Below are 72089 nucleotides of genomic sequence, written 5' to 3' on the forward strand. Positions count from 1 at the left end.
TGTATTTGATATACTGTCGTATAACGCAGATGAGCCATCCATGGATGTACGGTGATCAACGCACAGCCGCTTACAGAGAAGGCGTGCATTCTTTTCAAGATGCAGCCGATGCGAACAAGCATGGTGGTGGCTATATGTTTTGTCCATGTGTTGAATGTCGGAATGAGAAGGATTACACTTCCTCAAGAGTCATTCAGAGCCACCTGCTTCGGTCTGGTTTTATGTCGGGCTATAATGTTTGGACCAAGCACGGAGAAAGAGGGGTTATGATGGAAGACGACGATGAAGAAGAAGAGAACGATGATGACAACTACCGATCTATGTTCCCTGAGTATGCTGATACCGCAATGGAAGACAATGAAGAAGAAGATCAGGATGAAGAACGGGAACCAGATGAGCCCGCTGATGATCTTGGCCGGGTCATTTCTGATGCACGGCGAGGTTGCGACACAGAAAAGGAGAGGTTGCAGTTCGAGCAGATGTTACAGGACCACAACAAATTGTTGTACCCAACTTGTGAAGATGGCCAGAAGAAGCTGAGTAGCACACTGGAATTGCTGAAGTGGAAGGCAGAGACCGGTGTGACTGACTCGTCATTCGAAAAATTGCTGGTACTGATGAAGAAGATGCTTCCAAGAAAGAACAAATTGCCCGCCAGCACGTACGAAGCAAAGAAGCTTGTCTGCCCTCTAGGATTAGACGTGCAGAAGATACATGCATGCCCTAATGACTACATCCTCTACCACGGTGAGAAGTACGAGAATATGGATAAATTTCCGGTATGCACTGCATTGCGGTATAAGATCAGAAAAGATGACCCTGGTGATATTGAGGGCGAGCCACCCAGGAAGAGGGTTCCTGCCAAGGTGATGTGGTATGCTCCTATAATACCACGGTTGAAACATCTGTTCAGAAATAAAGATCATGCGAAGTTGTTGCGATGGCACATGGAAGATCGTATGAAAGACGATAAGTTGAGGCACACCGCTGATGGTCGGCAGTGGAGAAAAATTGAGAGAGAGTTCCCGAGATTTGCAACTAACGCAAGGAACTTATGGTTAGGTCTGAGTACAGATGGCATGAATCCTTTTGGGGAGCAGAGTTGCAGTCACAACACCTGGCCCGTTACTCTATGTATCTACAACCTTCCTCCTTGGTTGTGCATGAAGCGGAAGTTCATTATGATGCCAGTGCTTATCCAAGGACCAAAGCAACCCGGCAACGATATTGATGTGTACCTAAGGCCATTAGTTGATGAACTTTTACAGCTGTAGGCCGAACCAGGTGTACGTGTGTGGGACGATTACAAACAAGAGGAATATGACCTTCGAGCGTTGCTTTTCGTAACCATCAATGATTGGCCTTGCTCTTAGTAACATTTCAGGACAGTCAAACAAGGGATACAATGCATGCACACACTATTTGGATCAGACAGAAAGTATATATCTGGACAAATGTAGGAAGAATGTGTACCCGTACAATCGTCGTTTTCTTCCATCCAAGCATCCCTTAAAGAAAAAAGGCAAGCATTTCAATGGCAAGGCAGAACCCCGGGGGAAGCCTGTCATCCGTACTGGTGCTGAAGTATTTGCTATGGTCAAAGATTTAAAAGTAATCTTTGGAAAGGGTCCTGGCAGCCAACATGTTCCTAACGGCCCTGATAAGCGCGTACCCATGTGGAAGAATAAATCTATATTTTGGGAGCTGCCCTACTGGGAAGTCCATGAGGTCCGCTCGGCAATCGACGTGATGTACCTGACGAAGAATCTCTGAGTGAATATTCTAGGATGTATGGGAAGTCAAAAGATACACCGGAAGCACGGAAGGACTAGGAACGTCATAAAGGAAGAGATGGCATGAATCCAGGGCAGTTTCAAGGGCGTGCCAGCTACGCTCTTACTAAGGAAGAGAAGGAAATCTTCTTTGAAGTCCTTTTCAGTATCAATGTCACGACTGGCTTCTCGTCGAATATAAAGGGAATCGTAAATATGAAAGGAAAAAATTCCAAAACCTAAAGTCTCATGACTGCCACGTGCTTATGACGCAATTGCTTCCGGTTGCATTGAGGGGAATTCTACCGAAAAATGTTCGCCTAGCAATTGTGAAGGTATGTGCATTCCTCAATGCAATTTCTCAGAAGGTAATCGATCGAAAAAGTCTATCAGGGTTACAGATTGATGTGGTCCAATGTCTGGTCAGCTTTGAGTTGTTGTTCCCGCCATCCTTCTTCAATATAATGACACACCTCCTAGTTCACCTAGTCGAAGAGATTAGAATTCTCGGTCCTGTGTTTCTACACAATATGTTCCCCTTCGAGAGGTTCATGGGAGTCTTAAAGAAATATGTTCGTAACCGTGCTAGGCTAGAAGGTAGCATCTCCAAGGGCTATGGAACAGAGGAGGTCATTGAGTTTTGTGTGGACTTTCTTCCTGACCTTAAGCCGATTGGTGTTCCTGAATCTCGGTATGAGGGTAGGCTGACAGGAAAAGGCACACTAGGAAGGAAAGCAAAAGTATGTATGGACGGGCATTCTTTCCCTCAAGCACACTACACAGTTCTACACAATTCTACCATGGTGGCTACGTATATCGTGAGACACAAGCATATTCTACGCTCCGAAAACCCGGGGAAGGCTGAATCTTAGATTAAAGGGGAACACGAGAAGACTTTCGGCAGTTGGCTGCAGACACATCTCATGAATGACGACACCGTTGGAGATCAGCTGTACTGTTTGGCCAGGCCACCATCTTCGACTATATGTACTTTCCAAGGGTATGAGATAAATGGGAATACATTTTACACGGTTGCCCAAGATAAAAAGAGCACCAACCAAAATAGTGGTGTCCGCTTTGATGCAACAGACGAGAATGGGCACTGTTTGGAAAGATATAACGGGTACATAGAGGAGATATGGGAACTTGACTATGGACCTACTTTTAAGATCCCTTTGTTTCGGTGCAAATGGGTGAAGCTGACAAGAGGCGGGGTAGTTGTAGACCAAAAGTACGACATGACAACAGTGGATCTCAACAATCTTGCATACATGGACGGACCATTTGTCCTAGCCAATGATATCGCTCAGGTTTTCTATGTGAAGGACATGTCTACAAAAACGAGAAAAAGAAATCAGCAAAAGAAGATATCGTCCGATGAGCCAAAACGCCACATAGTTCTTTCAGGGAAAAGAAACATCGTGGGAGTAGATGACAAGACATACATGTCAGAAGATTATAATAAGTTTCATGAAATTCCGCCCTTCAAAGTGAAAACTGACCCAAGCATCCTACTGAATGATGAAGATTCTCCATGGCTACGACCCAGAAGAAAACAGAAATAATAGATAGGAATATTGGTACAATAATGTAATAATGTATTAAACCTTTTATGTAATGCATGTATGGAATGTACTAAATTTCAAACACTTTTCATTTTCATAGTTTTGTCAAATTCTTAAATATGCAAAAAGAATTTTAATAAACCTTTGTAAGAGATGAGTTCTCGTTCGAAACGCTGATACTTCGAGAGAGATTGTCCGTTTTGTACACGAAATGCATCCAGTTTTTGTCGTAGCCCTCTCAACTTTTTAACACATGCTATGTGGGTGAAATGATGATAGCATGCCAACTTTCAACATTTTCAGAGTTCATTTGTAGTGCTTTTCAATTTCAGGATCAACTAGCTCAAAAAAAAAGTAAATGCACGAAAAATACCAAATGAAGTCAGAAATTGTTGAAATTTTGTGATGTGCCTTTGAATGGTGCATTTCGAACACACAAAAAGTATGGAGTTCAAATAAGTTCCAAAAAAGGAAATCCCTTTGTAAGAGATGAGTTCTCGTTCGAAACCCTGATACTTCGAGAGAGATTGTCCGTTTTGTACACGAAGTGCATTCAGTTTTTGTCGTAGCCCTCTCAACTTTTTAACACATGCTATGTGGGTGAAATCATGATAGCATGCCAAGTTTCAACATTTTCAGAGTTCATTTGTAGTGCTTTTCAATTTCAGGGTCAACTAGCTCAAAAAAATAAGTAAATGCACGAAATATACCAAATGAAGTCAGAAATTGTTGAAATTTTGTGATGTGCCTTTGAATGGTGCATTTTGAACACACAAAAAGTATGGAGTTCAAATAAGTTCAAAAAATGAAATCCCTTTGTAAGAGATGAGTTCTCGTTCGAAACCCTCATACTTCGAGAGAGATTGTCCGTTTTGTACACGAAGTGCGTCCAGTTTTTGTCGTAGACCTCTCAACTTTTTAACACATGCTATGTGGGTGAAATTATGATATCATGCCAACTTTCAACATTTTCAGAGTTCATTTGTAGTGCTTTTCAATTTCAGGGTCAACTAGCTCAAAAAAAAAGTAAATGCATGAAGAATACCAAATGAAGTCAGAAATTGTTGAAATTTTTTGATGTGCCTTTGAATGGTGCATTTTGAACACACAAAAATTATGGAGTTGAAATAAGTTCAAAAAAATGAAATCCCTTTGTAAGAGATGAGTTCTCGTTCGAAACCGTGATACTTCGAGAGAGATTGTCCGTTTTGTAGACGAAGTGGATCCAGTTTCTGTCGTAGACCTCTCAACTTTTTAACACATGCTATGTGGGTGAAATGACGATAGCATCCAAACTTTCAACATTTTTAGAGTTCATTTGTAGTGCTTTTCAATTTCAGGGTCAACTAGCTCAAAAAAAATAAGTAAATGCACGAAATATACCAAATTAAGTCAGATATTGTTGAACTTTTGTGATGTGCCTTTGCATGGTGCATTTTGAACACACAAAAAGTATGGAGTTCAAATAAGTTCAAAAAAATGAAATCCCTTTGTAAGAGATGAGTTCTCGTTCGAAATCCCTTATTTATTCAATTTCAAACACTTTTCATTATCATAGTTTTGTCAAATTCTCAAATATGCAAAAAGAATTTTAATAAACATAGTTTTTAATTGAAAATAACAAAATAATTAATAGTTTGGATAGTCAAAATAATTACTTTTGAAAATAGAAAATAGTTTTCAATTATTTATTCAATTTCAAACACTTTTCATTATCATAGTTTTGTCAAATTCTCAAATATGCAAAAAGAATTTTAATAAACATAGTTTTTAATTGAAAATAACAAAATAGTTAATAGTTTGGATAGTCAAAATAATTACTTTTGAAAAGAGAAAATAGTTTTGAATTATTTATTCAATTTCAAACACTTTTCATTATCATAGTTTTGTCAAATTCTCAAATATGCAAAAAGAATTTTAATAAGCATAGTTTTTAATTGAAAATAACAAAATAATTAATAGTTTGGATAGTCAAAATAATTACTTTTGAAAATAGAAAATAGTTTTCAATTATTTATTCAATTTCAAACACTTTTCATTATCATAGTTTTGTCAAATTCTCAAATATGCAAAAAGAATTTTAATAAACATAGTTTTTAATTGAAAATAACAAAATAGTTAATAGTTTGGATAGTCAAAATAATTACTTTTGAAAAGAGAAAATAGTTTTGAATTATTTATTCAATTTCAAACACTTTTCATTATCATAGTTTTGTCAAATTCTCAAATATGCAAAAAGAATTTTAATAAGCATAGTTTTTAATTGAAAATAACAAAATAGTTAATAGTTTCGATAGTCAAAATAATTACTGTTGAAAATATAAAATAGTTTTGAATTATTTATTCAATTTCAAACACTTTTCATTATCATAGTTTTGTCAAATTCTCAAATATGCAAAAAGAATTTTAATAAACATTGTTTTTAATTGAAAATAACAAAATAGTTAATAGTTTGGATAGTCAAAATAATTACTTTTGAAAATAGAAAATAGTTTTGAATTATTTATTCAATTTCAAACATTTTTCATTTTCATAGTTTTGTCAAATTCTCAAATATGCAAAAAGAATTTTAATAAACATAGTTTTTAATTGAAAATAACAAAATAGTTAATAGTGTGGATAGTCAAAATAATTAATTTTGAAAATAGAAAAAAATTGAAACTATATGAGAATTTATAGAGAAAATTCAACCTAAATTCAAAGTGACCTCACTTTGAATTCAGGTTGAATTTTCTCCATAATTTCGGATATAGTTTCAATTTTCAAATTTATAGTGAGTTTAGGCCCGTAAGCCTGCTTTAGAGAGGAGCTCGATGGAGATGTTGCGACGGGGCTTATAAACAAGTGTTAGTCCCCCTCGCTGGGCGAGGTGGGACTAAACTTATCGTGCAGCCGAGGAGGGGCTTTAGTCCCGGGTGGAGCCACGACACGGGACTAAAGCCCCTCGCCTGCCGCCTGCCGAGCACTTTAGTCCCGGTTCGGGGCTCGAACCGAGACTAAAGACCCCCTTTAGTCCCGGTTGGAGCCCCGCACCGGGACTAAAGGCCCCTGCTTCCCGCCTTTTGGTCTGCCGAAAATGGGCCTTTAGTCCCGGGTCGTGGCTCCACCCGGGACTAAAGGGAGTCTTTAGTCCCGGATCGAGCCCCGAACCGGGACTAAAGATCCACCTATATAAGCGGGAGTTAGAAAATTTCCAGCCCAAATCGCATTTCCTTCTCTCCTTCTTCCTCGTTCTCCTGCCCGACGCGGCACAGCGACGATATCGACAACGCCGTCAGGCTGTCCGCCGTCCTGCTCACCGCCGCCTGCCGTCCTCCTCGCCGTCGTCGTTGTCCTCCTCGCCGCCACCGTTCTCCTCGCCGCCGCCGTCCTCCTCGCCGTCGTCGACGCCTTCCTCGCCGTTGTCGATGCCTCCGGCCGGTAAGCCCCCCGCCCCCTCCTCCCAACACTCCGGCCGGTAGAAGGAAAGAAGAAAAAGAAGAAGAAAAGAAGAAAAATGAGAAGAAAAGAAGAAAAAGGAGAAGAAAAGAAGAAAAAGGTGAAGAAAAGAAGAAAAGAAGAAAAAGGGAAGAAAAGAAGAAAAGGAGAAGAAAAGAAGAAAAAGGAGAAGAAAAGAAGAAAAAGGGAAGAAAAGAAGAAAAAGGGAAGAAAGGAAGAAAAAGGAGAAGAAAGGAATAAAAAGGAGAAGAAAGGAATAAAAAGGAGAAGAAAGGAAGAAAAAGGAGAAGAAAAGAAGAAAAAGGGAAGAGAAGAAGAAAAAGAAAAAGATTTTTTTGTCATTTAATTCCTATTGTTATTAGGTTTGTGCTAGATTATTAGGGTTAGTAATATTTAGAATTAGGTTAGGGTTACAAGAAGAAGAAATATGAACAAAAATAAGAAAATAAGATTAGGAAAAAGGAAAATAAGAAGAGCAGGAGAAGAAAAGAAGAAAAAGGAGAATAAGAAGAGGAGGAGAGGAGAAGAAGAGGAAAAATAGAAGAAGAGGAGAAGTAGAAGAAGAGAAGTTGAAGAAGAAGCGGAGAAGAAAATAAGAAAGAAGAAGAAGAAGAAGAAGAAGAAGAAGAAGAAGACATTTCTACGTATATAGATGCTTAATTAGTGTTTCTTAGATTATTGCTTAATTTTTCTATTGTATATGCTTAAGTGTTAATAGTTTAATTTTGCTATTGTATATGCTTAAGTGTTAATAGTTTATTTTTAGCAAGAAAATTAATAGAACTAGTTTATTTTTTAGTTCATTTTACGATTCCTATCCCGCATCCTCGTCGTCGACCCGGCGGAGGACACCTGCTTGATCACAGGGGCCCTGTCCGGGACTGGGCTCCGCCCGGCTGGTATTGGGAGGTGCTACCTTCCGGGGGGCGTAGGTTGGTGAGGAGCCAGCCCGTTGTTGACCCCCTCCTTGTTTGGTGGCGGTCGCATGGGCGAGTGACGGTGCCGAGGCTTTCGGACACCGCGGAGGTGGTACGTCACCGTGTCAGCGAGGAGGATGAGCACGTCCGTCGCTACATGGTTGCGTTGGAGGGCAGGTTCGAGCATACCTGGCAGGTTCTTCGGGGATCTCACTGGAGCTATGATCCTGTGATGGTTCCTTCTCTTTGGGTGTCCACCGCCCGCGACGATACCCGTCGGGCGCTACGGTTCTAGCTATATCAGGGATGCTGTATGTATGATAGTATTCGAGGAGTATTAGTAATAATATTCGACGATGTACGGACAAAAGAGATGATGTAGTTTTCCTTATAATTGAATGCATGCTAATTTGAATACTACTTGATTTTACGATTTGGTTTTTCTTATTGAATGCTCAAATTGGAAAGTTACTCCTACTTTGAGTACTATGCAGAAATCTAGGAGTCCCGGGTGGAGCCACGACCCGGGACTAAAGTTGTTTTGGAACGAGTTCCTGATAGAATAATTCTTTTTTGGTACAAAGTTCAACAAAGTCCTTTGACACTAGACAATGTGACATATAGAAGGGTACATGAGATCAGGAAAAATAGGATCATTGGAGACGGAGGAAAACCTAAATATTGGGTTTATTGACCCAGATAAAATACATATAGCGACGCTAACTGATAAACCCAAGGAGACGGAGGAAAACCTTCTAAGGTTTCTAACAGATCAAAATTTCTGTGACCACATACTGTTTCCATACAACTTCAGGTGAGGGTCTTTACTCTGTTGTGTCCATTCACTTATAACTGTAATTGATAAGTTACTAACACACACACACACACACACACACACACACACACACACATATATATATATATATATATATATATATATATATATATATATATATATATATCCACATGTGCGGCTTTCATTGGATTCTGTTGGACATTCAAATTGATAAGGGAAGAGTTGATGCCTTCGACCCATTATCGAGACCCTTGGAACAGTTCCAAAGCCTGCATGACATGGTCCAAGGGTAATTTCAATCATTCTTGCGCTCTATCGGTCTCTTTCGATGATTTTCTGATATATCAATTAATGAAAAACTTAGCAAATCATTATCCTTGTCGGGCAGGGTTTGGAAGCGGTTCAAGTGCGTGACTCCCGGTATCGAGCCTGAGAAGCTGACCTTTAGAGAGGCTCAGGTAAGTAGTAGTATGATATACTTCTATTTTCAATACATTTATGATGCTAGATTATTATTTTGATTATATATATTATATTCTCGTAAAGTGCGACCAGCAGCCACGGGGGACGCATCTATGCGGATAGTATGTTTGCGAGACCATTCGCACGTTTACCTTTGAGCACAAGGATCACAGATTCGGCGTAAGCAATGAACATTCACACCTCTATTTTTACCCGTCATTCTTTGTTATCATGATTGATATTCATATTCATCTCCTCTTCTTATATAGTACACGGCCATGAGGGAGAAGGTCCTACCAGAGGAACGCGCGATTGCTGTTGCAGAGGAGCTTGCGACCTTTCTGAGGACGGAAGCTATAGATGCCAAAGGACGATTTAGTGTAGCTAGGGGCCATTACTGATGTTGGTCCATGTAATCAAATAGACGGGCTCTAGTCCCGATAATTCAGATCTCCATATAATTGTATATATATGCTCGCTTGTAAGATAAGTTAATCTTATATATATATATGCATAATTATTTCTATTTAGAATTATATGAAAACTAATTCCCGAACACCAAACGAGGCATCACTTAATCTCCCGAACACCTAACCCGAAAACCCTAAAACCCAAAAATAAACGAAATCTGAAACTCTTTAGTCCCGGTCCGTGTAAAGAACCGAGACTAAAGGGCCTGCCTCTGAGGATGCTCCGAGGCGCCCACGTGGAGCACCTTTAGTCCCGGCTTGGAACAGGGCCGGAACTAAAGGTTAGGCCTTTAGTCCCGCCCCTTTAGTCCCGGTTGGTGAACCGGGACTAAAGCCCCTTACGGGCCGGAGCTATAGGCCCTATCCCCACTAGTGTATACCAACTGATTTGTTGATTGTCAATAATTATTATGATTTATACTTGAAATATTGTGGATGGATTGTTACTTTCTTATAAGAATCTATATGATGAAAACCTTGTTGCTATGTCAGTATTCATGATGCCCTCTTTTCCATATTCTATTTTTATAGTCACCTCTCTCTCAAATCATGTGGTCATTATTATCGAGTTCGGCTTTCGCTTGAGGACAAGCGAGGTCTAAGCTTGGGATAGTTGAAACGTCCATTTTGCATCATGAATTCTTATTGATACTTATGTTATTCTTGTCCATTATTCCTCATTATGATATAGTTCTTTTGTATTTTCTCTCTAAATGTGCAAGGTAAACGACCTAGAGGGAAACTGCCGGAAACTGGAATTCTGAACTTGAAAATCAAGAAAAAAGGTGAAAAATCAGTTTACTCTAAATGACCTGAAATTTCATGGAGAATTTTTGTGCACTATACTAGAATTATTGGGCCAAAAATATACCCGAGGGGGCCATCTGCTGGCCACAAGCCAACAGGGCGCAGCTGATATGTCTCCAACGTATATATATTTTTTTTAATTGTTCCATGATGTTATATTATCGCTCCTGGATATTTTATAATCATTTTATAGAAATTTTGTATCTTTTTTTGGGACTATCCTATTGACATAGTGCCTAGTGTCAGTTGTTATTTTTTACTTATTTTTTCCTTCGTAGTAAATCAATATCAGAAGAAGTCCAAATGCCACAAAAAAATTTGGAGGTTTTTTTGACCAGAAGAAAACTTGTGGACCAAGGATGCTCACCAAGGGAGGCCCAGGCGGCCCACTAGTCACAAGGGCGCGCCCTGGGCCCCGGGCGTGCCCTCGTGGGTAGTGGGGGCCTCGGGCACCTCCTCCAATGCCTCTGAGCTCTATGTATACCCGAATATTCCAGAAACCCTAGAAGAAAACACAAAAAATAATTTCAACCGCTGCAAGTTACAGAAGCCACGAGATCCAATCTAGAGCCTGTTTCGAAGAGGAACACAGTCACGGAAGATTCATCATCCTCATTGGTGCTCCTCCGACGATGCGTGAGTAGTTCATATCAAACCTACGGTCCTTAGGAAGTAGCTAGATGGATTTCGATCTTGTTTTGCTTCTCAATACAATGGTCTCTTGGAGATCTATTTGCTGTAACTCTATATTTTGCAGTGTGTTTGTTGGGATCCTATGAACTGTGAGTTAGTGATTAGATCTATGAAATTATATCCATTCTTAATTATTAGAGCCTCGTATTTCTTCTGCGATATTTGGGTTTCGTTTGGCCAAATTGATCTTTTTATCTTGCAATGGAAAGAGGTGCTTTGTGAGGGGTTCGATCATGGAGTGCTCAATCTCAGTGACATAAAAAGACATGATACGTATGTATCATTGCTATTAAGTATAAAATGATGGGGGTCTATTGCTACATGAATAGATCTTGTCCACATCATGTCATCGTTCTTAAAGCATTACTCCGTTTCTCCTTGAACTTAATACACTCAATGCATGCTGGATAGCGGTCGATGTGTGGAATAATAGTAGTAGATGAAGGCAGAAGTCAGCCTAATTGTCTTGGACGTGATGCCTATATACATGATCATTATTTTAGATATCTTCATATTTATTCGCTCTTTTATAAATTGCCCAACTACCCACCGTTTGCTATTTTCTCGAGAGAAGCCAGTAGTGAAACCTACAGTCCTCGGGTCTATTTTACATTATCTATTTGCAATCTCTATTTTACCAAAAATGCAAAAATACCTTGCTGCGTTTTATTCACCATTACTTTATTTGCATCTATCAATCTATCCATTTACCGTTTTATTTTACCCACGAGGGATTGACAACCCCTACACGTGTTGGGTTGCGAGGATTTGTTATTTGTGTGGAGGGAAATACTTGTTGTCGTTGTGCTATATCATCCTTTAAGCTTGGAGAGAAACCAACGCAATCCGCGAGGAGTCAAGATGTCTGGCACCGTTATCAGGGAAGATCAAGTGAAGATCTATCAGGTTCCTACAGATAAACTCTCATCTCCTTGCAATTACATTATTGACCATTTGCCTATTGTTTTCCTCTTCCCCAATTCAAAAAAATGCCTTTTATTTGCCTTCTTTCTGTTTGCCGTTTTCTTGCCGGATATCTTGTTTGCTTGTGTTCTTGCTTGAGTAGGCGTGATGCCTCAAGGGAGGTATTATGATGTTCTGTATACCAATATTTTGTTAGAGATTGAGAAAAGTATCAAGGAGTACATGACTATGCAATTTGAGAAAAATATTTTCTTATCGAAGAATTTAAGGAACATTCTATTTTGGTTGATGCTGTAACAAAACAACTTGATCATGTCTCCCAAATGGATCTAGAGTCCGGATCTAGCTCCTCCTCCGTGTACCTCAGCACCTCCCACCAATCCTTGACGCACATGCTCCATGAGTATGCGTCGTCGTAGAATCTCATCGCCCGCTCCATCCAACGCCTCTCCCTTGTCGCCCGCAGTGTCATCGGTGACACGGAGCTGATTGGGGAAAGCATCTTCAGGAAGGACTGGTACACAAATGGGAGATGCATTCGTGGGACCGTCGATTCGGGAGGGGTGGTGAGTAGGTCGAACTAGTTGCGTGTGGCATGGCGCTGACTGGCATTTTTGAATATACTAGCCCGTACATTTTTGTTACGAGTTGCAAACATGGTTTTCTTACTTGGATTTTATTTTTGATTTCATGGCGTTAAGCCATTGATTGGAACTAGGGCCGACCATTCCTTCCTTGTAATATGTAGGTTCATCATCCTCTTGTATAAATATCTCGTTCTCAAACTAGTGAAGCATGTATGACAAACTATAGTTGTCCTGCGTGGCTTAGCTGCAGTCTTGCCTGAAGTCTTCGCACCAAATGCTGGAACTTCCGGTAGTTGCATAATTAGTTCCAAGGCCTCAGCCCCTTGAGTTGTGGACGAAGATTGAGTAATCTCATTTCGTTGCACTGTCTTTTCACTCACCTCTTTCGCAAGAAACTCTTTCATGAGAAATGTTTTGTTATTCGAGATTCAGTGAGGGTGGGGGCGGGGGAGGCGGCGACGACGAATATGGTTGTGGGCGCAAGGAAGTCTACGTTGGCATGGCTGGTACGGCTATGGGTGAAATAAATGTGAGTGACGGTGTCGGCAGGCGCGGCCCTGAGGGGGGGGGGGGCGGTCGCCCCGGGCCCCCCGGGACCTGAGGGGCCCCCAACTCAGGTATGTGTGAGCACCCAACCCCCAATCAGCCAAAGATGCCATTAGAGCAGTTAGAGACTAGAGAGTAGCTGCGGTATGGCTTTAGGAAGAAGAAAGCTGAAACGGTATTTCCTTTAGCTACTTGGGCTTTGGGCCTTTGTTTCCTTTTGCTGAATCGTGGCATTAAGTGGTGGTGGGCTTTTCCTGAAAGAAGTAATGGTGGGTTATGTGTAAGAAAAAGTGGTGGGTTATGTGCAAGAAAAAGTGATGGCCGGCCACACCAAACTAGAGGAGGAAACGAGCACATGGTACACAACTTATAAATTAAAAGAAGAAGATTGGTGACCAATTGACATGCTTGCGTGTTGTCTGACATTACAACCCTGACAAACTAATATTACTTTTTTTTTTTGTAAAATAAATCTATTTTTTATTTTGCAAGCGTAGCAAACTAATACTGTATCTCGATAAGAAAAATAAACATATCATAATTATTATATGTGCGGTGTCCATAAACAAAAGTATTGTAGCGGAGACCAAGAGCGGCACGCACGATGACGACAGACTGACGCCATGGATGTGCACTATGGTCATTCCGTATTATGAATTGAGAGTTGACTGTTCTACTTTGGTGTTAATATTCATATGTGTGATTCTAATTGTTATTTTGCTTCTATAAGTTTCGTATATATGAAAAAGTTTTTTCACCTATTCAGTTTCTTCATACATAAAATTTAGTGTGTGCTCCGTCACCATGTTTCTGTGTAATTTGCGTGCAAATGGATAAATGTAATTTAGATGATCTTCTGTATTCTAATGCCTCGGTGTGGCGACAAACTCTTGATATCATGTGTGTCCCGGTCAGAAATGACCCATCACCGCCCTCGACGAGTCCTACCAAGATGCAGCTACATCATGCACATTAGCCCCCGCATCGACGTGATCTCATAGAAGATATGTGTCTGATTCTCTTTTCATAGATATCATCAGTAAAGACCTTGTGTGCAAGATTACTGGATTCTTTTTGGGGAGCTTCTTTTCTATCTCGCCCTGGGTCCCCGAAATCACAGGACCGGCCCTGGCTGTCGGTGGAGCCGATGATGGCTGGGAGATACATGGTGGTGATGCAGCTGGAGCTTTGGAGTTTCGTGGATGATGGCTAGGAGGTGGCAGTGTGACAGAAACTATTGTGCTGAGGTGGATGTGGTGCAGCAGAAATGAGCATCAGGTTAACTAGACTCGAATTGGTGCCCGCACGTTTTGTTTTATAGTACTGGGGGATCAAAGAAGATGGGCTTTGGTGTTCCTTATGTCGGGTGCTTGGTAAAGTAGACCATGTGACGACTCATGGCTTTCTTCATTTCAAGAAACAAAATGATAAGTGTTTATCGAGTTTCCATTAAAACTCGACAAAGCCAGCCCCCTCTGTCACCTAGTTATCGCCTCGTTTGTTTGGGGCCCCTCCGTCACGACTTTGGGGTGTTTCTTTCCAGGGACTTTTTGGTGTAGGGACTAAAAAAGACCCTTTTACTCCCATGTGAAAGAAACAGGAGGGACTTTTAGGAACTAAAAGGGGGTATTTGGGACTAAAGGAAGATGTTCCTATGGAAGGGACTTTTGGGGACTTTTTTTTTTGACACTTTTTCCAACAGTGCCCCTACTTTTAGCATGCCATTTAATAACCTCTAGTATATTACTAGGGGTTACATGGTCTTTTTGCATGTCATTTAATGACCTCTAGTCCATATTTAGTCCTTGGAAAGAAACGGGTAGGGACTAAATACTTTTTAGTTGAGACTAAAAAAAGTCCTAAGAGTTTTTAAAGAAACAGGGCCTTTGTCGAGTTCCTTTACCTCGGGACTCGGCATCCCAAGGACTTTCTCATATTTTGAATGATTGTCGAGTTGGTTTTCTTCGTCAGGTTTGTCGTGTTTCATGCCATTGCCCAGTTCACTTAGGCATGTTCTTGGCAAACTGCTAACATTGCCGTGCTCATGATAAAATACACTCGGCAAACTCCGGGAAATATGCATCTTCGTCAATTACGGTATACTACCTTTTTTTTTTTTTTGAGTAACAGGTATATACCAACTGATTCAGGGAATCATGGCAGAGGTTCAGATGTCATGTTCAAAACATCCAAAATCGCTATTCAAAACATGTTACATGCATAACTTATTAATTTTATTATCCCAAATACAAAGAACATTGTTTTCCGCAGCCCATTTACACATGTACATTCCATATACACAAATAATTCCGTTGGCGCAAATAGAACTAAGAAATGACAAATGAAAAGACAAGAAATGTAGGTGCTAAAAAAAGAAAGTTCGCATGCAGGATGAAGCAAAACACTGGACGATCCTTTGACATGCATGCACGTAGACGTACATGCACGCACTTAATTGGTACTAGTTGATTGCGCGGCAGTTCTTCCTGATCTGTCCCTGGTCACCGGTCTTGACCTCGATGCCGGCCATCTTCACCATGGCCTTCTCGAACCTGTCCTCCCACCATCCGGGGATGTTGGCGTTGTCCACCACCATCCTCGCCGTCTCCTCGGAGGTCAGGAGCGCCGCGTCGGAGGTGAAGAGCACCGTGTGCGACAGCACGTTCTTGTAGTACTGCCTGTCCAGGTCATTCGGGGTCACCACGTCCTGCATCACTGTGGGGTCATTGCCGCCCGGGGCCGCATCAGCGGGGCATTGGTCACGCAGGAACGCGGCGAGGCCGCCGTTGATGTCGGAGGGGGCGTTGAGGCGGTCAGGCACAAAGGAGGAGCAGTGGGAGCGACCGATGGTGTGCGCTCCGGACAGGATGACCAGGTCCTCCGCGTCCAGGCCCTTGACGACGAAGCTATCGACGAGGTCGCTGAGGTTGGACGTGGGCGGGGCGAGAAACTTGAGGGGCTCGGAGGCGTTGGAGAAGGTGCCGTCACGGCGGCCCGATGGCACCTCGAAGTGTACCTTGCCGGCGTTGAGGATGCAGGACGCATCGCGGGCCGCGAAGGCGATGATGTCCGCGCAGGACACGGTGCCCGGACAGGCCACCTCAAGGGCTTCTTTAATGGCGTCGATCAGCTCAAAGCCGCGCAGCGACGGGTTGTTTGGCGGGCTGAGCTTCTCCGGCGTCGGGCTGAACGGGGTAGGATCCAGGAGAACCGAAGCGTCACAGCCCTAATAAGGTGATCACCGACGACAGACTCGACAAAATCAATCATCTATATATCAAAGTACGTATAACATACATGTTTGCATTGCAATTTATTTCTTGCAATGTACCTCGACGAAACAGTCGTGGAAGAGCATTCGGATCATGGCGGCGCCATTGCCGGGGTTCTGGGAGATGGCCTCCATCATGACGCCCTTGACGACGGCCTCCGCCTGGGGGCACCTGTCGTGGTAGAACCCGATCTGCAGAGGGCTGGCCCGGCACCCCACAGCGAGCAGCAGCAGCAAGGCACACGCCACCAGAACCTGCAGCTTCTTAACAGCAGCAGCCGCCATTGTTTCAAGATAGCTCGACTTCTTGACTAAGATTGAAAGATGGGAAGTGGGAGGTGATGGATCGATGGGTTGGGGAATGCCTGTTAGCTGCTGTATATAGTTTCAGCATGATGCTGCTTATATAGGTGAACATTCGAACTTTCGAAACGTATGTTGTGACGTATGTTGCTTATTTACGTATGTTGTGCCATGCATGTGCTTCGTTGGAACGTTACTACGTACACCGGCCGGTAGTTGCCATCAGCACTCGTCGACGTCCAGTTCGCAGTGGCACCGGGAATTAATCAGAGGCCGGTGGTAATGAATGGTTTGATACATAAATAGCCCTGATGGCCAATTCCCTAACCTTGACATTTTTAGAAGATGAGCTCACTAGCCCTGATGGTTACATGCGGTTGACTTGACTCTTACGTATGAATTGGCCATGTATAAGCTGGAGTGGAGCTAGCTATTTTATAGCAGTATAGTTGCTAGATCAAGCAACTGGTTGATGTGCTCACCAGTGGCAGATGGGGACGTATGTTTTTCTGGCTGTTGAGAGGTCAGGTTAGGTAATATAAGAACATTTCCTTTGTGACCTTTCTCTGTGTGTGCGCTTCGGTGTCTCAAATCCTTTAGCATTTCTACCTGAGCAAAAGGAACTAGCGCCCTGAAAACTTGTGTTGCGTCTACACTTAAGTCACACTGCACGCGGGTGCATCTAGGTCACACTGACCATTTTGATCGGACTGCCGCCTGATTCGAAGGTCACGCGAGGCACACATGTCACGTGTGTGGGTAGTTTTTTTTTTTTTGCACAAAAGACACTCTTTTCTCTATTTGCCGATGGGTGAGGCGACGGGTGGTGTTGCGGGTGTGTCGAGGTCGGCGGCGGCAAGTGTACGGGCAAAGATGACTGAGATGTAGCCGAAGTTGAGGACAGAAGAGGATAGACGCCCGACCTATGGTTAGCCCTGTGTCTCCTCCCCTCCCTCTAATAGCTAGGATTATCCGCTTACGCTGCCATATCAGGTAGATTAGGTCTACGATGATTGGCTCCCCCCTCCTAATAGCTAGGTCTATGATAGATTAGGTAGTGAATTAGTATAAGTTCTAGGTTCTTGATCTTTTTTTTGTAGGATTGTACCCACTCTTATGTTTCATCTGTCGATTGCTTGCTAGGGTTAGTGAACTAATGATAAATTTTGCAATATAGGTTCGGATTCAGGAAAATTCAGTATAGAGATGCATCTTGGTGGTTTCTTCATGGGAAAAGGACTTAATTTGGCATATTTGGATGAAAAAGTATTTGTGTTGATAACCTTGATAGGAACACTTTCTGCAATGATATGATTGACTATATTTTGTGGTAGCTGAAATATCCACCTGGTGAGTTCGATATTGTGTTCTGGTGCCCACCGGGTAAAACACTAGGAGAATTGTTCTCAATTGATTTTGATGTAGACTCTCCGAAGATGGCAAGAGCTTCTGTGAATTTAAAGGTGCTTGTTTTGTTTGTGAAGCATGTGAAAGAATTGAGATTGAAAAATTGGAAGAGGAGGAAGATGACATTGCTTACAGGGTTGGCCCTGAATTGCCTCCGGTAATACTCAGCCCTATAAGAAAGTAGAAATTAAGCCATATGACAACAGAGAGCACACAAGCTACCGCAGGAAATGCACACAAGGTATTACAATCCGGTTTCTATTGGCCTACTCTTTTTAAAGATGCTTGTAAGTATGTCCTTTCTTGTGATTTTCAAAGAATTTTAATATTTGTAGATGTCAGGAAATGCCTTTGAATTATTCACTTGCTAGTTGCTACTGAACCATTTGATGTTTGGCGCAATGATTAAATGGGACCATTTTCCTTCTTCTAATGGGTATACTCATATTCTACTTGATGTTGATAACGTTACTAATGTTGGGGAACGTCGCATGGGAAACAAAATTTTCCTACGCACACGAAGACCTATCATGGTGATGTCCATGTACGAGAGGTGATTAGATCTACGTACCCTTGTAGATCAATAAGCGGGAAGCGTTAAGAAACACGGTTGATGTAGTGGTACAGCTTCGTGATTCAAATCACCGTCGTCCCACGATCCGTCCAACGATCCTATCTGATCTAGCGCCGAACGGACGACACCTCCACATTCAGCACACGTACAGCTCGATGACGATCTCGGCCTTCTTGATCCAACAAGAGAGATGGAGAAGTAGAAGAGTTCTCCGGCAGCGTGAAGGCGCTCCGGTGGTGGTGATGATCTACTCCTGCAGGGCTCCGCCCGAGCTCTGCAGAAATCCGATCTAGAGGCAAAACTATGTGGAATAGGATTGAGTTGCACGTGGCAAAGTTGTGTCTCAAAAAGCCCTAAACCACTAATATATATAGGAGGAGGGGAGGGGCTAGCCTTGGGGCACAAGGGCCCCAAGGGTGTGACGGCCGAAGGGGGAGGAGGACTCCTCCTCTAATTCGGTTTGGGAAGGAGGAGTTCTCCTCTTCCTACCCACCTCCCTCTTTCCTTTTTTTGCTTTCCTTTGGTATTTTTACTTGTGGCGCCATAGCCCTTTTGGACTGGCTCCACCACCCCACTAAGGACTTGGTGCGCCACCCTAAGGCCATGGGCTCACTCCCAGGTGGATGGGCCCCTCCCGGTAAACACCCGAAACCCATTAGTCACTCCCGGTACACTGCCGGAAATGCCCGAAACCATCCTATATATCAATCTTCGTTTCCGGACCATTCCGGAAACCCTCATGACGTCTGTGATCTCATGCGGGACTCCGAACAACATTTGGTAACCACACATATAACTCAACTATACTAAAATATCAACAAACCTTAAGTGTCCACACCCTGCGGGTTCGAGAACTATGTAGACATGACCCGAGACACTCCTCGGTCAATATCCAATAGCGGGACCTGGATGCCCATATTGGATGCTACATATTCTCCGAAAATCTTATAGGTTGAACCTCAGTGCCAAGGATTCATATAATCTCGTATGTCATTCCCTTTGTCCTTCGGTATGTTACTTGCCCGAGATTCGATCGTCAGTATCTGTATACCTATTTCAATCTCGTTACCAGCAAGTCTCTTTACTCGTTCCGTAATACAAGATCCCGTGACTTACACTTAGTCACATTTCTTGCAAGGCTTGTTTGTGATGTTGTATTACCGAGTGGGCCCCGAGATACCTCTCCGTCACACGGAGTGACAAATCCCAGTCTTGATAAATACTAACTCAACGGACACCTTCGGAGATACCTGTAGAGTACCTTTATAGTCACCCAGTTACGTTACGACGTTTGATACACACAAGGTATTCCTCCGGTGCCAGTGAGTTATATGATCTCATGGTCATAGGAATAAATACTTGACACGCAGAAAACAATAGCAACAAAATGACACGATCAATATGCTACGTTCATAATTTGGGTCTAGTCCATCACATGATTCTCCTAATGAAGTCTTCGAGTTATCAAGTGACAACACTTGTCGGGGGGATGACCCCGGGGTAGGCTCATCGAGCCTGTTCCTCCATTTCCGGCCGAATGGACATGAACGTATACAGATTCCCCAAGGCCCAAGTCTTCTGGCCGGCTAGGCAACGTCTACCGGCTAGAGGATGAGGCGGCCATCCCTTTGGCCGGCCGGGCAACCCCAGCCGGCTAGAGACGAGGCGGCCTCCTCTTCCGAGTCGGCCTTGTCCCGCCAGCCGGGCTAGGGAGGAGGCGGCTACACATAAGCCGGCTAGCCAAGCAGGCTAGCCGGCCGAAGAGCACAAGTCATATCAGATCGTAGGTCACAATAAGACCTCACGATTAAAGGTAGCTACGCGTCAGCAAAGGTACTGGATCAGGGCGTCCGACAGGTACGAGCGTCGGCGGCCACGCCGTTGACCTACCCCGGCTCTGATCCATCATCTAGCATACTATCGGACCATCACACTCCCACTCCATTACTGCACTCGGCGCGGGGAACAGTGGAGGCGGCCGTACTACCTGCCCATGACGAATCTCGCGGGGCGACGCTTGACGTACAGCGCGTGCTCGGCGTCAACCTTACGCGAGAGCCTCATTGGCCAGCCGGCGGGTCCCACGCATAATTGAGACCATGCAGCCGGCGGGCCCCTCAAGCGACAAGACAAGACTCTTGTGGGCCCCCGACCAGCCGGCGAGGCCGCCGGCCGGGTCCCACACTTGTACCCTTTATCCATATTGTAGGCCGGCGGGTTCGTCTATAAAACCCCCCGGTCGCCCTCCATGCAAGGGGGACCGATCATTCACCAGTCATACAACACTACCACTACAAGAAATATGCTCATATGCGATGTTTTTTAAAATGTCGTTGATGAATTCGTCATAAATCTATGACAATTTCATCCGAGATCGTCGTAAACCGTTTGAGGGGATCAAATCTACATATAAATTACGACGATGTGAGTCAAAACATCATAACCGCATAAGATGAGATCGTCATAACTTTTACGACGATTGTAAAAATGTCGTAACATGTTCTAACTATGTTGACATGTCACTCGTGGGTCCATTCTATCCCACCTGATCCTAGTTTGTGAAGCAACCTACTATTCTATCATTCTGAAAATTCTCGAAAAATTATCATAAATACTTTGGACTATATATTCCTCAAATATGTGAAAACCCTCCCTTCCATAGTTCAAAAATAATTCAAAAATATTCATTTTCCTATTCTGTTAAGAATAGCACTTTGTGAAGGAAGTGCTATTTCTATTTCTTTGATTACCCTCATATTATTTAGGCACTCTATCCTATCCAAATCATTGCCTCATGAAAACTTTCGTAACGATTTGCCTAGTAAATCTTTCTCAACAAATTTCCAAAGTTTGTGTTCAGCTAACAGCTTTGTGAAGGAAGTACTAGATAGGAATATCCTAATGAGTTGAATTTTTTCCACATCATCTATGTGCCCAAAACGTAGCTCTCCATAAAATTTTAGCCACATCTAACAATTCATGTGAGCTCATCATCCAATCTTTGTTTTTGGTAATATTTTCATTTTGTGAAGCAACTATGTTTCATATTGCTTTATAGTTGATGAAAAATTTACCACGGGATGATACTGACCATATAACCTCACTGCACCAAATTTTAGCTCATTTAATTCAGCCAGTTTCTCTCAATATTTTTCCCAATATTCTATTCGGTAGAGAGCATTATGAAGGAAGTACAATTTTTGTTTATCCAAATTTTATGAATTTTTTACATTATCTTAATGTGCCCAAATTATCATCCTCCTCCAAATTTAAGCTCAATCCAATCATCTATGTGAGCCCAAATTTTAATTACCATTTTCTGTCCAGATTGGCACATTGTGAAGGAAGTGTCACTTTGGCATGTCCAAATGGTATAATTTTTATACAGTGCCTTCATATGCCCAAATTAACATCATACACCAAATTTCAGGTCAATCCATTCATTCATTTGATCCTAGCTTCAACATCCATATTTCTGCACAATGTGTTACTTTGCAAAGCAAGTGCCACCTAGATTCATCCATTTGAGATAAAAATTTGCCAAGAGAGTCTTCTTAGTAGATGATCATCATCAGCCAAAATTTAGGCCCATTGTCTATGTGAATTACCCGCACCGCTAATCAAACACTTGGCTGCTAATCCATGTTTGTGCTTAGTTCAGTCTCCTCATGAGATTATTCTATTGTATTATTCTTGCTAACCCCTATCGAGGGATTGTCCAACCCACCATACATGACTATTCCACCTAGAACGCGTGGCAATGCAACGGTTAGGCGGTGACCATGCGACTGGCATGCAAGTTCACGCACTCTGGAGTTGGGGCCCTCGACCACCATGCAAACCTCGACGTCAAGGCACCACACCATGTATTTCTGATTAAATAGATACTTATATGCCTATAAATGATTTTTGGTAAAAATAAAGAGCAAACTATAATGCAGCTACAGTTCAAATTTGACCCGCTTCCAACTGAATCGACATAAATTTGTCTTTTTCACGAGAGGTGGATAAAATCTTTTAACACCCAACCATTTTGTCAATTGTACATTAAATATGGACTAGTATTTTATAAAAATAATTTGGTCCAATTTTAAAACAAATATATGGTAGGTCCTTCACAAAACAACTCATTCTGATCACTTGAAAAATGGAAAATGAATTTTTCATACAAGGAAAATGAAAACTTCCTTAATCTACATTGTTTGCCATTCCGATATGCATCCTTGTGCATAATATTATATTATTTCAACAAACTATGTCATGAATGTGGCTATAAGATTGATCATTTGGCTTGAAAGTCATGAATCTTCACACATGATAGCCCATTTGTAGGAACACTTATTTAAAATAATTGTCGTATTACTAGTTTATTATTTTTCCTGGTAACTTTGTTACATACAATGACACAATGCAATGGTTTTCCATTTTTTTGAATTTGTTTTGAATTTTTCATGGCCATTTCAAAACACGGTCAAAACTACGGGTATGACCGTTCAATAATTAATGTTCAATAATCTATTCTTCCCATAATCATTTGGTCAACTAATATTTTATATAAGTACTTTCAACCAACATCTCATTGGATTGAGAAATGGTTTTATTTTCCTTTTAGTTATTACTTTTTGCAATTATTTCCATTTAATATCACACTCCCTATGTTCCTAAATATAAGTCTTGTAACTATGCCCGTGCAAATGCACGGGTCTACGACTAGTAGATTATAATTATGAATCGGACATTCTAAAATTGGTTAAAATCCTATATATTTAAAACAGAAATAATAATAATGATAACTAATAAAAGAATAATAGAAAAAAGTATTAAAAAAAGAAAAATAAAAAGATCCCCTGGCCCAACTGGGCCAAGTGGCCCAGCTGACCATCTACCGCCCCGGCCCATAACCACCCTCGGGTATAAAGCCCCCGAGGGGGCTAACCCTAGCCGACCCGTTCACCCTCCCCACTCCACCCCTCCACTCCCCCCACGCGCAGCAGTCCGCGCCCCCAACCCCCCACCCCCACGCGCCGCCGCCGCTAGGGTTTCTCACCCTCGCCGCCTCCCTCGCAGGAGGAGCCCGAATCTCCAGCAGCAGCAATGAGCGACGGCAAGGACACCCTCGACCTCTCCGCCCTCGGCGCTGCCGTCCCCAACGCCGCAGGTTCGTTCGCCGCTCCCGCTCCCCACCTCTCTGTTGCTGCTGTTTGCGGGCTGTGAGGTCGTATCGGTTTCGCTGCTGGTGGTTTCGATCCCGCTCCCCACCTCTATGTTGCTACTGTTTGCGGGTTGTGAGGTCTTACCGGTTTCTGTGGTGGTGGTTCGATGCAGAGCTCAGCGCCGAGCACAAGGCCAACCTCGTGGAGTCGATTAAGGTGAGGTTTCCCGCAGCGGCTCCACGTTTATCCCGTTCATCGTCCGTCTCAGGGGGTTCTCTGGGCTATTTATGCGGTCTAGCCGCGCTGATTCGGTGCCTCGGATGTGCAGAACACGCTGCAGGGATTGGCGGCCCGGCACACGGACGTGCTCGAGAGCCTGGAGCCCAAGGTCAGGAAGCGGGTCGAGGCGCTCAGAGAGATCCAGGTATAACTCCAGGGGTTCCACTACGTGGTGCTTTTTTACATGCGTTCCTTCTGGCATGGATTTGGTTGTGATCACACTTGTCGATCTTCCATACCATCGATCATAGCTCATACGCTGATGCTCATACATTTGTTGATGGTTTTTGACTGTGGTCCTTGCTTCAGTCAGCGGCAGGGCCAAATGGGTCGCAGGCGATGGCGGAGTTCATCGGCAGCGCTGTCCCGAACGGCATGGCGAGCTTCATCAACGTGGGACACTCCGCGGCGCTCGGCTCCATCGGCGACGTGACGGGCTTCGGGCAAGACCAGCAGTTCACGGCCGTGCAGATGCTGTTCAGGAGCTGCGAGGCGGCCGAGCCCATCACGAGGCTGGGGCTGAACGGCAGCTACGAGTTCGGGTACTCGGCGGCCGCGATGACCGACGCCGGATCGGTGCCAGGCCTCGGCATGCTCGGCGGCTCGCCCTTCCTGAAGCCCGGCATCGCCGGCAGCAACGAGAGGGGCGGCGCCGGCCAGTAGCCGAGCGGCTGCTATCTGTCAGGCCAGGTGCGACATTAACTACACTTCCTGCATTGTGTTCTAGCTGGTCTTCTTCTTCCAAGCATTTACAATTTTGAATAAACCATCACGGTTCTTAGCTGGTCTTCTTCTTCCAAGCATTTACAATTTTGAATAAACCATCACGGTTCTTTGGTTAGTTTGATGTGTGCAATGATGCGTTTGAACCCAATTAATGTCGATGATTGGCTGCCCGATTTGCTTGTAAAATGTTGTTGATTCGTTTAGTGCACGCGCAGTCATTAATCCCGGCGACCCGGTGCACTGTTTAGCTTTTACTCTGGTTATCGTTAGTGTCCATGCACACTCTTGTGATGAACATACCTTTAACATTTGTAGTAGGAGTACACAATGCATGTCATGCGTGAATTGACGGGAAAAGTATGGTACTCTTGGTCCATCATGTGGAAACCGAAGTCTGTTTCAAACTGGACCTCTTAACAATGATGCAGCATGCATGCTTAGTTTCTACTTATAATTAGGTGTCATGCCTAGCTAACTAGCTATAGCTAGTGGAGTACTGCAAGATATTCTAAATTTCTAATTCAATGGCTTGATGGCTTATCGGTACTAGCTATGGCTGCATGCATCGATTGATGCAGAGGCCGGAGGTTTAACCTCCTTTTCCAAGAAAAAAAGATGAGCTAAACACCTCATTCATGGGAAATTTTTTACTGATATTTCATGTGTGCTATTGCGCGTATGTGCATCTCCTTTTTAAATTAAGTGTAAGTGGTCTAAAAAAAATAAAGTACAAAGAAGGACCTAAAATGGTTGGAGTAATACTTAATAAATTAGCACCGATCGTTCCCAGTGTAGCTTCCAAGAAGAAGAAAACTGTTTGTATCATTGATAAGTAGCTGATCATGAACAGTTTGCTGCTGACCTGCTGATACAGTTGCATTGTGTTATCATATTCAACTGTGCTTCACTCCAGTTTTAATAGTTATGTCTAGTGTTAAACAAGATTAGTATGATTACATACAGTTTGTAAACAGTTGCCAAAATTTCTAATATATTTTTGTCTAACGAGTAGTATACTCCAATGTAGAACATCAAGAACTAATTGACCATATATTCATACATGAAGAGAGGAGGACCTATTTTTGGCCTTGTTTTGATAATTGCCAATTGTTTTACACAGGCTGCTGACAGAAAAGATCCATCAAGGTGTATGTTGAAGACCTATGCGGCCGTGGAACGACCTGAATTAGTATCTATCTTGATTTTGATCTTGTTCACCGGAGTGTTAATCGATTTGCTAGTCTATTTGACATGAATGCATATGTTTATGGGCTAGATAATTCTCATGAACTGGAGGGGGCTAGGTGAAAAGTGCCATGAGCTGGCCCGCCCTGTCCAGTTGGCACGCTGCTATTGGCCGGTGGTAACTTTGGACTGGGTTTGCACATTGGATGCAAGTTCTGTGACTGGGTAGGGTCATTTTTCAAGTTGTAGGATTCAACCATCACATTGTATGCAAGTTGTAGTATCCCTGGTGCTATTACCTCCTACAAAAAGTACAAAGTTGTTCGGTAAGTTTTGCCTGTGTATTCTTTGTCCTGCACTCCTGCTATTCTTATTTCCAGGCCAATAGAAGAATGTAAGAAACCCCTATCATTTTGTAGCAAGAAAAGACAAGAGAGAGAATCACCATCAGGGAAGTCAGTTCGATTATCAACAAGAGTGGAGAAAGAATATTTAAAACTCTCTTATACTGCAAGCATTGGAGCAGAGCTCGAAGATGGTCTGTTTGATGGTAATAACAATAAGTAGTTGCCGTACTCAGTTGCTATGGTAGTTTGCATATTATTTGGTTTATATGTAGTCTGTGTCACTTTTGCTGATCTAAAAATGGCATTTTGTATTCTTCAAAGACAATGCCATTTGTTCTTATGGTGTTGAATCTGTTGCAGATTTTCTTGAACTAGCTCTTCAGTTTGGGATGATCATGATGTTTGCTTGCGCCTTTCCATTGATATTCTGCTTTGCTGCTCTGGTATGTGGTTATGACGACAGTTTACAGTCAAGTACTCATGCTTGATATGCTTAGTTGCACATGTTATAGTTCTTAAGAAATCATCTTCATGAGAGAACAATGTAACATAAATGTCACTATATTTGTAAGAAGACTGTTGCTTGTCATCTTCACACACTTTTTAATCCTAAAGTATGATTACTTCTGTGCCTAATCGGTCAACAACAATTTCTGCTTCTGTTTTTCATGCAATGCTATGCTTTATAATGATTTACTCCCTCTGTTCCTAAATACTTGTTGTGCGTAGTGTCAAAATATTAATGTGATTTACTCCGTCTTTCATTTGCATTTCTTTTAACATCATCTTCAGGATGAACACAAATCTTTTTTTATTTCTTATATTTTTTATATTTATTTCCTTTTGATTTATTCATGTGCAGTGTAATGTTCTTGTAGGATGACAAGTTGTCGCATCTCGAGCATGTCTCATAGGAGAGTGGAATGAAGTCCATTGTACTGTTGTGATAGTAGCAGATGTGCCATTGTTCTATTGTACAATTCTGTCCGTTCTTGCTATTTTCATGTGTAAGGAAATGTATTCATGAGATGAGTTATTGTGTTATGTAAACCTGGGAGATGTATTATGTGATGTTATATGATGGATGATTTTAATTCGACTTGAAGTTTTCTTGATTTGAATACGAAATAGTGCTGCATTTAATATTGGACAAATAATTGGTTATAAAGGTCCAATAAATAAAAATGAAACCAAGTTCTGGAAAAAAAGTTGCTGAATTCAAAAATGAAAAAAAGGCCAAAACTGAAAATGGACCAAATGTATTTGGGCACTAAAAGGCCAGGGCCGAAATAAAAAATTTGAAAAAGAAAAACTAAAAGTGTCTATAAATGGGCTAAGGCCCAAAAGAAGCCCAATAAGAAAAGCCCAAAAAAATAAAACGAGCCCATGTGATCAATTGAAATGGGTTGGGCTGATTTCAGCCATGACGTTTTGATTTCGTCGTAATTTTGCCACGTAGGACTGCCACGTAGGACTGGGTTTGATTGTCAGCGATGATTTAGGATCGTCGTAAAGGTTACGACAATCCACGAATCGTCGTAAAGTTACGACGATTTTGACCAAAACGTCGTTGCTGTTCATTTCTGACGCTCTGTTTTCGACGCTTGGTTTTTCGTCGTGCGATCGTCGTAAATGAAAAACCGTGACGATGTAGCGACGAAAAAATAGCGTCATGTACTAGCATATTCCTTGTAGTGTACACGCTCACCAACCACGGAGAGAGAGGTAGAGACGAGCCGGCTGCTCCCCTCTTCCTCCTCCCAACACAGCTCCAGGAGCAACATTGTACTCTGTTCATACACATCAAGCACTCCGGCAGCATTAGTGGTATTATTTCTACGGAGAGCCCTGAACCTGGGTACATCGTGCGTCCCATGCGTGTACCAACCTCGTTCCCAGCGTCCACCTTTGTCCCTTCGGTTCTCACCGACTTTAGCCTACCTATGGCATATCTTGTGAGTATTCACCGACAACACTTGCACATAGTCAGAAAACCTTGACTATCCTTGATCAACTGGCTAGCCAACTAGAGGCTTGCTAGCGACATTGTTTTGTCTATGTATCCACACATGTATCTAGGTTTTCATTCAATACAATTATAGCATGGATAATAAACGATTATCTTGAAACAGGAAATATAATGATACTATTTTATCATTGCCTGTGGGGCATATTTTCAACATTCTCCCACTTGCACTAGAGTCAATAATCTAGTCCTCACATCGTCATGCGATTTACATTGTAATAAATCTAACACCCATACAGTTTTGGTGTTGATCATGTTTTGTCCGTGGAAGAGGTTTAGGCAGTAGATCTGCTACATTCAGATCCGTGTGCACTTTGCAAATATTTATGTCCTCTCCTTCGACGTAGTCATGGATGAGGTTGAAGCTTCGTTTGATATGCCTGGTCTTCTTGTGAAACCTTGGTTCCTTTGCTAAAGCAATGGCACCATTGTTGTCACTGAATAGAGTTATTGGATTTAGCACGCTCGGCGCAACTCCAAGATCCGTCATGAACTGCTTCATCCAAACACCCTCCTTAGCTGCCTCTGAGGCAGCCATGTACTCCGCTTCACATGTATAATCTGCTACAACGCTTTGCTTGGAATTGCACCAGCTTACCGCACCCTCATTACGAATAAATATGTATCCGGTTTGAGACTTAGAGTCATCCAGATCAGTGTCAAAGCTTGCGTCGACGTAACCCTTTACGACGATCTCTGTGTCACCTCCATATACGAGAAAATTTTTCTTAGTCCTTTTCACGTACTTCAGAATATTCTTGACCGCTATCCAGTGATCCACCCCTGGATTACTTTGGAACCTGTCTGCCATACTTATGGCCAAGCTAACTTCTGGTCTAGTGCACAACATTGCATACATGATAGAACCTATGGCTGAAGCATAGGGGACATAACTCATTTGTTCTCTATCTTCTGCAGTTGCTGGACACCGAGTCTTACTCAATTTTATACCTTGTAACACTCGCAAGAACCCTTTCTTGGACTGTTCCATTTTGAACTTCTTCAAAACATTATCAAGGTATGTGCTTTGTGAAAGTCCTATCACGCGTCTAGATCTATACTTATAGATCTTAATGCCTAGAATGTAAGCAGCTTCTCCTAGGTCCTTCATAGAGAAACTTTTGTTGAAGTAATTCTTTACGCTCTCCAAAAAACTCCAAGTTGTTTCCAATCAGCAATATGTCATCCACATATAATATTAGAAACGCTACAGAGCTCCCACTCACTTTCTTGTAAATACAAGATTCTCCAACCACTTGTATAAACCCAAATGCTTTGACCACCTCATCAAAGCGCTTATTCCAACTCTTAGATGCTTGCACCAGTCCATAAATGGATCGCTGGAGCTTGCATACTTTGTTAGCATTCTTCGGATCGACAAAACCTTCAGGTTGCATCATATACAACTCTTCCTTAAGAAAACCGTTAAGGAACGCCGTTTTGAAATCCATCTGCCAGATTTCATAATCGAAAAATGCAGCTATTGCTAACATGATTCGGACGGATTAAGCATCATTACCGGTGAGAATGTCTGATCGTAGTCAACTCCTTGAACATGTGAAAAACCCTTTACCACAAGTCGAGCTTTATAAACGGTCCCATTACTGTCTGCGTCCGTCTTCTTCTTAAAGATCCATTTATTCTGAATAGCCTTGCGGCCTTCAGGTAATACTTCCAAAGTCCACACTTTGTTTTCATACATAGATTCTATCTCGGACTTCCTGGCCTCCAACCATTTGTTGGAATCCGGGCCCACCATTGCTTCTTCGTAATTCGCAGGTTCATTGTTGTCTAACAACATGATTGATAAGACAGGATTACCGTACCACTCAGGAGTAGTACGTGATCTTGTCGACCTGCGAGGTTCGATAGGAACTTGATCCGAAGTTTCACGATCATCATCATTAACTTCCTCCTCAACCGGCGTAGCTTCGACAGGGGTTTCCCCTTGCCCTACGCTACCATCTAGAGGGACTAGAGGTTCGACAACCTCATCAAGTTCTATCTTCATCCCACTCAATTCTTTCGAGAGAAACTCCTTCTCAAGAAAAGCTCCGTTTTTAGCAACAAACGTTTTGCCCTCGGATTTGAGATAGAAGGTGTACCCAACTGTCTCCTTTGGGTAACCTATGAAGATGCACCTTTCCGCTTTGGGTTCCAGCTTTTCGGGCTGAAGCTTTTTGACATAAGCATCATATCCCCAAACCTTGAAATGACAACTTCGGTCTTTTGCCATACCATAGTTCGTATGGTGTCGTCTCAACGGATTTTGATTGTGCCCTATTTAAAGTGAATGCAGGTGTCTCTAATGCATAACCCCAAAATGATAACGGCAAATCGGTAAGAGACATCATAGATCGCACCATTTCTAACAAAGTACGATTACGACGTTCGGACACACCATTACGCCATGGTGTTCCACGTGGTGTCAACTGTGAAACAATTCCACATTGTCTTAAGTGAGCATCAAACTCGAAACTCATATATTCACCCCCGTGATCAGAACGTAGGAACTTGATCTTCTTGTTACGATGATTTTCAACTTCACTCTGAAATTGCTTGAACTTCTCAAACGTTTCACACTTGTGCTTCATCAAGTAGATATATCCATACCTACTCAAATCGTCAGTGAAGGTGAGAAAATAAGGATATCCGTCGCGCACTTCCACACTCATCAGACCGCATACATCGGTATGTCTGATTTCCAACAAGTCACTTGCACGCTCCACTGTTCCGGAGAACGGAGTCTTAGTCATCTCACCCATGAGGCATGGTTCGCACGTGTCAAGTGATTCAAAATCAAGTGACTCCAAAATCCCATCGTAATGGAGTTTCTTCATGCGCTTTACAGCATTATGACCCAAGCGGTAGTGCCACAAAAACATGGCGCTATCATTGTTTATTCTACATCTTTTGGTCTCAATGTTATGTATATGTGTATCATCGCTATCAAGATTCAATATGAACAACCCTCTCACATTGGGTGTATGACCATAAAATATATTACTCATAGAAATAGAACAACCATTATTATCTGACTGAAACGAGTAATCGTCTCGCAATAAACAAGATCCAGATATAATATTCATGCTTAACGCACGCACTAAATAACAATTATTTAAGTTTATAACTAATCCTGATGGTAACTGAAGTGAGACTGTGCCGACGGCGATTGCATCAACCTTGGAATCTTTCCCACGCGCATTGTCACTTCATCTTTCGCCAACCTTTGTTTATTCCGCATTTCCTGCTTCAAGTTGCAAATATAAGCAACAGAACCGGTATTGAATACCCAGGCACTACTACGAGAGTTGGTTAAGTACACATCAATAACATGCATATCAAATATACCTGATTTTTGCTTGGCCGCGTTCTTATCAGCCAAATACTTGGGGCAGTTGCGCTTCAAGTGACCCAGTCCCTTGCAATAATAACACTCTGTTTCAGGATTAGGTCCAGCCTTGGGTTTCTTCGTCGGATTGGCAACAAGCTTGCCGCTCTTCTTGGAGTTACCCTTCTTGCCTTTGTCGTTTCTATTGAAACTAGTGGTCTTCTTGGCCATCAACACTTGATGCTCTTTCTGGAGTTCTGACTCTGCGACTTTCAGCATCGCGAATAACTCGTTGGGTGACTTGTTCATCCCTTGCATGTTATAGTTGAACACAAAGCTCTTATAGCTAGGTGGGAGTGATTGAAGAATTATGTCAGTGATAGGCTCTTGCGGGAGTTCAATCCCCAGCTCAGCTAGACGGTTTGAGTACCAGGACATTTTGAGCACATGTTCACTGACAAACGAATTCTCCTCCATCTTGCAAGCATAGAATTTATCTGAGGTCTCATACCTCTCGATCCGGGCGTTTTTCTGAAAGATAAACTTCAACTCCTGGAACATATCATATGCTCCATGACACTCAAAGCGATGTTGAAGTCCCGGCTCTAAGCCATACAAGACTGCACATTGAACTACCGAGTACTCCTCCTTACGTGTTAACCACGCGTTCAAAACATCTTGGCTAGACGTAGCGGGTGGTTCATCTCCTAGCGCAGCATTAAGTACATAATCCTTCTTCCCAGCTTGGAGGAGCATCTTAAGTTTACGATCCCAGTCTACAAAGTTGCTTCCATCATCTTTCAATTTAGCTTTCTCTAGGAACGTATTAAAATTCAGGGTGACTGTTGTGTGAGCCATTGATCTACACAAAAATATTACAAAGTGGACTTAGACTATGTTTAAGATAATTAGAGTTTAACTAATCAAATTACTCATAAACTCCCACTCAAAAAGTACATCTCTCTAGTCATTTGAGTGTTACATGATCCAAATTCACCAACTCAAGTCCGATCATCACGTGAGTTGAGAATAGTGTCAGTGGTAAGCATCTCTATGCTAATCATAACAACTATACGATTCATGCTCGACCTGTCGCTCTCATGTGTTCCGAGGCCATGTTTGCACATGCTAGGCTCGTCAAGTTTAACCCGAGTGTTCCGCGTGTGCAACTGTTTTGCACCCATTGTATGTGAACGTTGAGTCTATCACACCCGATCATCACGTGGTGTCTTGAAACGACGAACTGTCGCAACGGTGCACAGTCGGGGATAGCACAATTTCATCTTGAAATTTTAGTGAGAGATCACCTTATAATACTACCGTCGTTCTAATCAAAATAAGGTGCATAAAAGGATTAACATCACATGCAATTCATAAATGACATGACATGGCCATCATCTTGTGCTTCTTGATCTCCATCACCAAAGCACCGGCATGATCCTCTTGTCACCGGCGCCACACTATGATCTCCATCAACGTGCTACCACCGAGGTTGTCGTGCTATCTATACTATTACTACTAAAGCTACAACCTAGCAATATAGTAAACACATCTGCAAACACAAACGTTAGTTTAAAGACAACCCTATGGCTCCTGTCGGTTGCCATAGCATCGACGTGCAAGTCGATATTAACTATTACAACATGATCATCTCATACATCCAAAATATCACATCACGTCATTGGCCATATCATATCACAAGCATACCCTGTAAAAACATGTTCGACGTCCTCTAATTTGTTGTTGCATGTTTTACGTGTCTGCTATGGGTATCTAGTATAATCGCGTCTTACTGACGCAAAAACCACAACGGAGATGTGCAAATTGCTATTTAACCTCTCTCCAAGGATCGCCTCGGTCAAAACCAATTCAACCAAAGTTGAAGAAACAGGCACCCGCCAGTCATCTTTATGCAACAAGTTGCATCTTAGTCGATGAAACCAGTCTCTCGTAAGCGTACGAGTAATGTCGGTCCGGACCGCTTCAATCCAACAATACGCCGAATCGAGAAAAGACTAAGGAGGGCAGCAAATCGAACATCAACGTCCACAAAACCTTTTGTGTTCCACTCGAGATAACATCTACACATGAACCTAGCTCATGATGCCACTATTGGGGAATGTTGCATGGGAAACAAAATTTTCCTACGCACACGAAGACCTATCATGGTGATATCCATCTACGAGAGGAGACTAGATCTACGTACCCTTGTAGATCGCTAAGCGGGAAGCGTTAAGAAACGCGGTTGATGTAGTGGTACAGCTTCGTGATTCAAATCACCATCTTCCCATGATGGGTTCCGATCTAGCACCGAACGGACAACACCTCCGCGTACAGCACACGTACAACTCAATGACGATCTCGGCCTTCTTGATCCAGCAAGAGAGACGGAGAAGTAGATGAGTTCTCCGGCAGCACAAAGCCAGCCCCTTCTGTCACCGAGTTGTCGCCTCGTTTGTTTGAGGCCCCTCCGTCAGTACTTTGCCGAGTTCCTTTACCTCGGGACTCGGCATCCCAAGGACTTTCTCATATTTTGAATGATTGTCGAGTTGGTTTTCTTCGTCAGGTTTGTCGTGTTTCATGCCATTGCCCAGTTCATTTAGGCATGTTCTTGGCAAACTGCTAACATTGCCGGGCTCATGATAAAATACACTCGGCAAACTCCGGGAAATATGCATCTTCGTCAATTACGGTATACTAACTTTTTTTTTGGGTAACAGGTATATACCAACTGATTCAGGGAATCATGGCAGAGGTTCAGATGTCATGTTCAAAACATCCAAAATCGCTATCCAAAACATGTTACATGAATAACTTATTAACTTTACTAGCAAAAGGGCCCGTGCGTTGCATCGGGAGAAAAAAATACCATACGCTTTTAATCTTTTTATAATCATTTTGATTTATTAAAATAATAAGCTAACTAACTAATGTAGTTAGTTCTATCCTATTTTGTTGAGAAATCAACCCGTCCATTGTTAATCCCACCATGATGAAAAATTGAACGAAACAAGCAAAGCAAAACAAAGAGGCTACGTGAATTGATCAATGGACTGTTATCTTATTTCACTCATGGGATAGAAAATGTGGGATCAGATGACAAACTGGAGGTGGTGTTCCATTCTTTGTCTCTACAATAATGCAATCTTACATTCAATACATTCATTCATCAGCAAACAAATCCCCACAAAACAAAATTTCTTGCCGGTGCTTGGCACACGGTTGGACGCATGGGGAGGGATCTCACTAGATGATGAGTTCCTGCCGGAGGAGGGGATACGATGAGGGAGAAAGGGTTAGGCGCCTCTATCTGGCCATAAGGAGTCGCCGTTGCCGCGCCATAACCTCGGAGTTCCCCGTATGAGTCATGGAGGCCCGTCTCCGCCTGCATGTACTTCGCTCCGCCGCGCCTTATCCGCGCACCGCCGCCGTTCTGCATCGAGCAGACGCATCATCCCTAGTCACTGTAGCTGTCGCGTTGATTTGATCCAGAAGCCGTGCTCGAGCGCTGAAACGGGGGCAATAAGCGGGCAGAGGTACGGCCGCGGAGGCGGGTGGATTGAGATCGACAGCGGTGGTGGTTGAGGTCCGCCGCGGCGGCGAGTGGTTTGGCAGCGGCCTGGGCACAGGCCAGGGTGGACCAGGGTCGACGTGATGCGCTCGAGCACCGCAACGGGGGCAGTGAGCGGGGAGAGGTACGGCCGCGGAGGCGGGTGGGTTGAGATCGGCAGCGGTGGCGGTTGAGGTCGGCCGCGGCGGCCTGAGCTCAGGCCAGGGTGGCCCAGGGTCGACGGGAGGAGGCGATGCGTATGGGTATAATTTTTACAGCGAATCATTTTTTTCTTTTGCGTTGCAGATAAATGATGGAGCGCGGGTTGAATAACAAAAATTACAGGGGCTATTTTATAAAAATGACGCGGTGGGTTTTCCGACGGAAGCAATAGCCGCTTTATTATTTTACTAGCAAAAGGGCCCATGCGTTGCAACGGGAAAAGAAATACCACACGCTCTTAATTTATAAAAAATGGTCTATAATCTGAGAATTTGTAGTTACGACACAAATAAAGATGGTTTTATCCTACAAAAATGCTGTTCAAAATTTCACAAGTCTTCTATTTTAACACGGCTTGCATGTAGATTTAATACGTACAAAGAATCAGTCAAGTGACCTTCAGTTTCATCTCTAATCCTGATTTTGTTGACGTGTTCATCCCCAACCCGGATGAGTACCGGTATGAAAGAAAGACGAATAATGACTTATTTATTAAGATTGCACCCTAGATAGTATTTTTATTAAATGTTTAACAGATAAAATAATATCATATTTAAATTCTACATATTTTTCTAATCAAATTCAATATATAATATGTTAAATTTGGAGTTACGGTTTAAAAGATATGAGTATTTTAAAAAACATTTAATATATACTACGAGTTTAATGTCATAAACAGTAATTTTTGTTACGAGTTGCAAACATGGTTTTCTTACTTGGATTTTATTTTTGATTTCATGGCGTTAAGCCATTGATTGGAACTAGGGCCCACCATTCCTTCCTTGTAATATGTAGGTTCATCATCCTCTTGTATAAATATCTCGTTCTCAAACTAGTGAAGCATGTATGACAAACTATAGTTGTCCTGCGTGGCTTAGCTGCAGTCTTGCCTGAAGTCTTCGCACCAAATGCTGGAACTTCCGGTAGTTGCATAATTAGTTCCAAGGCCTCAGCCCCTTGAGTTGTGGACGAAGATTGAGTAATCTCATTTCGTTGCACTGTCTTTTCACTCACCTCTTTCGCAAGAAACTCTTTCATGAGAAATGTTTTGTTATTCGAGATTCAGTGAGGGTGGGGGCGGGGGAGGCGGCGACGACGAATATGGTTGTGGGCGCAAGGAAGTCTACGTTGGCATGGCAGGTACGGCTATGGGTGAAATAAATGTGAGTGACGGTGTCGGCAGGCGCGGCCCTGAGGGGGGGGGGGAGGGGCGGTCGCCCCGGGCCCCCCGGGACCTGAGGGGCCCCCAACTCAGGTATGTGTGAGCACCCAACCCCCAATCAGCCAAAGATGCCATTAGAGCAGTTAGAGACTAGAGAGTAGCTGCGGTATGGCTTTAGGAAGAAGAAAGCTGAAACGGTATTTCCTTTAGCTACTTGGGCTTTGGGCCTTTGTTTCCTTTTGCTGAATCGTGGCATTAAGTGGTGGTGGGCTTTTCCTGAAAGAAGTAATGGTGGGTTATGTGTAAGAAAAAGTGGTGGGTTATGTGTAAGAAAAAGTGGTGGGTTATGTGCAAGAAAAAGTGATGGCCGGCCACACCAAACTAGAGGAGGAAACGAGCACATGGTACACAACTTATAAATTAAAAGAAGAAGATTGGTGACCAATTGACATGCTTGCGTGTTGTCTGACATTACAACCCTGACAAACTAATATTACTTTCTTTTTTTTTGTAAAATAAATCTATTTTTTATTTTGCAAGCGTAGCAAACTAATACTGTATCTCGATAAGAAAAATAAACATATCAAATTTAGTATATGTGCGGTGTCCATAAACAAAAGTATTGTAGCGGAGACCAAGAGCGGCACGCACGATGACGACAGACTGACGCCATGGATGTGCACTATGGTCATTCCGTATTATGAATTGAGAGTTGACTGTTCTACTTTGGTGTTAATATTCATATGTGTGATTCTAATTGTTATTTTGCTTCTATAAGTTTCGTATATATGAAAAAGTTTTTTCACCTATTCAGTTTCTTCATACATAAAATTTAGTGTGTGCTCCGTCACCATGTTTCTGTGTAATTTGCGTGCAAATGGATAAATGTAATTTAGATGATCTTCTGTATTCTAATGCCTCGGTGTGGCGACAAACTCTTGATATCATGTGTGTCCCGGTCAGAAATGACCCATCACCGCCCTCGACGAGTCCTACCAAGATGCAGCTACATCATGCACATTAGCCCCCGCATCGACGTGATCTCATAGAAGATATGTGTCTGATTCTCTTTTCATAGATATCATCAGTAAAGACCTTGTGTGCAAGATTACTGGATTCTTTTTGGGGAGCTTCTTTTCTATCTCGCCCTGGGTCCCCGAAATCACAGGACCGGCCCTGGCTGTCGGTGGAGCCGATGATGGCTGGGAGATACATGGTGGTGATGCAGCTGGAGCTTTGGAGTTTCGTGGATGATGGCTAGGAGGTGGCAGTGTGACAGAAACTATTGTGCTGAGGTGGATGTGGTGCAGCAGAAATGAGCATCAGGTTAACTAGACTCGAATTGGTGCCCGCACGTTTTGTTTTATAGTACTGGGGGATCAAAGAAGATGGGCTTTGGTGTTCCTTATGTCGGGTGCTTGGTAAAGTAGACCATGTGACGACTCATGGCTTTCTTCATTTCAAGAAACAAAATGATAAGTGTTTATCGAGTTTCCATGAAAACTCGACAAAGCCAGCCCCCTCTGTCACCTAGTTATCGCCTCGTTTGTTTGGGGCCCCTCCGTCACGACTTTGGGGTGTTTCTTTCCAGGGACTTTTTGGTGTAGGGACTAAAAAAGACCCTTTTACTCCCATGTGAAAGAAACAGGAGGGACTTTTAGGAACTAAAAGGGGGTATTTGGGACTAAAGGAAGATGTTCCTATGGAAGGGACTTGTGGGGACTTTTTTTTTGACACTTTTTCCAACAGTGCCCCTACTTTTAGCATGCCATTTAATAACCTCTAGTATATTACTAGGGGTAACATGGTCTTTTTGCATGTCATTTAATGACCTCTAGTCCATATTTAGTCCTTGGAAAGAAACGGGTAGGGACTAAATACTTTTTAGTTGAGACTAAAAAAAGTCCTAAGAGTTTTTAAAGAAACAGGGCCTTTGTCGAGTTCCTTTACCTCTGGACTCGGCATCCCAAGGACTTTCTCATATTTTGAATGATTGTCGAGTTGGTTTTCTTCGTCAGGTTTGTCGTGTTTCATGCCATTGCCCAGTTCACTTAGGCATGTTCTTGGCAAACTGCTAACATTGCCGTGCTCATGATAAAATACACTCGGCAAACTCCAGGAAATATGCATCTTCGTCAATTACGGTATACTACCTTTTTTTTTTTTTTTGAGTAACAGGTATATACCAACTGATTCAGGGAATCATGGCAGAGGTTCAGATGTCATGTTCAAAACATCCAAAATCGCTATTCAAAACATGTTACATGCATAACTTATTAATTTTATTATCCCAAATACAAAGAACATTGTTTTCCGCAGCCCATTTACACATGTACATTCCATATACACAAATAATTCCGTTGGCGCAAATAGAACTAAGAAATGACAAATGAAAAGACAAGAAATGTAGGTGCTAAAAAAAGAAAGTTCGCATGCAGGATGAAGCAAAACACTGGACGATCCTTTGACATGCATGCACGTAGACGTACATGCACGCACTTAATTGGTACTAGTTGATTGCGCGGCAGTTCTTCCTGATCTGTCCCTGGTCACCGGTCTTGACCTCGATGCCGGCCATCTTCACCATGGCCTTCTCGAACCTGTCCTCCCACCATCCGGGGATGTTGGCGTTGTCCACCACCATCCTCGCCGTCTCCTCGGAGGTCAGGAGCGCCGCGTCGGAGGTGAAGAGCACCGTGTGCGACAGCACGTTCTTGTAGTACTGCCTGTCCAGGTCATTCGGGGTCACCACGTCCTGCATCACTGTGGGGTCATTGCCGCCCGGGGCCGCATCAGCGGGGCATTGGTCACGCAGGAACGCGGCGAGGCCGCCGTTGATGTCGGAGGGGGCGTTGAGGCGGTCAGGCACAAAGGAGGAGCAGTGGGAGCGACCGATGGTGTGCGCTCCGGACAGGATGACCAGGTCCTCCGCGTCCAGGCCCTTGACGACGAAGCTATCGACGAGGTCGCTGAGGTTGGACGTGGGCGGGGCGAGAAACTTGAGGGGCTCGGAGGCGTTGGAGAAGGTGCCGTCACGGCGGCCCGATGGCACCTCGAAGTGTACCTTGCCGGCGTTGAGGATGCAGGACGCATCGCGGGCCGCGAAGGCGATGATGTCCGCGCAGGACACGGTGCCCGGACAGGCCACCTCAAGGGCTTCTTTAATGGCGTCGATCAGCTCAAAGCCGCGCAGCGACGGGTTGTTTGGCGGGCTGAGCTTCTCCGGCGTCGGGCTGAACGGGGTAGGATCCAGGAGAACCGAAGCGTCACAGCCCTAATAAGGTGATCACCGACGACAGACTCGACAAAATCAATCATCTATATATCAAAGTACGTATAACATACATGTTTGCATTGCAATTTATTTCTTGCAATGTACCTCGACGAAACAGTCGTGGAAGAGCATTCGGATCATGGCGGCGCCATTGCCGGGGTTCTGGGAGATGGCCTCCATCATGACGCCCTTGACGACGGCCTCCGCCTGGGGGCACCTGTCGTGGTAGAACCCGATCTGCAGAGGGCTGGCCCGGCACCCCACAGCGAGCAGCAGCAGCAAGGCACACGCCACCAGAACCTGCAGCTTCTTAACAGCAGCAGCCGCCATTGTTTCAAGATAGCTCGACTTCTTGACTAAGATTGAAAGATGGGAAGTGGGAGGTGATGGATCGATGGGTTGGGGAATGCCTGTTAGCTGCTGTATATAGTTTCAGCATGATGCTGCTTATATAGGTGAACATTCGAACTTTCGAAACGTATGTTGTGACGTATGTTGCTTATTTACGTATGTTGTGCCATGCATGTGCTTCGTTGGAACGTTACTACGTACACCGGCCGGTAGTTGCCATCAGCACTCGTCGACGTCCAGTTCGCAGTGGCACCGGGAATTAATCAGAGGCCGGTGGTAATGAATGGTTTGATACATAAATAGCCCTGATGGCCAGTTCCCTAACCTTGACATTTTTAGAAGATGAGCTCACTAGCCCTGATGGTTACATGCGGTTGACTTGACTCTTACGTATGAATTGGCCATGTATAAGCTGGAGTGGAGCTAGCTATTTTATAGCAGTATAGTTGCTAGATCAAGCAACTGGTTGATGTGCTCACCAGTGGCAGATGGGGACGTATGTTTTTCTGGCTGTTGAGAGGTCAGGTTAGGTAATATAAGAACATTTCCTTTGTGACCTTTCTCTGTGTGTGCGCTTCGGTGTCTCAAATCCTTTAGGGCCTGCTTGGTTCATCGTTTTGAACCCCAAAACACTTGTAAAATATACTCCTGTGAAAAAAATACGGATGGGCCGATTGGTACGTCGTTTTTGGGCCGTAACTTTTACACTTGTTTTCTGGTTTACATCCGTAACACGCCGGTATTCGACACAGACCGATCCCCATCGTTTTCCCCCACCGTCTCGCTCGAAACCCTATCCAGCTCGCTGCGCCGCCGGTGGGCGCCGGCGCAGGTGTCCGCGAGGCCCGAGGACAGCGAGGGCGGCGAGGCCCGAGGACAGAGAGGCGGCGAGTCGGCGAGGCCTGACAACAGTTAGGCGGCGAGTCGGCGCGGCGCGACTACAGCGAGGCGGCGCGGCGCGACTACAGCGAGGCGGCGCGGCGCGACTACATCATCTCCTCCTCCTCAACGGCCTCCTCTGCCGACGGTATGTTGTTGCTGGAGACTGGAGATTTGTTCCTTTTGATACTTGTTGCTGCCTATGATTTGTGAAAGCCATGATGCAATTTAGTTAGAACTCATATGGCGTGCTTTTCTATGATGCAATTTGGTTAGAAGTTCAGAGCATGGTGTTTAACTATCGATTGTAGCACTGTTGCCCAGAGCAAGAAATGCCCAGAGCACGAAAAGCTTTCTCCTCTTTAGTTGGTTTTTTATGGATGACAGTCGCGAAATTCCCTTTGTGGATGACAGTCGTGAAATCCCCTTTGTGGATGGATTCAGTCCAAGTTCCACCAAAGAATTAGTAGTATAAATTTATTTACTTGGGCATGTGATTGATTTGGTGCAGATCACTCTTGTGGACCGACTCGCTGCTGCTGATTGGTGTGTCTAACGTATTGTTTGCTAAAATGCTAATTTGATTAAATTGTTGTACTAATTGCTGCTTTAGCAGACATAACATGTTCAACTTTTGTTCGTATGTTACTAGTTATATATAGCTATCTAGTTATCTAACTTCTGTCCATTTTTGCATTTTGATACATCTACTAAATATAAGATATATAATTGCGGCACCTATTGTTGCTACTATTTATTTTGTAATCTCTTCTCGCTAGATAATGGATACGAGTAACCATGATGATGGATATGAGTCATGTACTGATTCTGAAGAAGAGGAGGAGGAGGAGATGATGTTTCTTGTCTTCCCAACATTATATTGTATATCTTTTAGGAGAGAAAAAATTCCAATGAACACATCCATTCTTACGGGAGCTAAGTATATCCGAGAAATATTGGATGGCCACCCTCAACGGTGCCTTGATATTCTTAGGATGGAATCCCACATCTTCCAAGCTCTATGCGACCATCTTAGATCTAGAAAACTTCTACGAAATTCAAAATGAGTTAGCGTTGAAGAGCAACTAGGGATGTTTATGTACATGCTTTCCAGGAATGCGAGTTATCGTACGCTGACTGATAGATTTCAGCACAGTCCGGAAATGGTGCATAGACATATCAATGGATGCTTCAACGCTATGAGTTCATTGGCGTTTGACTTTATCAAGCATGGTTCGCTAGATACTCATTGAAAAATATCAACAAATCCCCAGTTTTGGCCTTTCTTTGAGGTACACGCCATCCCTTGATATGTACTTTAGGATTTATATCATCCCTTAGTATCACATATAGTGACCATAACTTGTTTAATGCAGAACTGCATAGGGGCAATAGATGGGACTCATGTTCCCATGACCATAGCATCCAATGAGGCTGCTCCATACAGGAATAGAAAGGGGACCCTCTCCCAAAATGTGATGGTCGCCTGTGACTTCGATCTCAACTTTGTTTATGTATCAGCTGGTTGGGAGGGGTCTGCCTCAGATGCTGGAGTACTGAAATCTGCCATTCAATCTGGTTTTCATGTACCTCCGGGCAAGTACTATTTGGTTGACGGAGGTTACGCAAATACGCCACAGTTTCTAGCTCCGTACCGTGGAGTCCGTTATCATCTACAAGATTTTGGTAGAGGTGGTCCTCGTCCAAAGAATCCGAAAGAACTTTTCAATCTAAGGCATGCCCGCCTACGGAACCATATAGAGCGCACGATTGGTGTCTGGAAAATGCGATTCCCTATTTTAAAAGTTGGCACACATTACCCAATTGACACTCAAGTCAAAATTCCTATGGCGGCAGCAGTATTTCACAACATAATCCGGAGTCACAGAGGTGATGAACAATGGCTAGATACACAAGAAATGCAGATTGATCCTCTTTTATTTGTCACTCTTCCTGATGGAGATGACAGACCTCGACATGTGACTACACCCTCAAGCAATCAAAGGGACCTTGGTAATTCCATGAGAGATGAAATTGCCAACAGGATGTGGACGGACTATCAAAGAATTCTAAGAGAAAGATCATCACGGAGATCTGTTGGCTAATGAATTTAGTTTTTATTTCTATCAAAGTAATTTATTGTAATGATGTGGAATTTGAGATATAATATAACATTGTAGTTATGTTATTAGGATTTTGCATTTTCAGATTCTTACTTGATGTGATTTTGCATTTTGAGATTCTTATATTTCTTAATGTTTGAGTTATGTTGCTTGATGTTGATTTATTGCTAAAGTTACATTGTCATAGGTTCAATATGACGCAAAATAGGGCTAAGTGGACAGCAAGATATGAGAAAGGTCTTGTTGAGATACTTACAGAGTACAATCTATCTCATTATCGTGGCCAAAATGGGTGGACTACTGAAGGATGGAATCAAGTTGTTAAAGAATTGAACAATTTATATCCAGAGGCAAGATTTACCAAGGATCAGGTCCAGGATAAGGAAGCTCAACTGAAGAAGCACTACAAAAATATCAAGTCCATAGTCAACCGTTCTGGAATATCGTGGAATGATGTTGCATGTGTGATTAACACAACACCTGAAAAATGGGAGGAGATCATTGCGGTAAGTTTTTATTCCTTGTAGTGCATGTACTTTCCTTTGCCTATGCATGATTTGCTCAACCTTTCTATTGATTATATAGGAGGATTCAAAGCTCAAAATGTATGAAGGAAAAAGTTTCCCCTTGTATGAGGCATTGGGTGTGCTCTATGAAGGGCACATTGCTCAAGGAAGGCATTGTCTCACATCAAGGAAGCCTCCGACTATCACAAAATCAGGTAGCAACTTTGGAGCAAAGGAGAAGATGGTTGCCAGCACCAGCAAGAGAAATACAAGAGATCGAAGCGATGACAACATGAGGACTCCTTCGATAATTCACATCAATGATATTCCTGCATGGGATGATGTTGATGGAGATGCTGAAAGAGAAAACACTGTCCGTGACGAGGAAGATTTTGGCAGTGATGCTGATGGAGACCATCCACAAATAAGTGAATCAAGTGCCAAAGGAAGGAAACCCAAAAAACGGAGAAGTGCCACATCTGTACAACGCCTTGAAGATTCAATGATGGCGTATGTGAATTTCAAGAAAGAGCAAGCTACTAAGAAGGAGAGAGTGTCACAACAAGGGAAACAACCCTCAATTACAGAATGCATGGAAATCTTGAATGATATGGAAGATGTGCCCGACGAGGTGAAAATCTTTGCCTCTGATGTTTTCAAAGATGCAGCAAACCGTGAGATTTTCCTGGGTTACAACTCAAGACTACGGGGTATGTGGTTAAAGAAGGAAGTCGACAAGATCAGTCATCAGCCTCCTCCTTGTAAGTCCCATAAAACTTGGTTTTCTGCATTTATTCTCCCCATTAAAGATAAGTTTCCAAGGCTTATTTGAGCGAGTATTCCTTTGCAGCTCGGTTTTCACCTGGCGATATTCCTTCAATTAATCGGGTGCTTTGATCATAGGTATTGTCCTTGCTCCCTCTCCTCTCAAAGATGCTCATGCCTATACTAATGAACCGGTTGGACGAGAGCGCGAGCATGATCTTTAATCAGTACTACGTCACATTCTGAAAGAACCTTGTGAAGTTCAGGTTGCTAGTAGTTCAGCCATTTCTGTTATCTAATTTCCGAAGTTTACTGCATCGGCATGAGCAGGTTAACTTGGTTGTTAATGTACTTCACATGACTGTGAGGTAGACAAATGTTCATTTACCCTACCATGTGTTAAGTAACGGACCTTCAGTTTCCTATTTCAAATTAGATCAATATATTGTTAACGAACTTTGTTGTTTCGAACCACTTTTTCTTCCTAGAACCGAATTTGTTTTGCATATATGTCTATCTGAAATTAGTTTGTTTGATTTTGTTGTCCTTCTCTTAATGTTTTGCGGGTATTTTTTATATCCTAGACTCGGCAGCTAGCTCAAAACTGTGCAAAAGTTGGCCACTGGCCTGTACTACTAGACAATCTGTGCTATGCGTACAAGTATCTTTTGTAGGGTTGTGAAACATATAAGCACTGAATTTTGTTTCTTACTGTCAAGAATTTAAGATGGCAATTTGTGTGGTGGACTGCATGCCAGCACTTCATGTTCCGTTTATCTACAGGCATTTTCCGTTTAATTGTTTTATTGTTGCAGTGGCACTTTCATTGTCAAGCTATATTTGCATTGGTTCTGTGTATACTGAACTTGAATGGCATGTGCAAAGTCGAGATCGTCATGGCCTTTGAGGAAGAGTTCAGCTTCGAAATCCCCGACAATGAGGCAGAGAAGATCGATTCCATCAAATCAGCAGTTGACTTCATCGCATCGCATCCTCAAGCAAAGTAAGATTTGCTTGCAGGAGTTTCTTGGTTCCTCCTTTGACTTACGCATTGTCTCGAGGATGAATGCAACCGAAAAAAGACCTGTTTTTCTGTATTTGCCCAGTTGGTGAGAATGGTCTTAGTTTGCTCCGTTGATTTTTGGCAAGTCCTTGTTTTCTCCCCCCATCTACTGCAATAAATAATGATACACCATTTGGCTGTGGATCTGTGATTTTATTTGCTGGAGGTAACAGCACGACAGAGTTGTGATGCTGGATGTGCGCGTGTGCCATGGCTCATGCTAATTTGTGGGGAATGGGAACTCAAATTTATGGAAGTACAGTCAGTACGAATGATCTGAATTTGCAATGTTACCACTGTACCTAAAAGTTTGTGCTTTTGAAAATTTAGGCTATGGCAGCCAGGTTACAAGGGTGGTAGAAAAACAACAATCCAAACAGAAGCTGGGGAAGCGGAATGGAAATACAATCCTGACATATATTCTGATTGTAGGCTAGTATAATACAAGTGTAAAATATTACAAGTGTAGCAAAAAAAACAACGTTCCAAACGCAGTCTTAGCGTTTCTACTTGAGTAAAAGGAACTAGCGCCCTGAAAACTTGTGTTGCGTCTCCACTTAAGTCGCACTACCACTAGTAAAAAAGAAGGCTTTGGTTCACTTGATGAAATTCCATTAGTCCCGATTCACTCACAAACCGGGATCTATGGGGGCATCGGCCCCGGTTCATGAGGCAAGGGCGCCGGCCAGGCCTCGTGTGCCATTGGTCCCGGTTCGTATGACCCATTTGGTCCCGGTTCCAGAGATGAACCGGGACCAGTCTGCCTCGCTCCTGGCTCACAACCATTAGTCCCGGTTTGTGGCTGGAACCGGGAACAAATGTTGAACTTTAGTCTCGGTTCCAGCCCCAAACCGGGACCAATGGTTGGCCTATATATACTTCCTTCCCGTGAGCAGAGCAGTGCACTGCTCTGTTTTTTTGCCCGGTCGTGGGAGAGCTTTCTGGTGCTCTAGCTCACCTCCTATGCACATGAGGTGTTCGATGAAATGTCCGAGCCACACTTAAGCTTTCTCCTCTCGAATCTCCTTGTCGAAACTCCATTTTCCTCAAGTTTTGTGTAGCTTCCGCGGTCAGTCCTGTCCCGTCCCCGTCCTCACCGCCGTCGATCACCCGCGCCCATCTAGGCACCGGCACCACCGTGGTTAGTCTCTTCTTCTTATCTTTTTTCTAAAAGAAAAAAGTTCTTACTTTTATGATTTAGATAGATATTTATGTAATTTTCTTACTTTTATTATTGTTTGTTACTATATAGTGTGATGGTTTTGGTGTCCGCCTCCATCGGTCCTCGTCCTGTCTATGATTCAGATGTGGTATATATTATCTTTTATAACTATTTGTTTTATTTAGTGTTTATGACAATTATGCCGACCAACGTGACATAGATTTTTTTTAATCTACGAGGTATGTGAACGGGAAATTTGAACTGGCATAGAAATTCTTGCCAAGAAATTGAATTTGTTGAAAAAGAAAAAAAAATACTCGAAAGAAAAATTACAAAGAGTTGAGGAGGAGAAGATGATATTGGAGTTGGATGTTGCCGATGGACGTGACGATCACAAGATGAAGATGGATGCAATGCGCTTGAAGACTAGAAAGAATAGAAAATATGACATTCATACTGAGGCTTGGTATCATTATTTGGATCAATTGGTACCTTAGTTGTGGTTATGATCGCATTTGTTGTTGCATTTAAATTTTATAGTTTTAATGTATGTTCTAATTAGATGCTCTAGAGAACTATATGTTGTTCAATAATGAGAACTATGTATGAACGTTATGTATTTATTTTGGTCACTACTATATTTTGGCTTTAATGTGATGATGAATTTCTATTAATTTGGTCACTTTTCTATTCATGATATGTTGTAATGGTTTTTAATACACTTTATTATATAACACACAAAGATGAACCGACAATGGATGTACGACGCACCTCCGAGTATATTAAGGGCGTGCAAAATTTTCTCGAAGCGGCTAAGGCAAACAAGCAGAATGATTTTATGCATTGTCCATGTACTGTTTGTGGGAATACGAAGTCTTTCTCCGACTATAAAACCCTTCACTTCCACCTGCTTCAATAGGGTTTTATGCCACACTATAATGTTTCGACCAAGCACGGAGAAATAGGGGTTATGATGGAAGACAATGTAAAAGAAGAGGATGATGACAACTACCCGCCCCCTGAATACGGTGATGCTGCAATGGGGGAAGCTGACGATCAAGAGGAACCAGACGATGTGCCCGATGATGTTCTTCGTCGCGTCATTGTTGATACACATAGAGAATGCGAAAGTGAAAGGGACATGTTGAAGTTCGATCGCATGTTAGAGGATCACAAAAAAGGGTTGTACCCAAATTGCGATGATGACAACACAAAGCTTGATACCACACTGTAATTATTGCAATGGAAGGCAGACAATGGTGTATCTAACAAGAGATTTAGTTCGCTACTGAAATAATGAAGAAGAAGCTTCCAAAGGATAACGAATTGTCCGGCAGTACGTACGAAGCAAAGAAAATTCTATGCCCTCTAGGATTGGAGGTGCAGAAGATACATGCATGCCCTAATGATTGCATCCTCTACCGCGGTGTGTACGAGGATTTGAACGGATGCCCGGTATGCGGCGCATTACGGTATAAGATCAGAAGAGATGATCGTGGTGATGTTGAGGGACAGCGCACCGGGAAGATGGTTCCTGCCAAGGCGCTCTGAAAACTTGTGTGTGCATGTGCACTTAACTCGGCACTACACGCAAACCGAAAAAACCCATCATAAAACTTGTGTTGCGGGTGCATATAAGTCACACTGGCCATTTGGACCGGTCTGCCGCCTGGTTCGGAGGTCACGTGTGGGGGTAGTTTTTTTTTTTTTTGCACAAAAGACACTCTTTTCTTTGCTAATCAAATGGTGACGTCCCTGCCTACTTTGACTGCCGTTTCTCTTTGTTTGCCGATGGGTGACGTGAGGAGTGGTGTTGCAGGTGTGTCGAGCTCGTCGGCGGCAAGTGTACCGGCGAAGATGACTGAGATGTAGCCAAAGTTGAGGACAAAAGAGGATGGACGCCCGACCAACGGTTAGCCCTCTGTCTTCACCCCTCCCCCTAATAGCTAGGGTTATCCGCTTACGCTGTCAGATTATAGGTAGATTAGGTCTACCTGAGAAACGAGCAGGAGCACTCTCTTTTCATATAAAAAGCAGTAATAGTAATAAGTATGGACGCACATTCTTTCACTTAAGCACATTACACAGTTCTACAAAATTTTACTTTGATGGCTCCGTATATCTAGGAACACTTGAATATTATATGGTCCAAGAACCCGGAGCAGTCTAACTCCTCGATTAAACGTAGGAACACTTGAATATTATATGGTCCAAGAACCCGGAGCAGTCTAACTCCTCGATTAAACGTAAACACATTACGACTTTTGGCAGTTTGTTGCAAATACATTCGGTTGACTTGACTTATGTACGTATGAATTGGCCATGTATAAGCTGGAGTGGAGCTAGCAATTTTGTAGTAGTATAGTTCCTAGATCAAGAAACTGATTGATGTGCTCACCACTGGCAGATGGGGACGTATATTTTGCTGGCTGTTGAGAGGTCAGGTTAGGTAATATGAGAACATTTCCTTTATTTCCTTTGTGACCTTTGTGTGTGTGTGTGTTTCGGTGTCTCAAATCTTTTAGCGTTTCTACACGAGTAAAAGGCGCACTGGCACTTTAAAAAGTTGTGTTGCGTATGCACTTAAGTCGTACTATACGCAGACCGGAAAAACCCTCATAAAACTTTTGTTGTGGGTGCATATAGGTTACACTGGCCATTTGGACCGGACTGTCGCCTGGTTCAGAGGTCACGCGAGGCACACATGTCACGTGTGGGGGTAGTTTTTTTTTGCACAAAAGACACTCTTTTCTTTGCTAATCACATGGTGACGTCCCTACCTATTTTACCGCCGTTTCCTTTGTTTGCCGATGGGTGAGGCGACGAGCGGTGTTGCGGGTGTGTCGAGCTCGTCAGCGGCAAGTGTACTGGCGAAGATGACTGAGATGTAGCCAAAATTAAGGACATAAGAGGATGGACGCCTGACCTACCGTTAGCCCTCTGTCTCCTTCCCTCCCCCTAATAGCTTGGGTTATCCGCTTACGCTGCCAGATTAGGTAGATTAGGTCTACGACGATTGGCTCCCCCCCTAATAGCTAGGTCTCCGATAGATTTGGTAGTGAATTAGTTTTTCTTGTAGGATTGTACCCAATCTTATGTTTCATCTGCCGATTGCTTGCTAGGGTTAGTGAATTGATCATAAATTTTGCAATATAGGTTCAGATTTAGGAAAATTCAGTATAGAGATGCATCATGGTGGCTTCTTCACAGGAAAAGGAATTAATTTGGCATATTTGGATGAAAAAGTATCCGTGTTTGATAACCTTGTTAGGAACACTTTCTGCAATGATATGATTGACTATATGTTGTGGCAATTGAAATATCCACCTGGTGAGTTAGATATGGTGTTCTGGTACCCACCAGGTAAAACACTAGGAGAATGGGACCCAATTAATTTTTAAGGAGAGGTGTTTGTTTTGTTTGTGAAGCATGTGAAACAAGTGAGATTGAAAAATTGGAATAGGAGGAAGATGACATTGCTTATAGGGTTGGCCCTGCATTGCCTCCGATATCTCCGGCGATGAGGAGTAGCTTGTCTTATTAGCTCACTATAAGGATCTATGTTCAGTTAGCTAGCTACCGGTTAATCATGTTCGGTTTACCCGTTGCATGTGCTTCTCCTGTCTTTCCTTAACAAATTGTAGTGAATTATCCTATGTATTTTTACCATGCAATCTGATCCTAGTGTATATGTTATATATGTCATGAAATGTGGTGCTCACTTATTAACTGTTTGGTTAATTTATTGTCGTGTTCACTTAACGGTTTGGTTCAGTTATGCAATGTGATGTTCAATTCTTCTGGGTGCAATTTTGTTTTGTCTTCTATATGTGAGATAAACTGAATTTGGTTGTACAAATTACATGAGAAACAGATACAATTGCTATATATACAAGTTGTCAAGCATGCTTCATTTGGTTAACTGTCTCATCTTCTAGTATGTTATACATTGTACAATGTTGTGGGTACAATTTTATATTGTTATGCATCTGAGGAATAAATTAAATTTGGTTGCACTTAATACATGAGAAACATATACAATTGCTATATTTCTTAGTTGTTAATCATGTTTGGTTTGGATAAATGGCTTTTACATGTGGCTCGAATTAATTTGCTAAATCTGCAATGTGTTCATTTTTAATCAACATATTTTGCTGATAGCATGTCAACCCTCACTTAACCTGATCAATAACTACCTTATATGTGTTGCAGGGAAACAATTGAAAGCACTGAGGTTTACAATCGATGTTTGCACATGCATGATCCTTTTGTCTAATAGTAGCACATTATTGTGCAATTGCAAAAGCCATTCAAATATTTAGGTTTTTAACAATTTGGTGTTGCACATGTAGGCCCTCCTGTTAGAGGTTTTGACCCACTGTTCGACCCTTTTTGCATATAGGGAACGAGTTGTTCATGAATATCAGTCAAGTCAAGAAAGTCAGAAAGATTGTTAGGATAAAGAAACTAGCAACAAAAAATAACAAGGTCTTCATCTGCATAATGAAGAAGACATCAGTGCACTACACGACGGTACTAACTATTATACCTTGTCCTTTTTATTCCTTTGCGCCATTTCAAATCCAAAGAAGATATTTATGCATATCCTTGTTTTCAGACCTTTTCAAAGAAGTTCACTAATGATTACCTGTCAAATCACCTGTATGGTCAAGAGGCAAGGAAGGTATTCATACAATACCCAGGGTACAATCTTGAAGTCTTCCTGAAGAGGACAAAGGATGGACGGTCAATGATCCACAGGCACTAGCCTAAAGTTGCAAAGACGTTCAACATCAATGAAGGCTCAATATTCGCCTTCCACTTCAACAATTTTCCAAATGAGATTCATGTGTGTATCTACCATCTATGATGCTAATTTCCAAAAGTTATAGATGTTGCATGTCAAACATGGTGCTAGTGCAGTTGTGTAATGGGGGTTTCTAGCTATATGCATATACGATGTAAGTGAGTGCTGAAGCTACATGATGTTGTACTCTGATGTATTTCAATTACGAAATTCTGGTTCTGTAATACGCTGAAATATATTGTATGCTTAATATGAAGTGTCAATTTGATTAATAAATGGATTACTATAATAGGCCACTTATTCTGGTGATTGAGGTTTTCTATTGCAAACGGTTATTGAGAAAACAATGTGGGCACTTGACTAACACAACACACACGGTTTTTAAGATGAAAACGTGTTCGATCAATGAACAATCACACATGCCTTCCTCTTGATAACTGTTTGCATTAGGCCACCTTGCGCAAACACTTTCCATAGAAAGATTGTGTGTAATGGACAGCCTATGCCACATTGGTCTCAATGTTATGTATATGTGTATCATCGCTATCAAGGTTCAATATGAACAATTCTCTCACATTGGGTGTATGACCATAAAATATATTACTCATAGAAATAGAACAACCATTATTATCTGACTGAAACGAGTAACCGTCTCGCAATAAACAAGATCCAGATATAATGTTCATGCTTAACGCACACACTAAATAATAATTATTTAAGTTTATAACTAATCCTGATGGTAACTGAAGTGAGACTGTGCCGACGGCGATTGCATCAACCTTGGAACCATTTCCCACGCGCATTGTCACTTAATCTTTCGCCAGCCTTTGTTTATTCCGCAGTTCCTGCTTCAAGTTGCAAATATAAGCAACAGAACCGGTATTGAATACCCAGGCACTACTACGAGAGTTGGTTAAGTACACATCAATAACATGCATATCAAATATACCTTATTTTTCCTTGGCCGCGTTCTTATCAGCCAAATACTTGGGGCAGTTGCGCTTCGAGTGACCCAGTCCCTTGCAATAATAACACCCTGTTTCAAGCTTAGGTCCAGCCTTGGGTTTCTTCGTCGGATTGGCAACAGGCTTGCCGCTCTTCTTGGAGTTACCCTTCTTGCATTTGTCGTTTCTCTTGAAACTAGTGGTCTTATTGACCATCAACACTTGATGCTCTTTCCGGAGTTCTGACTCTGCGACTTTCAGCATCGCGAATAACTCGCTGGGTGAATTGTTCATCCCTTGCATGTTATAGTTTAACACAAAGCTCTTATAGCTAGGTGGAAGTGATTGAAGAATTATGTCAGTGATAGCCTCTTGCGGGAGTTCAATCCCCAGCTCAGCTAGACGGTTTGAGTAAAAGGACATGTTGAGCACATGTTCACTGACAGACGAATTCTCCTCCATCTTGCAAGCATAGAATTTATCTGAGGTCTCATACCTCTCGATCCGGGCGTTCTTCTGAAAGATAATTAACTTCAACTCCTGGAACATCTCATATGCTCCATGACGCTCAAAGCGATGTTGAAGTCCCGGCTCTAAGCCATACAAGACTGCATATTTAACTACCGAGTAGTCTTCCTTACGTGTTAACCACGAGTTCAAAACATCTTGGCTAGACGTAGCGGGTGGTTCATCTCCTAGCGCAGCATTAAGGACATAATCCTTGTTCGCAGCTTGCAGGAGCATCTTAAGATTACGATCCCAGTCTACAAAATTGCTTCCATCATCTTTCAATTTAGCTTTCTCTAGGAACGTATTAAAATTCAGGGTGACTGTTGTGTGAGCCATTGATCTACACAACAAATATTGCAAAGTGGACTTAGACTACGTTTAAGATAATTAGAGTTTAACTAATCAAATTACTGATAAACTCCCACTCAAAAAGTACATCTCTCTAGTCATTTGAGTGTTACGTGATCCAAATTCACCAACTCAAGTCCGATCATCACGTAAGTTGAGAATAGTGTCAGTGGTAAGCATCTCTATGCTAATCATAACAACTATACGATTCATGCTCGACCTGTCGCTCTCATGTGTTCCGAGGCCATGTTTGCACATGCTAGGCTCGTCAAGTTTAACCCGAGTGTTCCGCGTGTGCAACTGTTTTGCACCCATTGTATGTGAACGTTGAGTCTATCACACCCGATCATCACGTGGTGTCTTGAAACGACGAACTGTCGCAACGGTGCACAGTCGGGGATAGCACAATTTCATCTTGAAATTTTAGTGAGAGATCACCTTATAATACTACCGTCGTTCTAATCAAAATAAGGTGCATAAAAGGATTAACATCACATGCAATTCATAAATGACATGACATGGCCATCATCTTGTGCTTCTTGATCTCCATCACCAAAGCACCGGGCATGATCCTCTTGTCACCGGCGCCACACCATGATCTCCATCAACGTGCCGCCATCGAGGTTGTCGTGCTATCTATGTTGTTACTACTAAAGCTACAACATAGCAATATAGTAAACGCATCTGCAAACACAAACGTTAGTTTAAAGACAACCCTATGACTCCTGCCGGTTGCCGTAGCATCGACGTGCAAGTCGATATTAACTATTACAACATGATCATCTCATACATCCAAAATATCACATCACGTCATTGGCCATATCATATCACAAGCATACCCTGCAAAAACATTTTAGACGTCCCCTAATTTGTTGTTGCATGTTTTACGTGACTCCTATGAGTATCTAGTATGATCGCGTCTTACTTACGCAAAAACCACAATGGAGATGTTCAAATTGCTATTTAACCTCTCTCCAAGGACCGCATCGGTCAAAACCAATTCAACCAAAGTTGAAGAAACGGGCACCCGCCAGTCATCTTTATGCAACAAGTTGCATCTTAGTCGATGAAACCAATCTCTCGTAAGCGTACGAGTAATGTCGGTCCGGGCCGCTTCAATCCAACAATACGCCGAATCGAGAAAAGACTAAGGAGGGCAGCAAATCGAACATCAACGTCCACAAAACCTTTTGTGTTCCACTCGAGATAACATCTACGCATGAACCTAGCTCATGATACCACTATTGGGGAATGTTGCATGGGAAACAAAATTTTCCTACGCACACGAAGACCTATCATGGTGATGTCCATCTACGAGAGGAGATTAGATCTACGTACCCTTGTAGATCGCTAAGCGGGAAGCGTTAAGAAATGCGGTTGATGTAGTAGTACAGCTTCGTGATTCAAATCACCGTCGTCCCACGATCCGTTTCGATCTAGCGCCAAACGGACGGCACCTCCGCGTTCAGCACACGTACAGCTCAATGACGATCTCGGCCTTCTTGATCCAGCAAGAGAGACGAAGAAGTAGATGAGTTCTCCGGCAGCACACAGCCAGCCCCCTCTGTCACCTAGTTGTCGCCTCGTTTGTTTGGGGCCCCTCCGTCAGGACTTTGCTGAGTTCCTTTACCTCTGGACTCGGCATCCCAAGGACTTTCTCATATTTTGAATGATTGTCGAGTTGGTTTTCTTCGTCAGGTTTGTCGTGTTTCATGCCATTGCCCAGTTCACTTAGGCATGTTCTTGGCAAACTGCTAACATTGCCGTGCTCATGATAAAATACACTCGGCAAACTCCAGGAAATATGCATCTTCGTCAATTACGGTATACTACCTTTTTTTTTTTTTTTGAGTAACAGGTATATACCAACTGATTCAGGGAATCATGGCAGAGGTTCAGATGTCATGTTCAAAACATCCAAAATCGCTATTCAAAACATGTTACATGCATAACTTATTAATTTTATTATCCCAAATACAAAGAACATTGTTTTCCGCAGCCCATTTACACATGTACATTCCATATACACAAATAATTCCGTTGGCGCAAATAGAACTAAGAAATGACAAATGAAAAGACAAGAAATGTAGGTGCTAAAAAAAGAAAGTTCGCATGCAGGATGAAGCAAAACACTGGACGATCCTTTGACATGCATGCACGTAGACGTACATGCACGCACTTAATTGGTACTAGTTGATTGCGCGGCAGTTCTTCCTGATCTGTCCCTGGTCACCGGTCTTGACCTCGATGCCGGCCATCTTCACCATGGCCTTCTCGAACCTGTCCTCCCACCATCCGGGGATGTTGGCGTTGTCCACCACCATCCTCGCCGTCTCCTCGGAGGTCAGGAGCGCCGCGTCGGAGGTGAAGAGCACCGTGTGCGACAGCACGTTCTTGTAGTACTGCCTGTCCAGGTCATTCGGGGTCACCACGTCCTGCATCACTGTGGGGTCATTGCCGCCCGGGGCCGCATCAGCGGGGCATTGGTCACGCAGGAACGCGGCGAGGCCGCCGTTGATGTCGGAGGGGGCGTTGAGGCGGTCAGGCACAAAGGAGGAGCAGTGGGAGCGACCGATGGTGTGCGCTCCGGACAGGATGACCAGGTCCTCCGCGTCCAGGCCCTTGACGACGAAGCTATCGACGAGGTCGCTGAGGTTGGACGTGGGCGGGGCGAGAAACTTGAGGGGCTCGGAGGCGTTGGAGAAGGTGCCGTCACGGCGGCCCGATGGCACCTCGAAGTGTACCTTGCCGGCGCTGAGGATGCAGGACGCATCGCGGGCCGCGAAGCGATGATGTCCGCGCAGGACACGGTGCCCGGACAGGCCACCTCAAGGGCTTCTTTAATGGCGTCGATCAGCTCAAAGCCGCGCAGCGACGGGTTGTTTGGCGGGCTGAGCTTCTCCGGCGTCGGGCTGAACGGGGTAGGATCCAGGAGAACCGAAGCGTCACAGCCCTAATAAGGTGATCACCGACGACAGACTCGACAAAATCAATCATCTATATATCAAAGTACGTATAACATACATGTTTGCATTGCAATTTATTTCTTGCAATGTACCTCGACGAAACAGTCGTGGAAGAGCATTCGGATCATGGCGGCGCCATTGCCGGGGTTCTGGGAGATGGCCTCCATCATGACGCCCTTGACGACGGCCTCCGCCTGGGGGCACCTGTCGTGGTAGAACCCGATCTGCAGAGGGCTGGCCCGGCACCCCACAGCGAGCAGCAGCAGCAAGGCACACGCCACCAGAACCTGCAGCTTCTTAACAGCAGCAGCCGCCATTGTTTCAAGATAGCTCGAGTTCTTGACTAAGATTGAAAGATGGGAAGTGGGAGGTGATGGATCGATGGGTTGGGGAATGCCTGTTAGCTGCTGTATATAGTTTCAGCATGATGCTGCTTATATAGGTGAACATTCGAACTTTAGAAACGTATATTGTCAACTAGAACTGGCCATGCATGTGTTTCGTTGGAACGTTACTACGTACACCGGCCGGTAGTTGCCATCAGCACTCGTCGACGTTCAGTTGGCTGACTGTGCTCCTCACAACCAGTGGGCGCCGGCGATGATATGATGATACACGATGAGTATATAGTAAGGAGTAACAAACATTAGTTCACTTACCCTGATTTTGTAGAAAATGAGCTTACTAACCCTGATGTATATATGTCTGAACAGGTCATGTGTAAGCTGGACCTGGACTGAGGCTAGCCATTTTCTAGTAATAGTAGCTAGATCAAGCAGCCGCTGATTGACGGGGATGCGTGTTTTTCCGGCCGTTGAGAAGTCATCAATCAAGTTAATTAAGAACATTTCTTTTGTGTCGGTGTGTACGTGTGCTTCGTGTTTCAAATCCGTAGTGCGAGAAATTTCCTGGGAGCTAGTAGCTAGGCCACCTTGTTTAACAGGTAGAGCAAGCGTGCATCATTAAGTACTAATTCCTTGGTAGGAACAGCCTAACAGGTAGAAGATGTGATGGGTGTAATCACACGGAAATTAATTTATGTTATGTTGTGTGGATTGAAAACATGACATTTAATCTCAGTGATCAATGCCAAATTTTGCAGTTAACCCTTGATTCAGTGTAAAATTTTGCAAGAATACATATGAAGTCAACATATTCAGTGCATGCAGAATACTCGAATTAACAGTGTGGCCAAATGTAGTGTATAGCGTGAAGAGAAAAGAAAGTGAATATATGTCTCAGATTCATATATATATGAAAAATATACATATATATAGGACGGCCGTTTGAGGCACCTAGATATGTATATATATTAACATTTATTGTATCCTTATATAGCATTTATTGATTCCTACAATAAATTACTAGGTATGTACCTCGCCGTGTATGTACGTAACTTTATTAGTACGCATATGTATACATGCACATGTATATAATTTCGTTAGTAGGTATTTACATATCCGCTTATGTATATTATTTTTCACTAGCTACAAATTATAATAAATCATTGGGTATATATATACCCGCATATGTATATTATTTTATTAGTAGGTATATCATATCCACGTATGTACATAATTTCGTTACTAGGTATACATATATATCCGCATACATATGTAATGTTTTGACTAGCTGCAAACCAAAATAAATCACTAAAAATATATACCCATGTATGTACATTATTTCATAGTTAGGTATTATATACCAATGGTATGTCTCTACGATTTGGAGTCAATGCCCAATTTGTTGGTTTTAAACAATAATTTTTTTTTCATGAATACCTAATGAAATAATCAAGGGAAAATCTAATGAGCTTCGTACGCACACATGCTCTCCCGTGCAGCGGCCGCGCGCATGTGTTATACTAGCTATTTGTATTTTAAAAATGATTTATCTTTCAAACCGTTATACCAATTAATGATCCATTTTCATCACTGACTTTATCGCGACGAGATCTTTAAAACTAGATCCCATGTTAACATGTTTCGATAATTTTTGTTTTCGTCGGTACTTGCCAGATTATTATGACTTACTTGTCATATTATTTGTTATATAGTTCTGACATTAAATTAACTTGGTTATCACATTCATGAATGAGTAAAAAACTTGATTCATTATACTTGTGCTGATTCAAGCATTAGCTTTTTCGTTAATAGTGCTTTAATACCCACGTTTTAGCTTCACAGAACATTGTAATACTTAAAAAGTATAAAATTATTGTCATGATAACTATGTATAATTTTTGTGACAACTGTACATCCGTAAGATGACAACTATGATGACATAAATGTGGCAACTAGGAACGACGAAAAAAAATCAACGAAACATGTCAATATGGGATCTTATTTTAAAGGTTTTGTCGAGACGAACCTAACCGTGAAGGGGAATCTCCAATCAAATCATTAATTTATGAGATAAAACATTTTTAAGATTGACAATAAATATGCATAAGATGTTGACTAGGACTCCAAAACGTTTTGCATGCATGCGCTGTTAAAATGCTTCTTTTCCTCATTGAGATGCATGCAAGAGTACAAGTTTTTGCTAACCTAAGAGCCGTATTTATATAATTTTTTAATCCAGAAACATGTCCTTAAATGCGATTTGCGCCTTGATCAGCCAGCCGCCGCACGGGAAGGCAGCCGTGCGGCGCCGCTCCGTAGCGAGCTCCAATAATCAATGTCTATCTATACATGTATCCATCTATACATAGAAGGTTCACTAACTGGCGAGTCACATTGTGCGTACATGCATGTATACCTTGATCTAGAAAAAAAATGCATGTAAATATGTATACCTATTTCCTTTTATTTTATTATTCTCTCTCCACGAATTAATGTGCGTTTTAATTCCTTCCAAATCAATAAATCTTAATAAATTGACATGCAAACTATTAAATGCTAGGTGCCTGGGCACCGAGGTGCCCCAAACAATTTACCTATGCATAAGAGCATCTCTAACAGCCACGCGATATAAGCGCCGCGCTGAAAAAGTTATGTTTTGCGCGCGCAGCCGCTTCGGCCGCTCCAGCGGAGGCAAAAAAACGCACACACGGCATAAATGGCTCAGCGCGCTGCTTATTTCATGTCTCCGTTCCCGCGCGCTGCACACTCGAGCGCTCGCGTCGCATCCTCTCCGACCGTGACGCCTTCGTCCCGTCCGCGCCACCGCCGGCGAATTCGCCCAATGTACGGCCGCGCCAACATCCCCTTCACCCCTTCCTACGCTCGCGCCCCGCCGCTGCCGGCGCAAACCCTAGCACGGGGAGCTCTGGCTTCGCCTCCGCCGATGCTCCTCCAACCACCGGTCTCGCGCGCGACCTTTTCATAGCGCCACGGACGACCTCGGCGGTGGGTAGCGTCGCGCCGACGGCCGCCATGAAGCTACGTGCCCCCCTCTCGAAGCTCCCAAATGCGGCGGTGGCGAAGAAGGGCAAGGTCACTAGTAGAAAACAGGGCATTGAGCCAACCACATTGGACCCGGATTGGATATAAACCGGTTCTAAAGGGTCTGTCTGCTGGGCCCCCTCCTTGCAGCAAATGGCCGCAAGGCCTTTAGGACCGGTTTGTAACACAAACCGGTCCTAAAGGTTTTTGGACCGTTTGCTGCAGGGAGGGGGGCCCAGTGGACAGACCCTTTAGAACCGGTTTGTATCACAAACCGGTGCTAAAGGTTTTCTCATTTTTGCAGCAACTGCGGGGCCCCGCTGTCAGACCCTTTAGCACCGGTTTTTGACACAAACCGGTCCTAAAGCCCTCCTCTCCTTCCTCCCCGAGCACCCCTATATTCCACCCCATTATTTCTAGCTCCATTTTTTCTAGCTCGAGCTCAACTCCATTTTTGCTCTCTCCTTCCTCTTGGGAGCTCTAATCCATCCCCATTTTTCTCCACCATTTGTCAAGATTGTTGGCACCCATCGGTCCTACGATTAGCATCAACATTCCCTCTTCCGGTATTGCAAGTTTTGCTCGTTTTCTTGCTCATTTCATTTTTGTTGTGCAAGCTAGGTGTTTGATGAAATGCCTAAGCTAGAGAGAGTTCATCATTTGTTATGTATACATATGCAATTTGAGCTCAAATTTAATTATGATTTGTGGTTTTTTTTAGTGTCGCGCGCCTTGTCCCCTCCTCACCGCCGTCGATCGCCCCGTCACCGACACAACCTTGGTGAGCCTATTGTTTTTATTTACCAAAACAAATTTTGATTTGTATGATTTACATATTTACTTGTATATAATTTTCTTATTGTGTAAGATTTTTTTATATATATAGCGCCATGGTTTTGATATCCGTCCCCGTTGGCCCTCGTCCAGTCTATGATTCGGATGTGGTATATTATCTTTTATAACTACATATTTTCATTTCCTGATTATATGACAATTAATTACGCCGACCAACTTGACATAGATATTTTTATCTAGGAGGTAGTGGAACCGGAAATGCCAATCGACCCTATTGTTGAGAAGTTACACTTAGTTGAACAAGATGTTGGCCTGAAAGAAAGATTGAAAAAAACTGAAGAAAGGTTGGAAAAAACTGAAAGAGAGAAGATGACCTTGGAAAAGGTTCTTGCCGGTGTCGTCGATGGTCACAAGAGCGAGATGGACGCAATGCGTCTGAAGATTAGAAAGATTAGAAAATATGCAATTAGTAAAGAGGCTTGGTATCATTATGCCGTCGGGTCAATTGTTACCTTTGTTGCGATTTTGATCGCATTTGTTGTTGTTTTTAAATGCATTAATTAGAGAGAGTTTTTATGGTTGGTTTCACTGTGTGTTTTTATGAGAACTATATATGTATGGTCACTACGCTACTTTGGTTTTAACGTGTGATGAACTTTTTGTATTAATTAATTAATTTAGTCATGATGATTTAGCATAATGGTTTTTGATAAATTTATATAATGCAGATGAACCGGCAATGGATGTACAGTGATCGACGTCGTCCCGAATTTCTTAATGGCATGCATAGTTTTCTCAATGTGGCTGAGAAAAACAGGCAGAATGGATTTATTTTTTGTCCATGTAAAAAATGCCAGAATAAGAGGAATTTCCCTAACTCAAGAACCATACACACCCACCTGTTGCAAGAAGGCTTCATGCCAAGTTATTTTTGTTGGACCAAGCACGGAGAAAGAGGGGTTGTAATGGAAGACAATGAAGAAGAAGAGGATAATGATAACTATCCTATGTTCGGTGAACACGGTGATACTGAAATGGGGGAAGACGAGCCTGAACTTGAGGACATTGTTGATGAGTCTGATGATGATCTTCGTCAGGTCATTCGTGAAGAACAGATAAACTGCGGAAGTGAAAACGAGAGGTTGAAGTTGGAGCGCATGTTAGAAGATCACAAAAAATTGTTGTACCCAAATTGTGAAGATGGCCAGAAAAAGCTGGGCACCACCCTGGAATTGCTGCAATGGAAGGCAGAGAATGGAATATCTGACAAGGGATTTGAAAAGCTGCTGAAAATAATGAAGAAGATGCTTCCAAGAGATAACGTGCTGCCCTGCAGTACGTACGAAGCAAAGAAGGTTGTCTGCCCTCTAGGATTGGAAGTGCATAAGATACATGCATGCATCAATGACTGCATCCTCTACCGCGGTCAGCACGAGAATTTAAATGCCTGCCCGGTATGCGGTGCATTTCGGTATAAGATCAGGCGAGATGACCCTGGTGATGTTGAGGGCGACGACCGCCCCAGCAAGAGGGTTCCTGCCAAGGTGATGTGGCATGCTCCTATAATACCACGGTTGAAACGTTTGTTCCGAAACAAAGAGCATGCCAAGTTGCTGCGATGGCGCAAAGAAGACCGGAGGGAAGACGATATGCTGAGACAACCCGCTGATGGGTCGCAGTGGAGAAACATCGACGATAAGTACGAGGACTTTGCACGTGACCCAATAAACTTAAGGTTTGGTCTAAGTACAGATGGCCTGAATCCGTTTGGGGAGCAGAGTAGCAGTCATAGCACCTGGCCCGTGACTCTATGTATCTATAACCTTCCTCCTTGGTTATGCATGAAGCGTAAGTTCATTATGATGCCAGTGCTTATCCCAGGCCCGTCGCAACCCGGCAACAACATTGATGTGTACCTGAGGCCACTGGTTGATGAACTTTTAGAGTTATGGGCTGACGAAGGTGTACGTGTGTGGGACGAGTACAAACAGGAGGAATTTGACCTACGAGGGTTGTTGTTTGTAACCATCAATGATTGGCCCGCTCTTAGTAACATCTCAGGACAGTCAAACAAGGGATACAGCGCATGCACACACTGTTTAGGCGAGACTGAAAGTATACATATAGGCAAGAATGTGTACCCGGGGCATCGTCGATTTCTTCCAGACAGGCATCCCGTAAGAAAGAAAGGAAAGCATTTCAAAGGCGAGGCAGATACACGGAGGAAGCCAACCCTCCCTAAAGGTACTGATATATATGACATGGTCAAAGATATAAAAGTAATCTTTGGTAAGGGTCCTGGCGCACAATCTGTTCCGAATGACGCCGACAACCACGTAGCCATGTGGAAGAAGAAATCTATATTCTGGGAACTACCCTATTGGAAATTCCTAGAGGTTCGCTCTGCGATCGACATGATGCACGTGACGAAAACTATTTGCGTGAACCTGCTAAACTTATTGGGCGTGCATGGGAAGAAGTCGAGAGATACACCAAAAGCACGGCTGCACCACCAACGTATGCACGAACGAGACGACCTGATGAATCGAGAGAATTTCAAAGGTCCTGCCAGCTACGCTCTTACCAAGGAAGAGAAGGAGATCTTTTTCCAAGTCCTGAGCAGTATCAAGGTCCCGTCTGGCTACTCGTCGAACATAAAAGGAATACTAAACCTGGAAGAGAAAAAGTTCCAAAACCTAAAGTCTCATGACTGCCACGTGATCATGACCCAGTTACTTCCGATTGCATTGAGGGGGCTTCTGCCAGAAAACGTGTGAGTACCCATTGTGAAGCTATGTGCATTCCTCAACGCAATTTCTCAGAAGGCAATCGATCCAGCAACTCTACCAAGTTTACAGAAGGACGTGATCCAATGTCTTGTCAGCTTCGAGTTGGTGTTCCCACCAACCTTCTTCAATATTATGACGCACCTCATAGTTCACCTAGTCCAAGAGATTTCCGTTCTGGGTCCTGTATTCTTACACAATATGTTCCCCTTTGAGAGGTTCACGGGAGTCTTGAAGAATTATGTTAAAAACCGTGCTAGGCCAGAAGGAAGCATGGTCAAGGGCTATGGAACAGAGGAGGTCATTGAGTTTTGTGTTGACTTTATTCCTGACCTGAACCCGATCGGTGTTCCTCAGTCGCGCCATGAGGGGAGACTGCGTGGAAAAGGCACGCTAGGAAAGAAATCAACAACATGTATGGACGAGCAATCTTTCACTCAAGCACACTACACAGTTCTAGTTAATTCCAGCTTGGCGGCTCCATATATCCAGGAACACAAGGATATTTTACGCTTGGAATACCCGGAGCAACCTGAAGATTTCATTGCTAAAGAACACGCGAAGACTTTCGGCGGTTGGTTGCAAAGACGTCTCATTAATGACAACATTGTTGAAGATGAGCTATACTTGTTGGCCAAGCAACCATCTTCGACTGTATTGACCTTTAAAGGGTACGAGATAAATGGTAACACATTTTACACGGCAGACCAAGATAAAAAGAGCACCAACCAAAACAGTGGCGTCCGGTTTGATGCAAAAGACGACAATGGGCAAAGGGTCACATACTATGGTTACATAGAGCAGATATGGGAACTTGACTACGGACCTTCCTTTAAGGTCCCTTTGTTCTGGTGCAAATGGTTCAACCTGTCAGGCGTGAAGGTAGACCCGAAGTACGGAATGACAACAGTGGATCAGAAGAATCTTGGGTACGGCAATGATCAATTCGTCCTAGCCAATGATGTGGCTCAGGTTTTCTATGTGAAGGACATGTCTAGCAGACCGAGAAAAAGAAAAGATAAGCAAGCGAATACATCAGACGATGAGCCAAGGCGCCACATAGTTCTTTCAGGGAAAAGAAACATCGTGGGACTCGAGGACAAGACAGACATGTGAGAAGATTACAATAAATTTGATGAAATTCCTCCCTTCAAAGTCAAAGATGATCCAAGCATCCCGTTAAATGATGAAGATAGTCCATGGTTACAGCGCAATCAGAAGAAAGACAAGAAGAAAAATAGATAAGGGGTGTTGTTGGTGATGTGTAATAATGTATTAAACCTTTTATGTAATTGTGTTGACCATTTTGATAAATATTAAAAATTTGACCAATTTCCACTAAATTTGACCATTTTGATAAATATCATTTTTAGTTTTAAGTGTAAAAATGACATTTTGACAATTTATAAATAAATGTAAAAGAAAACAGAAAAGGGAAACAAAAAAGAAAAATAAAAAAAGAAACAGGAAAAAAAAGGAAACAAAAAGAAAAAGAAAACAGGAAACAAAAAAAAGGGAAAAAGAAAAATAAAAGAAGAAACAGGAAAAAGAAAAAGGAAACAAAAAGAAAAAGAAAACAGGAAACAGAAAAAAGGAAAAAAGAAAAATAAAAGAAGAAACAGGAAAAAGAAAAAGGAAACAAAAAGAAAAAGAAAACAGGAAACAGAAAAAAGGAAAAAAGAAAAAGGAAAAAAACCTTTAGGACCGGTCTGTAACAACAATCGGTCCTAAAGGTGGGTTCGGTTCGCGCCCGAATTTTGGACCCTTTAGCACCGGTTTGTGTTAACAACCGGTGCTAAAGACCTTTAGCACCGGTTGTTAACACAGACCGGTGCTAAAGGGTCTATACCTCTACGGGGTCGCCAACTTCTCGCCTTCCCGCGCGTCTCTCCTCGCCTTCTCTCCTCGCCGCCTCTCTCCTCGCCGACTCGCGCCGCCTCGCCGGCCGACGATCCTCGGTGCCGCCTCCTCGCCGCGCCGTCGCCTCCTCGCCGCGCCGCCTCGCCGGCCGACGATCCGCTCGGCGCCGCCTGCTCGCTGCGCCGTCGCCTCCTCGCCGCGCCGCCGCCTCCTCGCGCCGCCTCGCCGGTCGATGATCCTCGGCGCCGCCTCCTCGCCGCGTCGTCGCCTCCTCGCCGCGCCGCCGCCTCCTCGCGCACGCGGCCTCCTCGCGCCGCCTCGCCGGCCGACGATCCTCGCCGCGCCGTCGCCTCCTCGCCGCACCGTCGCCTCCTCGACGCCTCCTCGCGACGCCTCCTCGCCGCCTCCTCGCGCGCCGCCGCACGCCGCCTCCTCGCCGCCCCACTTCGTCTTCTTCACGTAAGGTATATCCGTATTTTCGTATATCCATATTGTTGTATGCTTGTAATTATAACCATCGATATTAGTTTTTTTCCGGCCCGAATAGGACATCCTATAAAAAAAAGTTACGTGATCATGCATATTCTCACGGCTCTCACGGCTAAAAAAAGTTACGGGATTTGTTCTATCGACATTCGAAACTTTCCGACGTACAAATCCTATAGACGAAGTCGGTCAACATTCGTGCAACGTGAGGTGACTCCGACGATTCCGACGATTCCGTAAAACCCTAAACCGATGATTCCGACGATTCCGTAAAACCCTAAACCGACGATTCCGACGATTCCGACGATTCCGTAAAACCCTAAACCGACGATTCCGACGATTCCGTAAAACCCTAAACCGACGATTCCGACGATTTCGTAAAACTTTCCGACGATTACAATTCCGTAAAACTTTCCTACGATTCCGACGATTCCATAACTGCGGGGAAAGTTTCCGACGATTCCGTAAAACTTTCCGACGATTCCGTAAAACTTTGCGACGATTACGACTCCGACGATTCCGTAAAACTTTTCCGTAAAATTTCCGGTTCCGTAAAACTTTTCCGTAAATAACTTTGCTAAGTTAAATTCTTGTTACTAGCAGGTGTTGAGCTATGGATCCCCAAGAACCATATGATCAGCACGCCGATCAGCTCGCGGGAATGGGTGAGGCAGAGAAGGAAAGATACATGTGCCAGATGATTTTTGAAGATGCAACGGCCATATATCATGATGACGACGGTGGGCATGCGTTTATCAATCAATTTTTGAACGACTCCTGTGACAGAGCTGAGAATATAGAAGATGTAGTAGATGCAGAAGTGCCCTCCGGAACAAACTCTGCCAATGTATATCTCAAGTCACTGTTGACGCAACAATTAATTTGTATTGCACTTACTAACGAATCATTATTTTCCCGTTTAGGTGCCCTCCGGAACACCTAGCGCAAGTACTAAGACAAAGTCGAAACGAGGCCCGGCCGCAAGGTTGAAAGATACTGCAAGGTACTCGATCGATAAAGTTGCTGCTGATGGCAAACCACTGGAACCCCCAGAAACTTATCGTAAATTTGTAAATCAGTGCGGAGTTGTTGTAAGAGACCTGGTCCCGATCAACTTAATAGAATGGAATAAGCCGAAGACCGGCGCCAACGTTGGAACTACTTATGTCGATGACAGATTGAAAAGAATGCTTTGCGACACGGTGTGGCTAAATTTCAGCGTAGCGGAAGATAAAAAGAAGAAAGTCGAGGAGTGGGCTTTGAAGAAGATGGCCACACAATTCCAGAGGTGGAAGAAAGACTTGTGGAAGAAATATAAGGATGAAGATCCAGTTTTCACTGGGCACCTAGTGAAGATAAGAGACGCTTGGCCTGATTTTAAGGCGTACAAGAAATCGGGTGTCTTTACATCCCGATCAGCCACAAATACGGAGAATGCGAAGAAGAAGAAATATCACCATATTTTGGGGTCAGGTGGCTACATGAATGCCCTGCCTAGGTGGCGACGCTATGAAGATGCGCTTCTGAAAAGAAATATCATTCCACAGACACATGACTGGCCCGATAGGTCCAAGTTCTGGTTGTTCGCGCATGGGGCAACGTTGGACGCTGAGACTGGGATGATTGTTGCGGAGGGACCATGGTCGGAAAAAATAAGACAAGTCGTATCAGATCTAGAGAAGGCAATAGAAGCTGTTCGAAAAGGAACTTTTGTTCCCGATAGAGAGAACGACGAGTTGACGAAGGCACTCGGGAACCCCGAAAAGTGGGGACGAACACGAGGCTTTGGAGCCACTACCCCGTGGAACCAAGGATTTCCGGCGGACCTTGGCACTTACAGAAGCCGTGGTAGAAGCAAGAGGAAGGCGCTGGAACGGATATCGACATTAGAAGAAAAGGTGGCGTTTCTCTTGAAGAAAGGGGGACACCCTGTACCTGACACTGAAGAGGAGGAAGAAGTGTTGGAATTATGCCCTAGAGGCAATAATAAATGTATAGTTATTATTATAATTCCTGTATCAAGATAATAGTTTATTATCCATGCTATAATTGTATTGAATGAAGACTCATTTACATGTGTGGATACATAGACGAAACACCGTCCCTAGCATGCCTCTAGTTGGCTAGCCAGTTGATCGATGATAGTCAGTGTCTTCTGATTATGAACAAGGTGTTGTTGCTTGATAACTGGATCACGTCATTGGGAGAATCACGTGATGGACTAGACCCAAACTAATAGACGTAGCATGTTGATCGTGTCATTTTATTGCTACTGTTTTTCTGCGTGTCAAGTATTTATTCCTATGACCATGAGATCATATAACTCACTGACACCGGAGGAATGCTTTGTGTGTATCAAACGTCGCAACGTAACTGGGTGACTATAAAGATGCTCTACAGGTATCTCCGAAGGTGTTAGTTCAGTTAGTATGGATCAAGACTGGGATTTGTCACTCCGTGTGACGGAGAGGTATCTCGGGGCCCACTCGGTAATACAACATCACACACAAGCCTTGCAAGCAATGTAACTTAGTGTAAGTTGCGGGATCTTGTATTGCGGAACGAGTAAAGAGACTTTCCGGTAAACGAGATTGAAATAGGTATGCGGATACTGACGATCGAATCTCGGGCAAGTAACATACCGAAGGACAAAGGGAATGACATACGGGATTATATGAATCCTTGGCACTGAGGTTCAAACGATAAGATCTTCGTAGAATATGTAGGATCCAATATGGGCATCCAGGTCCCGCTATTGGATATTGACCGAGGAGTCTCTCGGGTCATGTCTACATAGTTCTCGAACCCGCAGGGTCTGCACACTTAAGGTTCGACGTTGTTTTATGCGTATTTGAGTTATATGGTTGGTTACCGAATGTTGTTCGGAGTCCCGGATGAGATCACGGACGTCACGAGGGTTTCCGGAATGGTCCGGAAACGAAGATTGATATATAGGATGACCTCATTTGATTACCGGAAGGTTTTCGGAGTTACCGGGAATGTACCGGGAATGACGAATGGGTTCCGGGGGTTCACCGGAGGGGGGCAACCCACTCCGGGGAAGCCCATAGGTATTTGTGGGGGTCACACCAGTCCTTAGTGGGCTGGTGGGACAGCCCACCAAATCCTATGCGCCAAGGAAGAAAAAATCAAAGGAAGAAAAAAAAAGAGGAAGAAGTGGGAAGGGGGAAGGACTCCCTCCCACCAAACCAAGTAGGACTCGGTTTGGGGGGGGAGAGTCCTCCCCCCTGGCTCGGCCGACCCCTTGGGGTTCCCTTGGACCCCAAGGCAAGGTCCCCCTCCCTCCTCCTATATATATGGGGCTTTTAGGGCAGATTTGAGACGACTTTCTCACGGCTGCCCGACCACATACCTCCATAGTTTTTCCTCTAGATCGTGATTCTGCGGAGCTCGGGCGGAGCCCTGCTGAGACAAGATCATCACCAACCTCCGGAGCGCCGTCATGCTGCCGGAGAACTCTTCTACCTCTCCGTCTCTCTTGCTGGATCAAGAAGGCCGAGATCATCGTCGAGCTGTACGTGTGCTGAACGCGGAGGTGCCGTCCGTTCGGTACTAGATCGTGGGACTGATCGCGGGATTGTTCGCGGGGCGGATCGAGGGACGTGAGGACGTTCCACTACATCAACCGCGTTCTCTAAACGCTTCTGCTGTACGATCTACAAGGGTACGTAGATCACTCATCCCCTCTCGTAGATGGACATCACCATGATAGGTCTTCGTGCGCGTAGGAAAATTTTTGTTTCCCATGCGACGTTCCCCAACAGTGGCATCATGAGCTAGGTTCATGCGTAGATGTCTTCTCGAGTAGAACACAAAAGGTTTTGTGGGCGGTGATGTGCGTTTTGCTGCCCTCCTTAGTCTTTTCTTGATTCCGCGGTATTGTTGGATTGAAGCGGCTTGGACCGACATTACTCGTACGCTTACGAGAGACTGGTTTCATCGTTACGAGTAACCCCCTTTGCTCAAAGATGACTGGCAAGTGACGGTTTCTCCAACTTTAGTTGAATCGGATTTGACCGAGGAGGTCCTTGGATGAGGTTAAATAGCAACTCATATATCTCCGTTGTGGTGTTTGCGTAAGTAAGATGCGATCCTACTAGATACCCTTGGTCACCACGTAAAACATGCAACAACAAAATTAGAGGACGTCTAACTTGTTTTTGCAGGGTATGATTGTGATGTGATATGGCCAAACAATGTGATGTGATATATTGGATGTATGAGATGATCATGTTGTAATAGAAATATCGACTTGCATGTCGATGGTACGGCAACCGGCAGGAGCCATTGGGTTGTCTTTATACTAACATATGTGCTTGCAGATGCGTTTACTATTTTGCTAGGATGTAGCTTTAGTAGTGATAGCATAAGTAGCACGACAACCCCGATGGCGACACGTTGATGGAGACCATGATGATGGAGATCATGGTGTGGCGCCGGTGACAAGAAGATCGTGCCGGTGCTTTAGTGATGGAGATCAAGAAGCACGTGATGATGGCCATATCATGTCACTTATGAATTGCATGTGATGTTAATCCTTTTATGCACCTTATTTTTCTTAGAACGACGGTAGCATTATGAGGTGATCTCTCACTAAAATTTCAAGACGAAATTGTGTTCTCCCCGACTGTGCACCGTTGCTACAGTTCGTCGTTTCGAGACACCACGTGATGATCGGGTGTGATAGACTCAACGTTCACATACAACGGGTGCAAAACAGTTGCGCACGCGGAACACTCGGGTTAAGCTTGACGAGCCTAGCATGTGCAGACATGGCCTCGGAACACATGAGACCGAAAGGTCGATCATGAATCATATAGTTGATATGATTAGCATAGGGATGCTTACCACTGAAACTACTCTCGGCTCACGTGATGATCGGACTTGGGATAGTGTAAGTGGATCATGAACCACTCAAATGACTAGAGAGATGTACTTTTTGAGTGGGAGTTTAGCATATAATTTGATTAAGTTGAACTCTAATTATCTTGAACATAGTATAAAGTCCACTTTGAATATATTTGTGTTGTAGATCATGGCTCACGCAAGTGTCATCCTCAATTTTAATACGTTCCTAGAGAAAGCTAAGTTGAAAGATGATGGAAGCAACTTTGTAGACTGGGCTCGTAATCTTAAGATAATCTTACAAGCTGGAAAGAAGGATTATGTCCTTAATGCTGCGCTAGGAGATGAACCACCCGCTACGGCTGATCAGGATGTTAAGAACGCTTGGTTAGCACGTAAGGAGGACTACTCAATAGTTCAATGTGCAGTCTTGTATGGCTTAGAACCGGGACTTCAACGTCGCTTTGAGCGTCATGGAGCTTTTGAGATGTTCCAGGAGTTGAAGTTTATCTTTCAGAAGAACGCCCGGATCGAGAGGTATGAGACCTCCGATAAATTCTATGCTTGCAAGATGGAGGAAAACTCGTCTGTCAGTGAACATGTGCTCAAAATGTCTGGGTACTCAAACCGTTTGGCTGAACTGGGGATTGAACTCCCGCAAGAAGCTATCACTGACAGAATCCTTCAATCACTGCCGCCAAGCTACAAAGGCTTCGTGTTGAACTACAACATGCAAGGGATGAACAAGTCTCCCGGCGAGTTGTTTGCGATGCTGAAAGTCGCAGAGTCTGAACTCCGTAAAGAGCATCAAGTGTTGATGGTGAGCAAGACCACTAGTTTCAAGAGAAACGGCAAAGGCAAGAAGGGCAATTCGAAGAAGAGCGGCAAGCCTGTTGCCAATCCGCCGAAGAAACCCAAGGCTGGACCTAAGCCTGAAACAGAGTGCTTCTATTGCAAGGGTATGGGTCACTGGAAGCGCAATTGCCCCAAGTATCTGGCAGATAAGAAGGCGGGCAAAGAAAAATCAGGTATATTTGATATACATGTTATTGATGTGTACTTAACCAGCTCTCGTAGTAGTGCCTGGGTATTCGATACCGGTTCTGTTGCTCACATTTGCAACTCGAAGCAGGAACTGCGGAATAGACGAAGGCTGGCGAAAGACGAAGTGACGATGCGCGTAGGAAACGGTTCCAAGGTTGATGCAATCGCCGTCGGCACAGTGTCACTTCAACTACCATCGGGATTAGTGATGAACTTAAATCATTGTTATTTAGTGCCTGCGTTGAGCATGAACATTATATCTGGATCTTGTTTATTGCGAGACGGTTACTCTTTTAAGTTTGAGAATAATGGTTGTTCTATTTCTATGAGTAACATCTTTTATGGTCATGCACCGAATGTGAGAGGATTGTTCATATTGAATCTTGATAGAGATACGCATATACATAACATTGAGACCAAAAGAGTTAGAGTAAACAATGATAGCGCCATATTTTTATGGCACTGCCGCTTGGGTTATATTGGTGTAAAGCGCATGAAGAAACTCCATGCTGATGGACTTTTGGAGTCACTTGACTTTGATTCACTTGACACGTGCGAACCATGCCTCATGGGCAAGATGACTAAGACTCCGTTCTCCGGAACAATGGAGCGTGCAAGTGACTTGTTGGAAATCATACATACCGATGTGTGTGGT

The 72089-nt window shown here is 43.5% G+C and overlaps 3 protein-coding genes, 1 long non-coding RNA gene and 1 pseudogene across 4 annotated transcripts; 2 read left to right on the forward strand and 3 right to left on the reverse strand.

The window, feature by feature from the left end:
• Window positions 1–15197: 15197 nt before the first annotated feature.
• LOC123410582 (peroxidase 2-like) lies at window positions 15198–16627 on the reverse strand. Its single transcript, XM_045103526.1, has 2 exons — window positions 16309–16627; window positions 15198–16203 (listed from the first exon to the last, which is right to left on the reverse strand). The coding sequence occupies exons 1-2, from the start codon at window positions 16531–16533 to the stop codon at window positions 15439–15441; spliced, it is 990 nt and encodes a 329-aa protein (XP_044959461.1). The 5' UTR covers window positions 16534–16627; the 3' UTR covers window positions 15198–15438.
• A 7026-nt stretch (window positions 16628–23653) lies between these two features.
• Window positions 23654–24115, forward strand: LOC123411489. The gene is made up of 3 exons (XR_006613274.1): window positions 23654–23690; window positions 23858–23901; window positions 24014–24115. It is a non-coding gene; the product is annotated as an uncharacterized LOC123411489 (long non-coding RNA).
• A 33-nt stretch (window positions 24116–24148) lies between these two features.
• On the forward strand, window positions 24149–27143 carry LOC123408117. Its single transcript, XM_045101308.1, has 4 exons — window positions 24149–24173; window positions 24274–24501; window positions 26583–26665; window positions 27101–27143. The coding sequence occupies exons 1-4, from the start codon at window positions 24149–24151 to the stop codon at window positions 27134–27136; spliced, it is 372 nt and encodes a 123-aa protein (XP_044957243.1). The 3' UTR covers window positions 27137–27143.
• Window positions 27144–38781: 11638 nt separating this feature from the next.
• Window positions 38782–40211, reverse strand: LOC123409451 (peroxidase 2-like). The gene is made up of 2 exons (XM_045102349.1): window positions 39893–40211; window positions 38782–39787 (listed from the first exon to the last, which is right to left on the reverse strand). Exons 1-2 carry the CDS (start codon window positions 40115–40117, stop codon window positions 39023–39025), a joined length of 990 nt encoding a protein of 329 aa, XP_044958284.1. The 5' UTR covers window positions 40118–40211; the 3' UTR covers window positions 38782–39022.
• A 14982-nt stretch (window positions 40212–55193) lies between these two features.
• Window positions 55194–56634, reverse strand: LOC123410585 (annotated as a pseudogene).
• Between the last annotated feature and the right edge of the window lie 15455 nt (window positions 56635–72089).

Source organism: Hordeum vulgare, chromosome 7H (genome assembly GCF_904849725.1).
Source record: "Hordeum vulgare subsp. vulgare chromosome 7H, MorexV3_pseudomolecules_assembly, whole genome shotgun sequence".
Classification (NCBI taxonomy): Eukaryota; Viridiplantae; Streptophyta; class Magnoliopsida; order Poales; family Poaceae; genus Hordeum; species Hordeum vulgare.

What these genes read in the sequence shown, in the direction of transcription:
- LOC123410582 (XM_045103526.1), bottom strand. Translation starts at nt 16,533, where the DNA reads ATGGCGGCTGCTGCTGTTAAGAAGCTGCAGGTTCTGGTGGCGTGTGCC. An exon ending in TCCACGACTGTTTCGTCGAG is followed by an intron (nt 16,204 to 16,308) that starts GTACATTGCAAG and finishes TCACCTTATTAG; the next exon opens with GGCTGTGACGCTTCGGTTCT.
- LOC123408117 (XM_045101308.1), top strand. Translation starts at nt 24,149, where the DNA reads ATGCGTTCCTTCTGGCATGGATTTG. An exon ending in TTCCTTCTGGCATGGATTTG is followed by an intron (nt 24,174 to 24,273) that starts GTTGTGATCACA and finishes TCCTTGCTTCAG; the next exon opens with TCAGCGGCAGGGCCAAATGG. An exon ending in GGCTGAACGGCAGCTACGAG is followed by an intron (nt 24,502 to 26,582) that starts TTCGGGTACTCG and finishes AATCTGTTGCAG; the next exon opens with ATTTTCTTGAACTAGCTCTT.
- LOC123409451 (XM_045102349.1), bottom strand. Translation starts at nt 40,117, where the DNA reads ATGGCGGCTGCTGCTGTTAAGAAGCTGCAGGTTCTGGTGGCGTGTGCC. An exon ending in TCCACGACTGTTTCGTCGAG is followed by an intron (nt 39,788 to 39,892) that starts GTACATTGCAAG and finishes TCACCTTATTAG; the next exon opens with GGCTGTGACGCTTCGGTTCT.